This window comes from Gavia stellata, chromosome 32, assembly GCF_030936135.1.
Source record: "Gavia stellata isolate bGavSte3 chromosome 32, bGavSte3.hap2, whole genome shotgun sequence".
Lineage (NCBI taxonomy): Eukaryota > Metazoa > Chordata > Aves > Gaviiformes > Gaviidae > Gavia > Gavia stellata.
Window position 1 is genome coordinate 419,373 of NC_082625.1, and position 65,494 is coordinate 484,866.

General features: G+C 61.1%; 4 protein-coding genes across 5 annotated transcripts; 2 read left to right on the forward strand and 2 right to left on the reverse strand.

Annotated features, from left to right (window-relative positions):
* Positions 1 to 2,241: 2,241 nt before the first annotated feature.
* On the forward strand, positions 2,242 to 16,842 carry HCN2 (hyperpolarization activated cyclic nucleotide gated potassium and sodium channel 2). The gene is made up of 8 exons (XM_059832024.1): positions 2,242 to 2,733; positions 9,332 to 9,755; positions 12,900 to 13,061; positions 14,148 to 14,366; positions 14,635 to 14,781; positions 15,100 to 15,340; positions 15,521 to 15,685; positions 15,839 to 16,842. Exons 1-8 carry the CDS (start codon positions 2,276 to 2,278, stop codon positions 16,789 to 16,791), a joined length of 2,769 nt encoding a protein of 922 aa, XP_059688007.1. The 5' UTR covers positions 2,242 to 2,275; the 3' UTR covers positions 16,792 to 16,842.
* A 1,664-nt stretch (positions 16,843 to 18,506) lies between these two features.
* On the reverse strand, positions 18,507 to 37,608 carry POLRMT (RNA polymerase mitochondrial). The gene is made up of 21 exons (XM_059831700.1): positions 37,551 to 37,608; positions 36,693 to 36,788; positions 35,309 to 36,012; positions 34,822 to 34,952; positions 31,713 to 31,899; positions 31,084 to 31,233; positions 30,751 to 30,918; positions 30,233 to 30,403; positions 29,246 to 29,485; positions 28,216 to 28,995; positions 27,546 to 27,668; positions 25,421 to 25,543; positions 24,259 to 24,438; positions 23,392 to 23,478; positions 22,996 to 23,109; positions 22,270 to 22,319; positions 21,877 to 21,975; positions 21,460 to 21,532; positions 20,827 to 20,909; positions 20,167 to 20,237; positions 18,507 to 19,277 (listed from the first exon to the last, which is right to left on the reverse strand). The coding sequence occupies exons 1-21, from the start codon at positions 37,606 to 37,608 to the stop codon at positions 19,228 to 19,230; spliced, it is 3,738 nt and encodes a 1,245-aa protein (XP_059687683.1). The 3' UTR covers positions 18,507 to 19,227.
* FGF22 (fibroblast growth factor 22) lies at positions 37,607 to 42,791 on the forward strand. Its single transcript, XM_059831610.1, has 4 exons — positions 37,607 to 37,725; positions 38,357 to 38,508; positions 42,193 to 42,296; positions 42,597 to 42,791. The coding sequence occupies exons 1-4, from the start codon at positions 37,607 to 37,609 to the stop codon at positions 42,789 to 42,791; spliced, it is 570 nt and encodes a 189-aa protein (XP_059687593.1).
* Positions 42,792 to 45,650: 2,859 nt separating this feature from the next.
* Positions 45,651 to 54,644, reverse strand: RNF126 (ring finger protein 126). 2 transcript variants are annotated; one of them, XM_059831814.1, is made up of 9 exons: positions 54,570 to 54,644; positions 51,281 to 51,339; positions 49,718 to 49,781; positions 49,003 to 49,175; positions 48,217 to 48,285; positions 48,062 to 48,131; positions 47,738 to 47,831; positions 47,157 to 47,272; positions 45,651 to 46,926 (listed from the first exon to the last, which is right to left on the reverse strand). In XM_059831814.1, exons 1-9 carry the CDS (start codon positions 54,642 to 54,644, stop codon positions 46,777 to 46,779), a joined length of 870 nt encoding a protein of 289 aa, XP_059687797.1. In that variant the 3' UTR covers positions 45,651 to 46,776. The 2 variants fall into 2 exon arrangements, with proteins under 2 accessions (XP_059687797.1, XP_059687796.1); XM_059831813.1 differs by having other exon boundaries at positions 48,934 to 49,175.
* Between the last annotated feature and the right edge of the window lie 10,850 nt (positions 54,645 to 65,494).

Sequence of the window (65,494 nt, forward strand, 5' to 3'; positions counted from 1 at the left end):
GATCAGCCCCAACCTACAGGAGCCCTTGTAGGACATGCTGCTTGCATGTCTCGTGCTTCTCTAAGCAGTTATTTTTCCTTCTCCCTGCTCTTTCCTGTGGGGGAGAGCTAAGGTGCGAGGTGTTTGCTGCCTTTGTGTGCAGTGTGGTGCCTGGGGAGAGGATGAAGGATGTAGGGGGGGGGGTCCCTTTGCTGCTGCCAGCCCTGAGCTCAGTGGGCTTCTGCCAGTGCTCCCGCCCTGGGAGCGAAGCAGTGGTGGCCGTGGGCTGGAGAGGAGCCCCCGTATTCTCCCAGCTGCCCTGACCCCTGCCTGCCCCCCTCCCAGCAAGTGTGTGAGCTGTGGCCTTGCAGCCTCACCCTGTAGTCAAACACTTCTCCCTGCCTGGGAAGGCCTAATTGGGGAGTGTGGCTCTGATTGCAGGGCTGTGCCTGGAGAGCTGCTGGCTGCGGTGTGACAGGCAGGTCTGGCAGTGGTGCCAGCAGCCTGGAGCTGTGGTGGCCCAGTCCTTCTTGATGGCGTTTCTGCTGCCTCAGTGTGTCATCAGCCGGGCTGGCCCTGGGGCTGACCGGGCAGCGTGGCTCTGCGGCACGTAAGTGGGTTATGCAAGCCTTTCACAGCCGGCCTCGTGCTCGCGGGTGCTGTCCTGATGAAAAATCAATGCATGGCTTAATTTCCTTGATGAGGATTATGGGTCCTGCCTGACCCGGCTGTCCGGCCGCAGCACAAAGCACTGCTTGTGCCTTTTGTTTGGCAGGACAGGCACGGGGGGGGGGAACAGCCCGGGGAGTTGAGGAGGGGATGGAGCTGCATCGTGCTGGTCTCTGCTGGGCCCGTGACCCGGCGGCAGCTGCCCGAGTGAGCCGAGGCAGAGCCCTGCTGCTCTGGCCGAGGCGCTGCCCCAGCGAGCTCCCCACAGGGACGGTGCGAACAGGCCCCTCCCGCGGTGCCCTGCTCCGTCCCGGGGAGAGGGTGGGTGCGCTGGGCACCCCGTCTGCGGGGATCCCCCTTAGCCTCTGCCTCCGGGCACCTCGGGGCAAGCCCTGAGCTGCTGCCTTGCTGCGGCCTCGCTTGTTCGCTCCGGCACCTCCCGCTCAGGTTAAGCCGCAGCATCGGCTCTTCGGGGGCTCCTCCGGGGGCTTGGGGCCGGCTGCGGGGGGGCAGCTCGGAGGAAGGGGCTGTTGCCTGCGCACAGCACGGCGAAGCCAAGGCGGTGACTTGTTGCAGAGCGAGCGCTTGTTGCTGTGGCCTGTCGTGTGGAGCGGGGCTGAGCCCGGGCACGGCCCGCGCGCCCCGTCCGGCTGCGTTTCTGCACCGCGGGCAGCAGATGGTGCCACCCGCCGCGGCCGTGTCACCCGTGCGGCACCGCGACCCCGGGGGGGCCCTCCCGCCCGCGCCTGCAGAGCCCTGCGGGGTGCTGGGGGCCCACCCGGCCTCCTCGCTCCGGCCTGCTCCGACGCCCTCCCGCCCGGGGAAGCTGCAGCACGTTCCTGGGGCGGCGGGGCAGGAGGTGCTGGTCCCGCCGGCCCGTTCCTGGCACCCAGAGCAGCGGACCCCGCTGCATCTGGGTGGGCGCAGCTGTCCGCCTCGGTGGAGTCCGGCTGCGGTTTGCTGGCCCGCGTTACTTCTGGGACGTGCGGGAGCCGCCGTGTCCCGGGGCGTCAGTCGCGGGTCTGCGTCCCCGCCAGCCCGCCCTGCGCCCACCCCGGGGGGTCCTCCCGCCGCCGCTCGGGGCGGGGGGGGGCTCAGCCCCGGGGGCGACGGGCCGGGCCGGGTCTGGGCTCGGGCTGGTGAGGCGGGCGGCAGGTTGCCGGGACTGTGAGGGGGTGAAGCCGCGTCTTCCCGGTCCGCACGGAGCCCCTGCGGCCGGCGGGGCTGTGGGGTCCGTCCCCGGCCCGGGGGTGGGCTCGGGCCGCCCGGCAGCGGGACGCGGGGCGGGGGACGCGAATGGGCTTTTCCCGGGGCAGCGCCCGAAGCGCTCCCTCCCCGGCGGGGCGGATGGGCCGGCGGCCGCCGGGCCCCGGAGCCCCCCGGGGGGGCGCCGCGCTGCCGAGGGCCGGGACACCGGCACCCCCGCGAGAGGCCGGGGCCGTCGGGCGGGGCGGGGCGGAGCGGGGCGGCCCCGGTCGCCCGTGCCGGCGGCGAGAGCCGTGCCGGCGGGGGGAGCTGCGGAGCCGCTCTGTCCACGGCCCGGCCCCGCCGCCCGCCCCCGGCCCGCCCCCGCCGCGGCGGCGGGCGCCACTCGGCCGCCGGTGGCCTCGGCGGCGGCAGCGGCAGGATGCGGGCGGGCCGCGGCGCGGCGGGCGGGGAGGCGGCGGCCGAGGAGGAGGCGGCCGAGGCGGCCAAGCGCGGCGGGGCGGCGGCGGCGGCGGCGGCGGGGCGGGCGCGGGGCCGCGGCGGGAAGGGATCCCCGAACGGCGAGTGCCGGCGCGGGGAGCCGCCGCGCAGCCCCGGCCCGGAGCCGCCCCGGGAGCCCAAGGTCTCCTTCTCCTGCGGCGGCGGCGGCGCGTCCCCCGGCGGGGCCAAGGCGGCCGAGGAGGGCGCGGGCGAGGATGCGGGCGAGGAGGCCCGCGGGAGCCAGGCCAGCTTCATGCAGCGGCAGTTCGGGGCGATGCTCCAGCCCGGCGTCAACAAGTTCTCGCTGCGGATGTTCGGCTCCCAGAAGGCGGTGGAGCGGGAGCAGGAGCGCGTCAAGTCGGCGGGGGCCTGGATCATCCACCCCTACAGCGACTTCAGGTGCGCGCCCGAGCGGGCGGGGGGCGAGCGCTGCGCCCGGGACCCCCGCGGGGCTCCGCGGCCCCGCGCCCGGCTGCATCCCGCGGGGCCGGAGCATCCCGCGGGGCCGGAGCATCCCGCGGGGCCGGAGCATCCGGCCCTGGCGACGGCGGGTGGGGACGGGGGGCGAGCGGAGCCCGGGGCGGCCCCGCCGGCCGGGGAAGGGGAGGCCGGGCCGAGCCGTGCCCTGGAGAGGGCACCTTGAGCTGTGCTGGAGGTGGCAGCGCGGATGCTGTCGCCTGTGTGCAGGGAGGGGCTGGCGGCTCGGCATCCCCCTCCCCAGCGGAGCAGCCGTCGATCCGGGGGTGCCAAGGGCCCTTTGCTTTGACAGGGGGCTGCCCGGGCAAGGGCACCCCCCCGTCCTTCCCGGGGCCTCAGACGGCTCGGCCCAGCACGGACCCTCTGGAGCCCCACCGGGCTTTGGCTCTGCCCCCAAACCCCTCAAAGGGAAGGTGTCACCCTCCCCTCACGGCGTCGGGGCTCTGGGCTGGAGGACGTGCTGCTCTCTCCGCTGCCAAGCAGAGCTGTGTGAAGGCTCCCCCTCCCCCAAGGAGGCCTGATCCTGTCCCTAAGATTCAGGGAGTTTGAGGAGGGATGGATTAATCTTGCTCCCAAGAGGACCAGAGTCCTCAAGATCCAGCCCTTGTGGCTTCCAGCTGAGGAATGGCAAACCCGGGGAGAGAGGCTTTGCAGCTCCATCTCCTTTGCAGCCCCTGAGCCCTGGGGATGCTCCGAAGTGGCGAATGCTTCCCGGGTCATGTGCAGGCTACCAGGAGGAATGTATGGCTCAACTGGCTGGGGCAGGCGGCACGGCACCTGGCAGGGATGGGTGGCTGAGACCTTGCTGGCGAGCCAGCCATCCGGGGCCCCTGGTCCAGCGACCTTGAAGGGGCTGGGGGGAGCGTGGGGCTCAGCTCCAAGTTGTTCTGCTGCTGTTCTGGTGTGTGGTTTGGGGAGGCTCGAGGGAGGGTTTGCTGGATGCTGGTGTGAGGGACACCACTGAGCTGGACCCTGGGATCTGCTCACTCCTGGCGCCAGTGGGTCCCCACCAGCACAGGGATCCCCGGGGCAGGTGGAGGGAGCTGTGGGCAGTGGGGTCTGATCTGGCCGGGTGGGCTCAGAGCAGGGACCAGCGTCTGCACCTCCTGCTCCTGCCCTTGTGCACTGCTTCTGGGGTGATCTGACATCTTCCCAAGGAGCAGCCGGAGGCCCTCAGCCTCCTCTTGGGGCTCACCTCCCACACAGGTGTCTTGCACCCTTGCGGCAGATGTTCCCATTGGGAACCTGCTGAAGGTATCCATCGGAGCCCCCTCCTTGACTCGCCGGCTGGGCACCAGTTCTGCTGCGGAGCCAGGGCGAGGAGCGGCTGCACCACGTGGCCATCGCCAGTCCTGTGGCAGAGGGAGCTCTGCTGTCCCTGCCGTGACTGGGCAGGTGTGGTGGTGCCAGGCGGACCCTCGGCACACGGGGGCTCGCGAGCTGGGGGACTCTGCCCCGCCGTGCCACCAGTGCTCCGTTTGCCCTCGGCAGCTGCGGGCTGTTGGGGAAGGCTGGGAGGGGGGTGATGGCCTGGCCCTGCCACAACTGCACAGGGCCAGAACCTGCCCCGCTCCTGCGCCCGACTCCGAGCCAGCAGAGTTGTGGTCCTGTTGCCAGAGCCACGGTGCTGCCGAGAGCAGGGTCTCCCTGTGGTGAGCCCGCAGCAGGAGCGAGGCCTCGGAGGCTTCCCTGGGGTGCAGCAACGTCGCTCCCCGGGCTGGCACTAGCGGCGGGTGGGTGGGTGCTGGTCTGCGCCAGGGTGACCTTGGGGAGTCACCCTGGCCAGCCTGCCCCGCGCTGGCTCCATCCCTCCCGGAGTCGCTATCAAGTCTTGAAACCCATTGGGGAAGAGCCGCTGCCTGTGTTTTGATGCTGCAAGTGGCGTAGGAGAGTTCCCTGCCCAGCGGGGAGGAGCTGCAGGCAAAGCCACAGCATCGTCTAGGTCTACAAACATGCACATAAACAGGATCGGCTCAACGCAGGGCTGAAAGCCCAGTCGTGCGGAGCCCACTCTGCTTGTGTATGTTGAGGACGTGTGTCCATCTATTCCACATTGTCCTGCCTTAAAAAAAAAATACGATGTTTATCTAGTAATCATAATGGAGCATGAACCCAGCCGTCTTTGCCCTGCAAAACCCATTTTCCCATCTTAAGATAAAATCATTACCCATCTGCATATGTGACATCATTTCATAATCGGAGCTGTTTAGAGATCCTGTCTCCTCATGGACACGGCGCTGCGGTTATTCATGCAAAATTCAGGGGCAGACTTGCTCCAGGAACGAAAGTTGCTTTTTACATAAATATTGAATTATTAGGAAGCAGCCTGGGTGGCTGGTTGAGATCACGAGCTGCAAATCTGATAAAAGAGACCTTGTAAATTTTGTGCTGAAGTAGACAGTGTCGAGCAGAGCCACCTCCTTTCAGGTGCTGTGCTCAGTTGTCTTCACTGCTTCTGGTCTTTATTGATGGGAAGAAAAACCCCAGCTAGCGTCGGCTTTTTTGTTATTTCTGTTGGTGTTTCTGCAACAGGGGTATTGCTCTTGGAGCGGGACTGGGAGCCGAGAGGCCACATCCAGCCCTCGTTTTGCAGTGACCTGGGGCATGTTGGTGGTCTGGCTCCCATCTTTACACCCCGTACGCACTCGGGAGCCAGGCAGAGGCGTGTGTGGGGCCGGGGGTGCTGCGAGGCCTCGGGGGCAGAGACGCGCACGGGGCCAGGGCTGAGGAGGAGGCTGGTGGCATTCCTGGGGAGCAGAAGCCCGGGGACCGGCTGGTCCAGCTCCGCGGTCAATCCCTTCCCCTTCTCGCGCAGTGAGAGGCTTGCATAAGCCAGGGATGGAGGATTCAGCCCAGGCGCCTTGCTGGATGCAGCGGTAATGCTGCGAGCTGCGCACAGCCGGTGAGTCAGTGGTGGTGGCAGTGCCTGTCTCCCCGTGACCACCATGGGGCCACCTGATACGGCTATGCCGGCATCCCCTCCTGCCAGCCCGGCACTTGCAGCCTCCCACGAGGTGTGGGGCTGGGACTGAGCCATGGGTTTTCGCTGCTGGTGAATCTCTATTGCAAGAGCCGCTCCCCCACCTGAATCGGGGGCGAAGCCACATCCAGAGCACGTGTCCCTGGTGCTGCTTGGCCAGAGCCTTCCTCTTCTGGGGTTAAAATGGTTCCTGGGGCTTTGCTGCTGCCTGGATGGTGCCACTGACCTGTTGGTGCCACCGTCGGGACTCCTGAGCAGAGGGACTGGGCTCGCTGGCTGCAGTTGCTCCCGATGTGCGTGCCAGCGCTGTGAGCTGCTGCTGGTCCCAGTGTTAACCATTCCCTCCGGTGAGCGTGTCGGGGAGCTGTTCTCCCCCTCTGCAGTGTCAGTGTGGGGCAGCTGGACCTGGGAGGGTGGCTGAAAGCCACCACTCAGTCATAAGGGAAGAAAGGCTGCGACCAGCTCCCGGGGGGGATTGTGAAGGTTTGGGACCTTGAGCAGTTTGCAAAGCCTTTATCCCCCCTCCCCAGGGACCCCCGGGGTAAAAGGCTTTTCCAGGCAAGAGCAGCACCAGTCATTCATCACAACTGGCTGTACTGGGATGCAGGGGCATGGACGGTGTGTTGGGTGCTGTATGTCACCGCTCGCTCGGCTTGGGCAAACTTCTGCTGTTGGCTTCTTAACCCACTTCTAAGAGCGACCTCGTTTTTAGAAGATGAGTATTTAGTGTGAGTTTGCAAAGCGCCGATCCTGCTCCGATTCTGCACTGATCCTGCACTGCTCCTGCACCGATCCCGTGCTGCTCCCGCCTGTTGGGCAGCCCGGCTGTTTGTAGCCAGGGCCCCAGCCCGGCCCGAGGGGCTCAGCCCTGGGGGGCACCTCCTGCAGAGTGGGGTCTCGGGGACCTTTGTCCACCTGGGCCGGCTGGCGAGCGGGCGGCTCAGTGCCTGGTCAATGGGATCACCGTAGAGGGGAGCGATGTGTTGCACTGAGCATGCTGAGGCGGCTGGATCATCCCGGGCAGTGCCCCAGAGCTCTGTGTGCCAGCGATGGAGCTGAGTGGGGACGTCCCTGGTGTCCTGTGGTCGTGCCCTCCTGGACAGCTCAGAGGACTTCTCCTGGCCCCCTCCCAGGCAGTGACAGCAGATGGACGGGGAGGCTTTGCTGGTGCAGCCATTGGGATTGCTCCGCACCTCTCCGGCCTCAGGGTCTTCATCGGGGTTTTGGAGGGGCCAAGGAGGCAGCAGCTCTGTGGAGGGACGTGCTCTGCAGTCTTGGGGGCAGGAGCGTGGTGGGGCCCCTGGGACTTGCTGTGGGGCAGTGTGGGGGCTCAGCTCCGGCTCGGCTTCTGGCCAGGACCTGCGGGGCAGCAGCACTGTGCCAGGCTTTGGGCAAGCGATAGAGTAGGAACGCAGCAGCCCCCGCTCGCAGAGGCTTTCGGCATCTTCTGTCACCGTTGCTGTTGTTCAATTGGGTCAGGAGCAAGGGAGGGGGGTGCTGAGGATCCTAATTAATTTGTTTTCAGATATTTTTAGTAGCCTGGATTGGATCTTTTTTTCTATGCACACACTGCCCTCCAAGGAAGAAAGTGTTGGCATCGCAGCCCGGTCCCTGAAGAGATTGCACAGAGTCAGTCGTGTGTGTTGGGGGGGGGGGATCAGGAGCAGTTTATCTTTCTCAGCAGGCCGAATTCTGCCCTGGCTCAGCCAGATTGCAAAGGGATTTGAGCCAGAGGAGAGTTTTGCCCAGCTGGCATGGTTATTTAATATTTGTTCTTCACAGTTTTGCATGGCTAATGCCCCCATGGGACTCGCTTTGTGCAGCAGGGTCAGTTTGCAGCACGAGCTGCTGGGGGGTTTGCAGGACAGATCCAGCCTGGTGCCACCGCTGTGGGCTGCCCCGGCCCCAGCAGCAGCTCTGCCGTCACCAGTGTCTCTGGAGGGTCCTGCCGTGCAGCTGGAGCCTGGGGGTCCGGCAGGACCCACCACGGCCGTGGCCTCGCTGCCCGCAGGGGGTCGTGCGGCACTGGAGCCTCTCCGTGCTGGCGGCCAGAGCTCGCCCATGGGGGTGTGGGGGGGAGCACAGCCCACTCCTCCCCGGCCCTGGGTGTGAAGTCATCATTGTGCAGCAGTGACATCACTCACGGTTGCCACGGCAACGTCTCACATGGGGAAGGTGTCATTGGAGAAAGGTCAGGAGCTGGGATGCTCTTCTCCTTCTGATCCTGCGCTAATCTGCACGGGAGGGGGAATGGATCCAGTTCCTCTCCGTTTCCTGCGTGCGGGAGGTCTCCCCCCATGTCCCCCGTGCCTGGCAGCGTTGCCAGGGCACAGCATGACCCGAGCACCCCCTGCCCGTTGGCCTGCAGCCCCCGGGGCTCCTGCCCTGGGGCGGGCAGCGCGGCAGGGTGGGCTGAGCGGAGGGGCATGGGCAGGGGTCCTGCGTGTCTGTGCACGTGGCACTGAGGAGCGTCCTCCCCTCCTGCCCCCCAGCTGAGCGCAGGTGGGGAGCGAGGGGCTGGGGTGTCCTCCACAGGGCTGCTGTGACCTTGCAGGCGCTTGGAAAGGTCATCGGTGGCCCAGAAGATGGGGACAAGGAGAAAGGAGAGAAGGACAGGGGTGAGGCAGGAGAGGGTAGAGGCAGCAGAGGAGCCGTGCAGCCCAGGCAGAGGCAGAGGCAGAGGCAAAGGCGGCCACCCGCCCCCCCTCCTCCGCCGTCTGACCGGGGCTGCGGGTGATGCTGGCTCCAGCTGCAGCTGTACGTGATCTGCTGCGCCGGGGGCCGTGGCGGTTCCTTCCATCACGGCTGCGCTGCCGAGGTCTGACATGCAGCCCCGGCCCTGCACGCCCCCAAACCCAGGACTGCAGCCTGGTCCAGGGAGGCGCTGGGGTGGGGTGGCCCTGGCTATCCCTGGGGACGCTGTCCCCCGTCCTCGGGTCCCCCCTCTGAGAGCAGGGAGGGGGGGGCTGCTCCCAGTGCAGCAGCGGAGGAGACTGGGCTCTCCTGTCCTGTCTCCGTGTGTGACCTTGAGCACTGCCTGTGGAAAGCTTGATGGCCCCGCCGCGGCGGGCGGTTTGGGCATGAGGGTGGTCCCCAGCCCACGGGCTGCCCCAGGGCGGCTCGGCAGGAAGGTCTCCCCTACCAGCGCCTGCCTCATCGTTCTCCCCTCACTCTGGCACCTGCCTGGGTTTGGGTGCTCAGGGCAGACCTCCGGCCAAACCAGCACAGCAGGAAGAGCCCCCTGCAGCAGACGGCCCCCGGCCTCATCCTGCACCCTCCTCTGCACTTACACAGCCCTACCTCAACCAGGTGGGACTGTGCTGGCCTGCAGGATCAGGCCTGGGGGCAGTTTTGGAGTGGGGGGAGCAGGATATGGTCCTTGGGGAGAGGAGAGGGGTGACTGTGGCTGAGGTGGCGTCAGAGGGACAGCACCCTGGCAGTGCGGGTCCCGTAGGGCAGGGCATGATGGCCAGGTCCCTTCAATGCAGGGAGCAGCTGTGGGGCACTGGTGACACCCTCCTCCATCGCCTCGCTCCCCAGGTTTTACTGGGACTTCACGATGCTGCTCTTCATGGTGGGCAACCTGATCATCATTCCTGTGGGCATCACCTTCTTCAAGGAGGAGACCACGGCGCCCTGGATCGTGTTCAATGTGGTCTCCGACACCTTCTTCCTGATGGACCTGGTGCTGAACTTCCGGACAGGAATTGTCATTGAGGACAACACAGAAATCATCCTGGACCCCGAGAAGATCAAGAAGAAGTACCTCAAGACCTGGTTCGTGGTGGACTTTGTCTCCTCCATCCCTGTGGACTATGTCTTCCTCATTGTGGAGAAGGGCATAGACTCGGAGGTGTACAAGACGGCCCGCGCCCTCCGCATCGTCCGCTTCACCAAGATCCTCAGCCTCCTGCGGCTCCTCCGCCTCTCCCGGCTCATCCGCTACATCCACCAGTGGGAGGAGGTAAGGGTCCTGTGGGATGCAGCCCAGCGGAGGGTCCCTCCTCTGACAGCGGCGGGACCGGCTGGAGAGAGCGGGAGCCGGGAGGAGTCCCTGCGAGGGTGGCGGAGCTCGGGGCTGCCCCAGGAGCTGGTGGCTTGGTCGGGGTCTGCGGGGCTGTGTGAGGGCTGGTGGGTGACTGTGATCCTCCCTGGAGGGGGGAGGCTCTGGGGGTCCTTGGGCATCCCCTGCCTTCCCTTCTGCTCTGTCCCCAAGGGGACAGCCAGGACATGAGAGCGCTCCCGGTCTGCTTCAGCGCAAAGGCAGTCCCTCCGGCTCCTCAGGACCTGCCGAGTGCCGCAGCCGGGCTGTGCCCTGTGTGTGTATGTGCGTGTGCACCTGGGTGCTGGGGTTTGCACAGGCGGTCCTGGTGCTGTGGTACGCACTGCCCACAGGTGACAGCATGGCCAGCACAAGCAGCTGTGCCGCTCCGTGCTCCGCCGACAGCTCCACCGCGTCACCCTGCTCAGCTCCCCCCGTGCCGGGGCAGGCGACACTCCTTGGTCCCCTCTGGCTCCCTGCTCCGCTGGGACCTCGGGGAGCGCTGGGGAGGGCTGCAGCAGCCCCAGCCCCTCGGGGGCGGTGGGACCCCTGTGTCCCCAGGGCAGGGTGCTGCCCGGGTTTGGCGCACGTGGGGCTGCGTGGGCTGCAAGGCGACGTGCCTTTGTGTCAGGATGTGGCATGCTCGGCTTTGCTGCGTGGCTCCGGCGCGTGGGCTGGCGTCTCCCGGCAGCTCCGCTGGCTGGGGCTGTGCAGGTGCTCGCTGCATCGAGGAGCGGGCTGCGCACCCACGGGCTGGAGGGGCAGCAAGCACCTTCGCTCCCTCCTCCTCCTCCTGTTCCGCTGCCGGCATGTGTCCCCAGGCCTGGCATGTGCAGCTCTTGGCCCGGCGTGCCCCCGTGCAGACTCTGGTGGGCGAGAGCCGCCCGGCAGCACTGCAGGGACCTGCAGTGCAGCCTGGGCACGGTGTCATCGGCTCTGGTGGCTGCAGGGATGGCACCAGACCCTCCTTCCTGCGCCTCTGTCATGCAAAGCCACGTGGCCGCTCTGCGAGCTGGGGTGGGTGCTGGGGGTTTGTGCCGGTCGGCCCCCGCCGTGGCCTGGCCCCATGCTGTCAGGGGTCAGACTCCGTCCTGGCCTGATCCTGCAATGGGAAATCCCCCAGTGACCCACATGCAGCTCTTCCCACAGCTCCGTGGGGGCTCAGCCTCCCCCTACGCACAGGGCTGAGCTTGTCCCGGCCGGTGCTCGGCAGAGCCCTGAGCCTCACAGCGCTGCTGGGAGCTGCCCCCGGTTCCTGGGGCAGAGGGGTGGGGGGAACGGCTGCAGCTCCAGTCAGTCTGCCCGCATCTCCCTGCCCGCATCTCCCTGCCCGCATCCCACCCTGCCCTGTGCCCTTCTCCCACACCTGCCTCTGGGGCTGGGCTGTGCTGCAGGAGCACCCCACGCCTCCTGCAAACCTCCCATCCCAAAGTGTGTCCGTCCCCACCCTCCCTCCCCTGCCAGGGCTCCGGCTCTGCGCCCTTTTCACTTTTAGATGGGACTTAGCAGGGAGAGCCCGGGGGACGAGTTAAACCTGTGCGTGGCTGTGCAGATTATCCTGGTAATCGCATCCGCTTACAGGGGACGGGGGGGGGGAGTGTGGCCCTGATCCCCACTGGGACCTCTCCTGCTCTCGCAGATGCTGCGGTCAGGGCTGGCAGATGCACGGGAATGTTTGGGGGGGGGGGCTGCATGTTCCAGATTTTGCCCCCAGCAGCCTCGGTGGTGGCTGGGAGAGGGTCAGCTGGGAGGGGCCGCCCTGGGGGGCGATTGCCCCAGCTGGAGGGGGAAAGGGCCGTGCCTGAGGCTGGCAGAGATGGGGCTGGGGCTGCTCATGCCTGCCCTTGTCCCGGGCTGCCCCTTCTCCGGCCCCTCGCACTCCACCTTGTTCCCTCCCCATCACATCGCACCGGCTCTGCCTCGTCCTGCCCATGCCGCATGCCCTGCCTGGGCAGGCAGCCTCGGAGCCCAGGGCTGGGAGCGGAGGACAAGGGACACCATGCCCTTGCCCTGCCTTTGCTGCACCCTTGCTCTGCAGCTGCTCGATGCGATGCTGTAGGGCTCAGGCTTGGCTCTGCAGCGGGGGAGAGACTGGGGATTTCACTGTTGGGGCTTAACTTCTTATTTTCTTTCTTTTTTCCCCCCTTGAATTCACCTTTTCTGGACCCTAAAAATATTAAAGGAAAAGGAACAAGTCCTCAGCCTGTGGCTGTCTGCAACCAGGAGCACATGTCTCTACCCCCTGGGTTTGCCTGTGTGGGTTCCCTGGGGGGAGAAGTGCTAAGGCCAGGCTGGGACTGGGGACGCGGGCGGGGGGGGGAGCCCCGCTATCATGGGAGCTGCGGGTTGGTGCTGGGAGCGAGGGGTGTGCTCGGAGCACCCAGCAGCTGCTCCTGGAGGCAGGCCCTTCGCATGCCCCGCCACGGCCAGAGCTCTGGTCCTGTGAGCACCGTGGTGGGTCCCTGCGGTCACGGCTCCATTCCATACCCGCCGTGGGCTGGGTGCTCTCCCGGGGCCTCTCCCAGGGTGTCACTGATGGGTCTCAGCGTTTGATGCTCCTGTAGCCACCAGCCCTGGGGGGACGCAGCCCTGTCCCCACAGGGGTGAGATCTCTGGCAGAGCAGACTGTGGAGCTGCCCTGGCCTCTCTCCCCAGACTGGGGGTCTCCCTTCAGCCCCACCCTGACGTGGGTACCTCGGACCCTCTTTACTGAAAGCCGCCCCATGGCTGAGCCCGGCGCCCTGCACCCACTGCCCCAGGGGCTGCCCCGCTCCCTCCCCAGTGCCCAGAGTATTTGGCTCTCCCTGAGCATCCGCCAGCACTGGCTTATCCTCATCAAAGCTCGCAGCCATTAGTGCTTTCCAGGGCGGCAGCGTGGTGGCATCCCGCTGGCTATAAATGGGCAGGTGGAGTGCAGCCGCCCCGGGGAGGGCCGGGGCTGGGCCAGCCACGAGTCCCTGTTTCAGCTGAGGTCGTGTGGGTCGGTGCCCCGAGCGGGGCCAGGCAGTGGGGGGACAGTCCCTGTGCTCACCCTTTGCCGTCCCACCCTGGCCCCTCCACCTGCAGATCTTCCACATGACCTACGACCTGGCCAGCGCAGTGATGAGGATCATCAACCTCATCGGCATGATGCTGCTGCTTTGCCACTGGGACGGCTGCCTCCAGTTCCTCGTGCCCATGCTGCAGGATTTCCCCCAGAACTGCTGGGTCTCCATCAACGGGATGGTGGTGAGTGCCAGCCCCGACCCTGCCGTGCTCTCTGCCCTGCTCCCCCCAGGTCCCCATCCAGCCCCGTGTCATCTGGCCTCTCTTCGCTGACCCCAGGAGATGCCATCCCCGCACCGGCCGGTGCTGCAGTGCCCCAACTGTGTGAGCGTGGAGGGTGCACAGGGCACTCCACGTCTGCTGCAGACGGTCTCCCTGGCGAGGTCTTGCAGGACCCAGGGGCAGTGGATCGATCCGGGTGGGAACAAGATGCTGACATGGCTCTCTGCTCTGTCCCCTGCCACCTTCTTGCTGCTCATTAGCAGCATAGCTGCTATTAATAAATAATGATGGGCCACGTTTCTAATTGCTCCCTCTCAGCCTTGCAGCCTGCTGCAAATGGCTCTTCTCCCTCTGTCCATCTCGTCCCGTTCTGCCGGTGTTTCCATCTCTGCTCCATTTCCCCTGCCTGGCTTCCTCCCCTTCCTCTCCTCCCCATCTCATGCTTCTCCTTCTCTGGCTGCTTCACTCCTGGAGGGGAGGGAACCCGGGGCTTCCTTGGCCGGGGGATTCCTGCCCCAGGAGCCACCAGCCCATCCCTGCCTGCAGCTGCCCGCTGTCCCAGCCATGTCCGCAGGCTCCCGAGCGTGAGTGGTGCAATAACTCAGTGGCTGCCACAAACTCAAAGCTTGTTCCTGGCACACCATTTCACGGGGGCTCACTGCACATTTATGCATCAACTTAAAAAAAAAAAAATAAAATGACTGCCTATCATCTAAAGCGAAGGCAGGTGGGCGGTGAGGTGCAGAAACCCGACGGGAAGGAGTGGAGTGCGCAGGATCACCGCAGCCCCAGCCGTGCCTGGTGTTTGGGTTTGTTTGGATCTCACCTGCATGGTGAGACTGTCAAAAACAAACAAATAATAATAAAAAAAATCCTATTGTTGAGTGCTGTCGGGAGATGCAGGCAGAGAACCTGGATCATCTGTCAAGCCTGAGTCAGGGTGTTGTACCCACGAGTGCCTGTACACGCACACACGCATGCACAAATGTGTGCGAGCAGCCGTGCAGTAGCCAGGGCTGAGCGCCGCCGCTGTCCCTGTCGCTGCAGAATGACTCCTGGAGCGAGTTGTACTCCTTTGCCCTCTTCAAGTCGATGAGCCACATGCTCTGCATCGGTTATGGGAAGCAGGCGCCCGAGAGCATGACAGACATCTGGCTGACAATGCTGAGCATGATCGTGGGGGCCACCTGCTACGCCATGTTCATCGGCCACGCCACCGCCCTCATCCAGTCGCTGGACTCCTCCCGGCGCCAGTACCAGGAGAAGGTAAGACTGGGCTGGACGGGGACTGCAGCTCCTGTCCTGCACCCGGCTGTCGCATCCCCTCCTGGAGCCACAGCGGCACCTGTGGGTGCAGCCAGGCAGGGTGAGAGCTCCATATCAATACCATTCATGGGGCAGGGATGGGGCGGTGGAGTGGGACCTGCCAGCCAGGAGGGGCCCAGGACCCACCCCATGGAGTGGGGACAGGAGTGGGGTGTCCCGGCCCCGCAGCCCCAGCCTGTCTGGGTGCTGATGCTGCCTCTCCTCCCAGTACAAGCAGGTGGAGCAGTACATGTCCTTCCACAAGCTGCCTGCCGACTTCCGCCAGAAGATCCACGACTACTACGAGCACCGCTACCAGGGCAAGATGTTCGACGAGGACAGCATCCTGGGGGAGCTCAACGAGCCCCTGCGCGAGGTAAGGGCCCAGGGGGCTGGAGAGCTGGACATGGGATGCTGCGGTGAGGATGGGACCCTCCCCACCCCGAGCCCTCCGCACAGTGAGGGCTCCCCTGCTCCCTGCTGTGGGGGAGGCTGTGGGTCCCACCGGCTCCTGCAGCACACGTGTGTGGGGTCGAGCACCTCTTGCTCCAGCTTTGCAGTGCCAAGTGTGAGTGTGTCCATGCACGACTTGTGTGCTGGGGTGTCTGTGTGTGCTGACACCTCTGTGTTCGTGAGCCTGCCCTGGGGGAGGCCATGGCCCTGCCTCCGGGTCCCTCACCTTCTTCCCCTGCAGGAGATCGTGAACTTCAACTGCCGCAAGCTGGTGGCCTCAATGCCGCTGTTCGCCAATGCGGATCCCAACTTTGTCACGGCGATGCTCACCAAGCTGAAGTTTGAGGTGTTTCAGCCGGGCGACTACATCATCCGCGAAGGCACCATCGGCAAGAAGATGTACTTCATCCAGCACGGGGTGGTCAGCATCCTCACCAAGGGCAACAAGGAGATGAAACTCTCCGATGGCTCCTACTTCGGAGGTGAGCACTGGTGGGGCTGAGCCCAGGTCCCCTCCTGGGGTCTTGCGAGAGGCACCAGGACACCCGTGCTGTCCTGGGGCACCCACCACTCAATGGTTCTTGCCCCTTGCTCCTGGCCTGCCCCTATTTCCAGTCCTCCCTGGCAGTGTTTTGACCTTGGCACCGGTGTATCCCCCACAGAAATCTGCCTGCTGACCCGAGGCCGGCGCACGGCCAGTGTCCGGGCAGACACCTACTGCCGCCTCTACTCGCTCTCGGTGGACAACTTCAACGAGGTGCTGGAGGAGTACCCTATGATGAGACGGGCCTTCGAGACCGTGGCCATCGACCGCCTTGACCGCATTGGTAGGGCACAGGGGGCTCTGGGGAGGTGGGGGCGGTGGTGAGGGGGCTGTCCCAGCAGTGTAGGACAGCCCAGCCGTGACTGGGGTGGAGGGGCCCAGCGTAGCCCCAGCACAGGGTCTCATGGCGCAACCTGTCCTGGCCCCCTCCCTGCAGGGAAGAAGAACTCGATCCTGCTCCACAAAGTGCAGCATGACCTCAACTCAGGCGTCTTCAACAACCAGGAGAACGAGATCATCCAGGAGATCGTCAAGTACGACCGGGAGATGGTACAGCAGGCAGAGCTGCAGCAGCACACGGCCATGTACAGCCCTGTCCAGCCCCAGGTCACCTCTGCCATCGCCACCCTCCAGCAAGCCGTTGCCATGAGCTTCTGTCCGCAGATGGCCAGCCCGCTGGTGGGCTCCATGGCCCTGGGCTCGCCCCGCATGATGCGCCGCTTGCAGTACGCCCAGGCTGTGCCCAGCCCCTTCGCCGTTTCCCCCGTCTTGCTGCAGCAGAGCCCCCTGCAGCAGCCGCAGCCCCCTGTGCCCCATGCCAACCCCTCGCCCTCACAGGACCAGGCGCAGCCCGTGGCCCTGCCTGCCTCCACCAGCACCTTCGCTGCGGCCGCAGCCAGCCCGCCATCCCAAAGCCCCCTGGCCAGCCGGACGTTTGCCTACGGAGGTGCCCCGGGGCAGCTGGGCTCCCAGCTCTCCCTCAGCCAGCAGCAGGTGCCCGGCTCACCCCAGCGCCTGGCTGCCCACAAAAGCACACAGGCACTGCACACCAGCAGCCTCAGCCAGGATTCGCGGCCCTTGTCGGCCTCGCAGCCCTCCCTGCCCCACGGGCTGGTGGCCGGCAGCACCCAGAGCCCCCCGGCCTCAGCCCGCGAGTCCTGCGCCTCCATTGGCGGGGGCCCGGCCACCGCCTCGCCCGGCCCTGGCCCCCCAGTTGGGCTGCGGGGCCAGGCACCCTCGCGGGGCACCCTGGCCCAACCGGCATCCACGGGCTCAGTGCACGCAGGGCCGTCCGCCCTGCCGCAGGACTCGGTGGCGGCCCGCAAGGATTCGGCAGCCAGCACGCCCGACACGGACCCAGCCAAGTCCAGGCTGTCTTCCAACTTGTGACCTCTGCGCTGTGCTGGGCGCGGGGACAAGCGTGCCAGAGGAAGCTGTGGCAGTGAGCCCTGTCTCACCCCGTGCCCATCCTGCACCGCCCTGCCGAGGAGCACCGGGTGAGGGCCACAGCCGCCCCACCGACTGCTACCCCCCACCACGGCGCCAGCCCCACTCCCTGGCTTCCTCCCACTGCACGCTGCAGAGTGGGGCAGCTGCCGGGGGTGGGCACGGGGCCTCTGCGCCCCCCCACCCACCGTGGCGGCATGGCAGGGGACCGGGCTGAGCCCCCAGCTGTGTTGCCTCTGACCAAAGTCTGGCCCCAACTCCCACTCCCTGCGGCGAAGCCCCGCTGCCCCCCAGCCTCCCTGGCTGCCCCATAGAAGCCACAGCTGCATCATCCCCCGTGATCAACTCTGTATATGATATATATGACCTGAATACATACCTGTATGTGTGCATCCGCAGGACACCTCCCTGGGGCTTTAGGCACGCTGGCCAGCCCCAGCGCCTGCGTGTGTCCCTGCCTCCCCTCCCACAGACCCAAGGCGAGGGGTGATGGTCCAGGACTGGAGGTAAGTTGGGGGCGGGGGGGCAGGGGCTGGGTCTGAGGGACGGTTACCCTTAGGCTTGCAAGCACTCCCCGCACACACTGTCCCCCAGCCCTGGGGCTGGGGGGCTAAACACAGCCCGACTTTCCTGTAGTCAGTGTTAGGATGGAGGCAGACACTGGAGCCTGGGGACTCGAGCCCTGGCGCTGCCCCACAGGCACTCCCGGCTTTAAGGCTGGGGCAGGCACACACTGCGTGTACCAGCGTGCCTGTGTGTGTGCACCTACGGACGCACGTGTGTGTGTGTGCACGCGCACGTACGCCTCTCTGCCTAGCACTCTGGAGCCTTCCACGTTGAATGTATGCAGTGACCCCGAGCGAGGGGCCATGCGCCAGCCCACTGCCCTGTAGCTGCGCAGCCGGCAGGACAGGGCCCCGCTCCAAGTGTCCACCTTCCCATCCAGCCCATCCTGTGCAATAAACGTCAGCAACTGACAAGAGCTACGCACGACTCTGTCTCTGCTTCTCCTTCACCGCCATCCCTCCCTGCCGTGGCTCCGGCTGCTCCTGCTCCCCTTGCCCAGCCCTGGGAGCCCTGCCACCGGGCACAGCCCCAGGCTGGGCTGCAGGAAGCAGCTTTGTCCTTTGAAGAACTGCTTCTCTGCCAGAAAAATGACAAGGTGATAAGCCTCCCCCCATCACCTTTCCCCTTGCTGTGCCCCCTTGTCCAGCATCACGGCAGGGGCTGCAGCAGGGAAGGAGCTGGGAGCAGGCTGTGAACTGGAGCCGGTAGGTGCAGGGCCAAACACAGAGCTCCAGCTGAAAGGTCTCCAAACACAGACTGCTGCAGGAGCTGGGACACAAACACGCAGCCCCACAGACCACTGAAGGACACAGTCTGGGAGACAGGAGGCTCCTGGCTAGAAACCCAAGGGCTGAGTGGATGCAGCCAGGCCCTGCGAGAGCCCTGCTCCCACTGCAGCTGTGCAGCCATTCTGCACTGCAGGAAAGTTTTGTCTCTGTTTCTGCTACAAGAGCATTTCTAGCACATGACGCCCCTGTGAATAACTGAAGCCCAACCAGTCAGCAAAACAGTGACAGGCTGCAGAGACATCAGTCCCACCTCCCCAGGACCCCACAGACTTCAGGCAAAGGTGTTCCATCTAGTATTTCCAAAAACCTTTTATTTACAGTATCGTACACCTCCATCCCCGTGTTAGTGGTTTTCCCTGCCTGAGACCCAGTGAGCAGAATTGAAACCAATCCCTGGAAATGAGTCAGGAGCTGCAGAGGCTGTACTATGGCAAGAGCGGTGATAGTGTCCAGCAGCTGGAGCAGGGCATGGAGAGCATGTGGAGCAGGGCAGGAGGCTCCTGCTGTGGCCACAGCCGGCTGCCTGCCCTTCCAGGCAGGGGCCTAACGCTCCATGAGGTCTGAGCCCCACTGGTGGAAAGGGATGGAGAGGGATGGCACCCCAGGACAGGCGCTAGCCAGGCAAGCTCTGGAGTTCGCAGCAGTGGCAGGTACATTGTGCCAGGGTGAGGACTGAGGGGAGCCAGCTCTGTCTCCCATCACCCCTTTGACCCCACACCAGAGATATGCAGCCCTCCCTAGGGCTCGATGCCCTCTCCCCTTGCCTGGGACACAGGCAGTAATAGCAAACAGCGCAGACACCCTGTCCCCCACCAGCCCCTCGTGGCTGCTCCTGCGCTCCTCAAGGAGTCCCAGTTTGCCCCAGCATCTTGGTGTTGGGCACGTATCTTTTGCTGGGCTGGCAGCTGTACCCACTTTTGCCGTGAGACACAGGACAGAGGAGCCTCGCGGGCCAGTGCCTACCGCAGCCTCCAAGACAGCCAGCAGTCCAGAGATAGCCCGGGGCCCCGCTGGCTGCTGGGGCTCAGCTGAAGAAATAGGTGGAATCCATCACCTTCTTCAGGTTGAATTCACCTGGGGGAAGTGAGGGAGAGGAGAGGTCAGAGGAGAGCAGGGTCAGGGCAGGGTGGAGATGGGGCAACTGGGAGAGAAGCTGCCCAGAGCCCTGCTTCAGCTTCCTGCAGAAAACTACTTCAGCTCAACCCCTGATGCAGGGTGGGTCAAGACAGCAGGGATCTTAGAGGTCTTCCAGGAACTGATGTCCCTCCAAATTTATCTGGGACAGCGGTAGGCAGAGCAAAAAACAGAAGAGCGTAACAGCAGCAAGGCAGGGAAGGAAGAGAGGAGCACACGGCCTCAGGGTGAGAACCATCCCTGCCACTGCACTGTGCTGCCTCTGGGGCGGACCACAGCAGCTGCTCAGGCAGCTGCTCAGCAGCAGCGGAGCACTGGCCTGCTCCATTTTGCAACGGAAGAACAAAGGTTAGCCAGATGGTCTGGCAGAGGCAGGGCTGAGAGATTAGGAGGAGTTATACATGCGATGGGATTAAGGCAATTAGTTTATCATCTAGATCCTGGCAATTACCATGCTGAGTGCCTCACTCCCATCTCCAGGCAAATCCCATCTGTTTCCAACCATGAGGCAGAGGAACAACAAGATGAGGGACGGGATGAGCTGGGTCAACCTGGGGAAAATCCCAGGGGCTCAGCTCCAGGCAAGGCAGGGACTGCTCACAGGGAGGCTACAGGGGAACATCTTAAGGCACTGCCCCGTGGCTCTGCAGTCCAGCACAGGCAGGAAAACCTGATCTTAGGGGACAGCTTTAACATGGCTGGCCAGACCCTCACTATGTCCAACTTCAGACACCACATGAGCTCAGTGATTTTGGGGACCATTCTCCATCTCACTCCCTTTGTCTCCAAACTGCCCCTGAGCTTTGCAGTTCCTGCCCTGTGCTCCTACCTGTCTTGGGGACATTCGACAGCTGCTCCATCAGTTTCTTCTGCCAGAGGGCTCTAGTCTCTCTGCCAGGGCTGGATGAACCAGAAGGAAAGCAAATCAGCATGGGAGCTCTGGGAGAAGATGCGCCCTCCTCTGCTCCCCAGCGCAAGCCCCTGACAACAGGATTCAGCTCTTCCAAAACACATTACACATCCTGCAGCAGGAGCCCAGCCCCTGCCACAACAGCCCTAGGCAGGTGCTGAGGTGTCTACAGACCCTGCCCAGGACTGGGTTGGTCTGTGCTGTCTGGCTGGCTCTGCGGTGGTAACTGAGGGCCGCAGACTGGGCCAACCCAGCGAGTGTCTTCACCGCTCCTTACTGCCTCTTTCACAGTGGGGAACCCAAGGCACAGACATTACGGCCTGCCCCAGGCCCACTGAGGGATTCAAGCACCAAATCCTACTTCACTTCTGTAGCAAAAGGATGCAGACACCTTGTTTTTCACACTGAGTTCTAAGGCAATTTGGGCGTCAGTCGGGAAGGATGCACAACTTCCCTCCAGAGCAACCCCCAGGCAGATGACACATCCTGTGAGCATCTGGGCACAACCACCCCCGGGAGAGGGAATCGGTGTGGGTAGGAAGGAGCGTGGTGGGGGGTTCACCAGCAAGCAAGGAATACCTGCAGTACTTCTCCAGCATGAACTTGGACAGATCCTGCAGGATCTTCTCACTGTGCAGAGCCACAAATTGCTGCCGACAGATCTGATCCAGGGAGCAACAGTGAGTCGCAGGTTAACAGGCGTTTTCCCCTCCTTCCCCTCAGTGCTTCTCAGAGGGCACTAAGTGCCCTTCTCAGAGGTGAGGTGCAGGGAAAGCAGCAGGCAAGAGCGGGAAGGGGGAGCTGCTGGACAAGGGTGAAGGGAATCAGCCTGAGGAGTTGGGAAGCAGAGGCCGATCCCCATTTATCAATTGATAATTGTATTGATAATTGATATATTGTACAACAGCCCTTGCAGGACTCCAGGGGAAGGAACCTAGGGCAGGACAGAGGCACCAACTCTGCTAGGTGCTGTGTTTAGCGCTGATTTACAGGTACAGATTCTCCCACACACACTCCCTGAAGGGTGGGAGGAGATGGGGCTATGGCACTAGGAAATCAGCTGCAACTGCCAGCAAGCACCCCAGGTTCACCTCACCTGGGTAAACAGATCAGCCTATGGAGCAAAGCCCAGGGGAAGCAAGAGCTGGCAAGTGCCCAGAGGACAGATCAGCAAGATCCCCACTCACAAGAGACTCAGGAGGACATTTTTACCTGGTTCATGATGTCCACGGTGAGCGCGTGAGTCCAGTAGCAATCGTGGACTGACACGAAGGTCAGACCCTGCCTGGGAGGCAGCAGAAGGTGCCATGAAGTAGTGCTGAGAGCCCCCTCTCTATGACGTCCCCTACCCCATGTAGACCCTCTTGCTGGGACATAAGCAGGGATCATGCAAGGAGGGGGACTCCCTGCACAGCGCCTGCAGATCTTCAGAGAGAGACGGCTAACCCTGTGATCTCCCTGTCCCTGCCCTGCTGCCTCCCCTCATCCCTTCTCTGCCAGAAGGCCCAAACACCCACCCACCAGGAAAAACTCTTTCCCACATCACATGCCTTGGGACATCTGGTGATGCTCTCCCAGCAGAGACCGAGTCCCAGAGCCAGGGAAGAGCCCCAGCTGCCTGCTCCCTACCTGAAGCAGTGCAGAGCTGTGAGCATCATGTGTGTGGAGTCCAGGGAGTGGATGAAGTTGGGTGGGAAGGCATTCTTCTGCTTCACTGTATCAGGCTTCCTACAGCACAGAGTGAGAGATGGGAGCAGCTGGAGCACTTCCAGGGCCAAAGATGAGAGCGCCAGCACAGAGCCAGTGCCAGCCAAGACCCGGGATTGATGGGGACAGCCCTGGAGGGCCCCCAAGGCCCTGCTGAAGCACAGGGCCCTGCTCCTCCAGCTGGCTTTCTGGAGCTCAGGGGGATACCAGGAGCTTTGGCACACATTGGCAGGTTCCACTGATGGGAAGGTTTTGTCCCCAAAGCACAGGCTGGGGAGAGCAGAGGATCAGTAAAGACCGTGGTGTCATACTTACTGGTTGCTGTTGGAGCTTTTCACACTCAAGTTCTGCATGCCGCAATTCAGCTGCAGGGAGAGAGAAAGGGGATCAGCTGTCACACTGCACTGCCCAACCAGCACAAGGTGCTCAGCACTACCCTGTACTTCTGGAGAGGGGATAGGATCGCGCTGACCACAAGCTACTCTGCTCTGCGCTGGGCAGGGATCTTTCCAGGGCATCCCAGTCAGCATGGCAGCTGTCACTCCTCAGTGACACACTGCCTGCCTCCCCTCCTGAGGATGCTGGCAGGCATCCTTCACCCCTTCCCAGCAATACGCTGATTCACCCCTGTGAGGGCTAAGAGAAGGGCTCGGGGAGGTGAGCGGCTGTGAGGACGAGACAGGCTGGGGAGACGTGAGTCAGTGCAGCAGCGTGTGGGAAGCGAGAGCAGCGAGACTGAATCACGCGAGCCCCGAAGAAGGCTCCTTGGTGCGGGGAACAGGCCCGTGCCCCAGCTGCCTGAGTGGGACGCGAGCAGCAGAGCTTCCTCACCAGCCCACCCACACATTCCAGTCTCTGCAGGGAGCAACAAGGCTGGAGGATGTGCCTGCACACACAAATCCTACCTGCTCTGCAGGCTCACCCGCAGGTGATGCCAACCTGCCAGGCTTTAGCTTGCTGCCTCGAAGACCGCCTGTCCTCTCCCTGCTCCCCACCATGGCAGAGGGAGGGGTAGATGAGTCCCGCACACCAGCTACTCACCACAGTGGGCCTGGACCGATAGTATGGCTGCACGATGGGGAGACCCAGTGGCGTGACCCACTCCACCGTCCGTCCCGACTGGGCAATGAGCTTGGCACTCTCCGTCAGCCAGTTCTTTAGCAGAGGGAAGTGGGGGAGAAAATGGCTGGCGTTAGTATGGGCAGCTGGGAGACCCCATCCCCTCCCAGCACAGGCGAGTCCAACTCCTGCCACTGACTGTGACAGTCCAGCGCTTACAGAGGGGTTTGGCCCTGCAGCAGGCACAATCCCACACTTCTGGGCTGGGACAGGACCCAGAAGAACCATCCCTCCCCATGGAGCATCCCCTGATCGATGTATGGGTGGGCCAGGGAAGAGGAAAAGACAGAGAGAGGTAAGAGGAAACAGGCACCTTACCTGGATATCTCGAGTTGCTGAGAACATCTCCTTGATGCCATTGAACACTTGCTTTACGAGGTAGTGAGATGCTTCCCACAAGTATTCCTGCACAGACCAAAGGCAGAGCAAGGGGTCAGGCAAACGGGCAGCAAAAGATGCTAAGCAAAGTGACGGGACCTGGGGTAAGCTAAAAGAGCTCGCTGCTCTCTGGTGCCTCAAAACTGCCTCCATCACAGACTGTGCCAAGTCTGGAGCTGTTGCAGATGGCTGTGGGTTGTGATGAAGTAAGGCTGAGATCAGCATTTCAGATGGCTCCTTGTCCGAGGACAGGCTGATCTCTGTGTAGCATCCCTGGACGAACAGGAGGCTCTCGCTGCCTCATCTGCCCCAGGAATGCAACGCACAGCAGAAACACTCCCAGCACCAACCTGCCATGGCAAATCACCTGCTCAGCAAGGACTGTCTCACAGTGGGGTCACAGAACAAGAAACAGGCACCAGGAACAGCAAGCCTCCAAGAGCTCTGCTAGAGACAAGGGCTACTTCTAGAGGGAATAGCACAGCCACAAACCTTGTTTTGCACCTGAAACACCAGTGAGGCTGTCACGCCACCGAGCTGGGCCCAGGAAGGATCAGGACCAGCCCCACCTGAAGAATCCCTCCCCACCCACAAGTGCTGGCAGACAGCTCTCCTGCAGGCTGGACAAGGCTGGCACAGGCATGGGGGGCTCAGTCCTGCACATCCCTCTGCTAGCTGAGATTTGGGGGGTAAGGAGAGGGCAAGGCAGGAAGGAAACCCACAGGAAGGGCAGTGCAGGTACCTCTCCCAGCAGCGATTGAGAGCTGAGCAAAACACTGCTGGGGGAGGCCAGGGAAGGCATGATACCTCAGGGAACTCGTCAATCTCCTTGAGACGCTTCTCCATCTGCAGCCGCCCGCCATAGCGTGTGACACCGTACACCACCGTCATCACCGTCTGCTTCACCACCTTGCGGCTGATGAAGCCTTGCAGCACCTGGGCAATCTTCACCCCCTGTTCAGCATCCTTCTTCCGAAACTCCTCTACCTGAGGAGAAGAGCACCCTGGGAGGTCAGCTCCACTGTGAGCCATGCTGGCCCAAGACCTCTCCATGCCTGGGAAAGAGTCAGGGGAACCACAAGACCCTCTCAGCTGTGTGCTGCCTGGCTTGAACTACCATCAGAAACCCTGCAGCCCACCTTCACCAGCCCTGGTTAACAGAGATCATCTGCTGAAGGAATCAAGAGGCATCCGGATCTCAGATAACTGTGCCTGTGGGGACCAGAGCTTTCCACTGCTGCCTCAGCAGAGCAGTGTCACTTGGCAGCTGGGTGGTGCCGGACATCACAAGGACATGGCTCTAGGACTCTGGCTCAGGACTCGAGTTCTCCTGCCTCTGCCACCCCCAGCGATCACAGAGAGCAAACCATGCACCCTCCGTGCGCTCCTCCTGCCCTCTGGTGTGGTGCTGCCTGGATAAAACATGCTGAGACCTAGAAGGGAGAGCCAGGGGTTCAATGCCAGTTGAGTGAGTCTGGTAGGTCTCAGAACACTTCCCAGGAGGCTCATTTCACATCATGTCTTGCCAAGAAAACTGAAGGCTTAGCAGCAGTGCCAAAGGCTGAATCTCTCTCCCCTCCCTCCTACCCAGCTCAAACGAAGAAAATCCCATAACCTGCAGGCCAGCCAGCTGTGTCCAACAGATGAGGAACACTCTCTGCTCTCTTCCACCTCTCTACCCTACTTCTCCCAGACTTCATACAGGAGAAGTGAGGACAGCAGAAATCCCAGGGGATTTCTCATAGCTACCTCTGTCAGGACAGATCTCCAGCCAGATCCCCACTGCAGCCGCTGCAGTGGTTCCTGAGAGACACTCTGCCTGTGACCAGCTCATGCTTTACCAGCCCTCTATACACTGGTCTTACCTCGACCTTTCTCCTTGGGAGCTGGAGTGACCCTGTGCAACACACTGGCAAGGGGGAGAGGCAGGTCCAAGAGGACACCTCCCCATGTCCCTGCTGTGCCTCACCTGCTGGGCCACCGCACTGTATACATCCTGAGGGACATTGCAGGGCATCAGATTGACGGAGATGGCACCAATAAGGTCCCGGCCAAGAGCTGCATAGTGCTGCAGACCATTGCAAGAACCGTCCTGCGTGTGAGAAGAGGGTGGAAACAAGGTGTTAGCGTGTGGATGGAGCCCTGCTCATCCGCCCCTGCTCAACAGCACAGATACACTTGGCTCAGAAGGTTATTGCCATTTTTCCCTCCTCTCTTCGGACAGGTTTGCAGCTGATCTCCCAGCAGTGGCCAGGGCCACGCCAGTTTCCATTTTCCTTCTGGCCAGTTTTCCTGTCTGGGTGCCATCACTAACTACTGCTGCCTGTAAGGTTTAAAAAAAGAAAACCTCACATCACACTGCCCCCTCCATGAATTTTCAAAAACATCAGAGCTCTGTCGAAACACTGAAAACCAGAAAATTTGGAAAACAACAAATCTGTCTGGGATGCTAAAAGAAGCCCCAAGAGCCAGCAGTCAAAACAACCTCAGAAAACCCATGAGCAGGATCAGAGGCAGGCCAAGCTGAAGATCACTCAGCAAGCCACAGCTGACTCCGAGGCTCCAGCTAGCTGTGCTGCCTCTGCTCCGTGGCTGATGAAAACATCCTTCTGACAGAAACCAGCTCCAACCCAGCCTCTCCCAAAGCTGCAGTTTCAGAGGTATGCTGACTGATCTGTCACAGCAGCTGCCCTGACAGCCCTGCTGGGACCAAGAGCAGCCTGGACAAGACAGGCAGGACCTGAACAGTGGCACGGGAAGGTCCTGCTGTTCCCCAAACAGCACCAGCAGAAACACTTCTCACAGATGTGCTGCTGCTTTGGACCATCCCAGCTCCTCCTGTGCTTGGGCTCTGCCTGGTCAAAGGGAGCCTGCAGCTGCTGGCAGGATCAGGCCTCCTCTCCTCTCCCCCTCCTCCCCACACCCTGCAGTGCAGCAAGTTGCAGAGATGAGAATTGACAGCGCTCCGGCAGCCCTGCCACGGCATAAGAGCTGCCTCTATTAACCAAGCGCTGATGACTCAGGTGGAAAGAGTCTCGGGTGCCCTCCAGAAGAAGTCCTTGCTTAAATTTCATTAACAACACCCTCCACACACCCCCAACTGCTCTCTTGATCTTTTGTTGTCATAACAGTATCAGTTTAGATGGTCTCATACATATTCCAGACCATCGCTACTGGCAGAATACACCCCCGTTCTCCCCCCCTCACCCCGACTTCATTAGGGCCAACTGATCTTCTAACGAGATAAATGAGCAAACCCCTCACACCAGGAAGACAATTAATCATTGCCTCCCATGCAGCAAGGGGATTTATCAGTGCAGACAGATAGCTGGCTGGACAGCAGCTGCAGATCTGCTGGGATGCAGCAGGGAGAGAGGGCTGAGCACTGGCTAACGGGAGAGGCTGCCTGGCTCCTCTCTCTGGCCAAGAAGGACAGGTGCCTTCAGAGAGCTGAGCAGCACTTGAGCAATTGCACTTGCCCCACTCAGAGCGTAGGCACCTTTGGGACTGAGCAGGGACAGGGCACATGGTGAATGACAGCCATGTCACTGAATGCAGGGAGCAGAAATCAGCCCTTCTCCAGAGGTCCAAGACCTCCCATCTTTTGCTCCTGCAGAGCTGCTTGGCTCCAGCCTCAGAACAGGAGTGGAGCAAAGGCCCCCAAAGCCTCAATACAGCCCCGAGCACTTCAGACGGGCAGGTGCTGCCATGCACCACGCCATGTCCCACAGAGCCAGGGTCGGGCTGACTTCCAGTCCTGATCCTGCGGCTGGAGAAGGTAAGACTGGCCCAGCTCTCACCCTGCGGGCAGCTGACAGCAATCTCTCAGACAGGCTCTGCTCCAGCCAAAGGAAGCAAAACACCACTTAACTGTACTGGCTCATTAATGGCTACATGCAGCAGCAAATTACTGGAGTTCTCAAGCCAAGATGCCTGTAGACTGCACTCCCATTCTTAAGAAAGCCTGGCCACATGGTGTAGTAAATGCAGCATTGGACACCTGGGTGCTTCTGTGCTGCCCTGAGCTTTCTGCCCTGCCTGTTTTCCTCCCCCCGCTCAGCCACACAGGCCATGCGGATCCGTTGGGCTCCCACCTGGTGAACCGGGAAGTGAGAGATGTAGGCTGCTGGATCCGGGGACCTTGAGGCTTTGGCGATTTCCATACAGCACGCCAAGGCTTGCCAGGGCTCGTCGGTGTTCATCCACCACTTTCTGCCCTGGGAACAGGAAAGCACATGCTGGTAGGAGCACGCAGTGCTCTTGTGGCACCCCGAAGCAATGGCAGGAGCCCCTGCGCTCTCAGGATATACTGGGCAAGGCATCTCCTCCCACCATGCCTCCATTGCCCTAATATTTTATCATGTTTTCATACAGAAATGTGATATTTAGGAAGCTCTGCAATGCTTTGTTTCCCTTTTTCCTCTCAAAGCGTTACCTTTCAAAATGTTTTTGTTTCAAAATCAATTTGATTTCCATTTTATTTTACTTTCTAGAAGCTATACTAAGTAAGAGGAATCGTTAAGTCTCCTCTGAAATTAAAGCTGACACTGATCCCTTTTTTCCTTAGCATATTTGGACAATTCCTACTTGGACTCCAACACAGAGGAACTTCCCTGCTTTTCAGTTCAGTCATTGAAGGGGAATCCCCCAGCCTGCCTGAGGCGAGCTGCAGGCTCCTGGAGCCCACACTCTTCCCCTGCAGCTCAGGGTCCCACCACTCCACCCCAAGAGCGAGCAGAGCCCTGCCAGCCATTCCCCACCTACCGTGAGTGGGTGGTCGGCTGAGTCCAGGATCTCCTCCATGATTTCATTGGCGTACTCCAGCCGCTCCTCCAAGGCGTTCTTCTTCTTCAGCCCCGTGAGGTTAATGAGGTGGATCTTCAGCCAGTCAAGGCCCTTGGGCCCCAGTGGCCTTCCCTCTGCGAAAAGCAGGATGGCCCGGGTGACATCGTTACCGAGGTGGTTGAAATAAGGTGGGCAAGGGTAAGTCCTGCCTCGGAAGTCCATGTTGTGAGGAAACCAGAACACCTTGTCCCTGAGGTAGTTGGCGATGGAGAGCTTATAGAGTGCATCCATGCGCAAGCTGTGCATTTCAGCTGTCTTCTTCTTGCACAGCAACAACTCGTGCTTCTGGGACTTGTTCCAGGTAGAGGAATTGCTGGGAGCTGCAGAAGGCCTTGGGGCCTCAGAGATGGGTGGTGGGATGTCCAGCTTCTCATTGCCTTTGTCATTGAAGATGGAGATGATGATATCCAGCACTGGCTGGTTAATCTTCCAGGCACAGTTGCCCAGCTGGTTCAGGGCATCCAGCACAGGGTGGAGGTTCACCGGAGGACACTGCTCCAGGAGCAGCTGGTGCTGGATGGCCCCATCCACAAAGCGCATCAACTTGGTGTCATTCAGGACGAAGGCACCAAAGTGTGGAGAGGTCCAGGGCACAGGGGGGCACAGCATCGGTATGGCGGAGGAATTAAAGGTCAGCAAGGTCTCTGCAGCATCTGACATTATCTGGGAGAAGATGGGATGGGGCTTTATCAGCCCAACCTGGAGAGGAGAATCAGAGAGGTGAAGGTCAGCAGTAGAGGATTAGGGCTGGAGTCTGGAAGAGCATGTGGTCAATCAGCCATTACATAACCATCATGCTAGGCACTGACACTGTCAGCACAGAACCAGAGGCTCCTCTAAGTGTCCCTGAGCAGGAAAGGCAGCAGGGAGGCAAAAAGGTCCTTGCGAAGGCCCAGTTCCAATGAAGAGGTGACCTGCACAGTCCCAGAGCCAGCAGAACAAGGCTCACCTGCCAGCTGCTGCGGAAGGAGTAGATGTGGTAGAGGATGGGGATAAGCCTGGGCTCCAGGCGGGGATTGAGGATGTTCCTGGGCACCTTCACAGACTGCACCATGAGTTCCAGCATGTGCATGCCCAGGCGCATGAGGAGCATGTACGGCCAGCTGCAGTCCTTCAAGTTCAGAGAAGGCCCAAAGCCTGCTTCTGCCACCAGCTTCTCCCAATATTCCCGTGGCAAGTACTTGTTAGGCTGGGAAGTGGAAGGAGAAAATCAGGTCAGCTGGAGGGGCAAGCCATGCTGTTCCCAGGAGGTTTGCTGGATGGGATCTATGTACCGCGAACACGGCTCTGAGAAGGACCCTCCTGTCTCTGTGTCTCCATGAGGTCCTCCCTGACAGGGGTATTTGGGAAAGGACTGCTGACGTGGCTGGGGCAAGCCCAACAGCGAAAACCTGCTTCTGCTGCAGGCCAGGACAGTGGCACTGCAAAGCCTTTCCTCTCAACACACCCCTGTGCTGACAACCCTGTCCCCACACCATCCTGACCCTCCCTCCCAGACTGCAGATCTGCCTCCCCTGCCATGCCACACACACACACAGTTTTGCGAATGACTTGCTCATCCGGCCCTCAAGCTGCCCAGATTGGTGGCCTTGGCCCCTTTCTCCCCTCCCATCCTGCCCTGCAAAGCACACTCTCTTCAAGCCCCAGAGCTCTCCTGCACGGGATGCCTGGCTCCAAGGGATCAACACTGCCAATTTAAAACCTTCTGGCTCAGAAATACCCACTGCCGTGCCAGAACTGACCTGCCTGTCGCCACAGGGCCTGCCAAGTGCTAGATGGGGCCTTACTGGTTCTGGTGGCCTCTGCAGCCGCAGATTCCCAGAACCTGGACCTTGTGTTTGCAAGGAGGTGGACAGACAAACTGCCTCGCCCCGTCTCCACTCTGCTGCTCTGTAACCTGCAGGCCCCAGGACCCCCCTCTCCCAGGCGTGCCTACCTGGCTGTCCTTTGCTAGCAGGTGGATGTAGTCCTCATAGACCTCCTGCACCTTCTCCAGCTGGCGGCTGCGCAGCTTCCTCTGGGTGATGTATCTGTTGTAGACTTTGGAGCCCAGCTCCCTGGCCAAGACAGCCAGGGATTCTCCTTGTGGAGAGAGGGTGTTGAGGATCTGAGAAAGGGGAAGGCAAAGAGGGTCTTAAGGAGGGAGAAACAGAAAGACGGAGCAGAGAGACAAAGTGGGATTTAAAGCCCCTGTGTGGAGAGCATAGAAAGATGCTGATTCCCGTGATGCTGAGCAGATCATGAGGAAGGAAACATGGCCAGGACAGAGCAGGGGCTTCTCTGGCTTGTCAACACAGGGAGCAGACAGAGCCTGCACCTAATAACCTGGGCAAACATTGAGGCTCATGTTCTGATTCTGCTGGCCCGAGCGGGACATCAGCGCTTTGTGGCAGCCCTATGGCTGTCCGGGTGGCCCCATTCCTGTGGCTCTGCGAAGGCAGGGCAGGGTCCTACCTGCAGCATGATGCCCACGTACTCCTCATCTGGCAGCAGACACAGATAGGGGTAGAGAATGTTGTACCCTGACACCATCTTGAGCTTGGACATGCTCTGCTTCGACTTCTGCAGGGCCTGGAGGATGGAGTCATGCCACTGGGAACGAAGGGTGGCCAGCAGTTCGCGCTAGACAGAAATGGAAGCAAGACAGTAATGCTGTGGTGAGAGTGTGTCACCAGGGAGCTGCCCCCCTCTTCAGGCCACCGACCCCTGCATCTCTCCCACAGGACCTGTGGGATGAACTGCCCCCCTTCCCTCCAAATGTGCAGCCCCCAGACTCCTGAGCTTTACCGCTTTAATGGCTTGCGGGGTCAGAGGTTTGGTTGACTCCACTGACTCGATGGTTATGGTGTTGTCCAGCTCCATCTCCAGCTGCTGCTGGAAGCACTCCTGCAACTCCTGCACAGAGAAATCCAGCTTGGGGTATGACACCATCTTCTTCTGCAATAAGAGTGAGACAGTAAGTGCCAAAAGACAGAGGAAGAGAAGACGTGCTCATTCTCCCAGCTTCTCTGCAAGAGGGACGTGGTATGAGTCCCTGCTGAAGGCACCCTTCTAGGACCTCTGAGTCCAGAGGTCTGAGGTCTCTGGCTGGCAAGCCCCAGGGAGCCTGGAGTAGCAAGCCTCTCCAGAGGCTGCTCTGTTCCTCAAGCACCCCCTCCACTGCACGAAGGTCATCTCCAGCCCCCCCACCAGCCCTTCGTTTCTCTGTTCCTCTGTAAGGCTGTTGGTAAGAATATTCACTTCCTTGGAACAAGGAGCTGCCTGACGAGTTGCGTGGTCTGTTGAGCAGAGATCAGGCTAAAAAGTTCGTCCTATATTAGAGTCCTGGGCTGGACCTGAGGACACCTGTGAACATCATCTGGCCAGCTCCACCACCTCCCCAAGCTGCAGAGACAGCCCTGAGCTCTGTGGCTTACTTTGGAGTAGAAGTCCCAGAGCAGAGAAGACTTGCAGGTCTGGGGGTTAGGTGGAGGAGGCAGTTGGTAGTTGGGCTGGACAATCCTGATGGCCCTCAGCACCTTCTCTTTCTCATCTTCCTCAAAAAGGCACTTTTGGAAGAGCTCATCCACGTGGAAACCATCATTCTTCAGCTGCTGCACACATCTGAGGAGGGGCAGATAAGATAGACTTACTCTTTCACAGGGCGTGTTGGACAGAAATCAGCACATAATGAGGCATGGAACGAAGTTTTTAAACAGAAGACTAAGCATGGAGAAGAGGAGACAGATTGAGGGTGACCCCTTTTAAGGATCCAAGAGCCTTGACTGTATCACGCTTTTCCTTTCTCACTTGTGCCCTGAGAAGCATCACCTGGACCCATGTGAGACACACCACAGGACGAAGAGCCACCCCTGCCAAATCCCTGGCAGCCACAAAAGCAAAACCTTCTCCCAAAGCAGGGCTTGAAGGCTGGCACCCAGCAAGAATAAGCTCTGAGCACAGGGCAGGAGACCGATACACGGCTCCAGGCCACTCCAGGAGGGCTGGTGGGGCCTCCCCATGCCGGGTGGTTCCCAGGAGCTTTCCTCTGTGCCACCCTTCATGCCAGGGCAGCTGCATGAGGGTGCAACCTCTCACGCTCATTGGAAAGGCTCCGACAGCCCGGGCGGAGCGGGATGTGCCCCATGCACTTGCCCTGGGATGCCTCTTCCCTTCTCCTGCACGCTCCTCAAACCACACTCCATGCAGCAACCGCTGAAAGCCATGTGGCAACTTGTGCCTGATTGCGCTGATGTCTGCCCAGCCCCAGACAGGGGAAGAACAGCGCAGAAATGGGCATAACCGGGAAATGCACAGAAGGCAGATAGATGCCTCAGTCCACCAACAGCATGACTGTCGGGCAGCCTGGCAGCAGGACACTGTCCTGCAGGAACACGGGAGCTCTCCCTGCCCGCCCCCGCCCCCAGCCAGGAGACAGCGCTCAGGGCTGCAGGAGCTGCTGGGGTGGGAGCTGCCTCCAGAGCACAGCCCATCCCGACAAGGTCACTCGCCTCAGGATACAGCGATCAATTATCCACCTCTCCAGCCTGCACCTCTGCTGAGCAGGCGGCTTTCACCTTCACACTCAGGTGGGGAGGCTGAGCTCCACTCCCATTGTGAATCTGAGCAAAAAGATGCAGGTTCCTTCACCCTCAAATAACCCTGCTCTCCCCTCCAGCCCGAGGTAGCAGAAGGGAACCCACAGGGCTGGTCACAGCTTGGGCAAAGGAGCAGGGGACTGTGGTTCACATGCTGAGCCGGAGAGCCAGGGCACAGGAGCACAGCTCACAGGGCTGCAGCAGGAACAGCCTGAGCACCAGGAACAGCTGCAGCTCCTGCAAGAAAGCTCTCTTCCCTGCAGCCCCCAGAGCTGCCAGAGACCAGAATCCCCTGCACGCACCAACATCTCCCACTCCCCAGCCCCACAAAGGATGCTATGGGACCACATCCTCCTGGGTCTGCTGGGCTGGAGCTGGGATCCAGAGCGCAGCAGAGCCCAGAGCCCCACCTGCCGACTGGCTTGGCCTGCGCCAGGTGACACTGGAGGGAGGACAGGCAGACCCGGGTTACAGAAGCACCAGCCAGTCCCCAGCCCAGGCCCCCATCAGCCACAGAAAGCAAAATGGGCAGGAAGGACCCCCGGCAGCTTTGGGAAAGCATTAAGAGCCCAAGAGGTGACAAACAGCGTCCTGAGCCAGAACTGCAACACACTGTGAATCCTGCGGCTGCACACACCCCAGCTGCATTTCGGTACATTTGGGAGCAGGCAGGAGCTTCAGTGAGGAAGTGACATCTCTGCAGAGCCACTCTCCCCAAAAACTACCCCACAGCAGCCCAGTTAAAACAAGCAGCTCCCACCTTACATCCTCAAAGGGACCCTGCAGTCTGGGAGCAGAGCGAGAAACAACTCCTATCATGCCTGCTCCCGGCACAGGCTCAGCGCTCCAAGCCATGCTGCTGCCGTGTCCAGTTAGGAGAGCACATTTAGCAGAAGAAGGGAAACGAGAGCTCATACCCACACACAGAATGCCAGCAAACAGAAACAGGTGTGGGGAAATACACACACACCCTAGCAAGGCTTGGGGTTGATAAATCTGTGGAGGTGTGCTATAAACATCTACCTATAGACAGCCCTACAGGTACACTGCTGTATTGACACAACACCCACACACCCAGGCAGGAAAGTCAATGCCAGTCACTTCTAAATCAGCTGACTGGAAGACATTCACTCAGAGGCATCTAGAACTTGTTAGTCAGCCAAGGGACACACGCGGCCAGTGATAAATCCCTGAACCACCCAAGGGTGTTTGTGTAGCATTAGCAGATCACCAGTAAGCTTTCTCCATCCTCTGGCAAGGCAGCTGGCTGTGCTACCAGACCCAAGCACTGCTCCTAGACCCAGCCTGCTGGGATCTCACAGGGCTCCTTCAGCTTCTTGCTTTGGGTCTGACACTTATTTTGCCCATTACGCTCCACAAAATCCATTTGAATCTCCTGATCACACTCCTCCAGAGTGCTGGCACCCTGCAAAACCAGCTGTTGGCTGAGCCTACCAGGAAGGGCAAACTCCATGGAAGTACTGTAAAAACGAATGGAGAAGCCATTCCTACTGGGCAGTGATGGAGGGGCCAGGGGGAGACAGATGCCCAGGATGGGTGCAGAACCAAGGAGTACCTGACTGGAGAGAGGCTGCTCCCGGCCCAGCGAGCTGCTCTGTGAGCTCTGGGGGGAGCAGACACAGCTCTGTCCAGAAGCAAGGTTGTTCTCACCTCCTACATCTCCTTTCTCTGCAAGATCTCAGACAAACTCCCTAGCAGCTGGGGATGGCAAGGAGGGCCTGCTGCGGGAGCCCTGCCCACCCCTAAATCTGGCCACGAGAAGTGGGTCAGAGCATCTAGACATACACGCAGCAGGGGCAGGTCTTCCTGACCCCGGGCCAGTGCATCTCCTCCCCAGAGTGAGCTCCCAGTTCTCCCAGCACAGCGGCAGGCTGTGGAGATGCCGCCTGGGGTTCGGCAGCACCCTGAAGCAGGTGAAGTGCGTTACCTCCGGATGGCTTTAGCGGACGACTGGTTCCGGCCCATGCACTCCAACGCTGCCGCGTAGGAGTCCAGGCTGGGCCAGAGGCCAACGGACTCCAGCATGGAAAACAGCCGGTTGATGCGCTGCAACTGGCCCTGTGGATGAGAATGGAAAGGGGCTGTAGACGTAGACACAGCAGCCCTAAATCAGAGCTTCACACCCCTCTGCTCCTTTTTAAATTAAGCCATGTCTGTCCTGCCCCATCCCCTTCTTCCCCTCAAAGCCACCTCACAGGGATCAGTGGCCTGATTCAGTGGCCTCCTATCAGCTTCATCCCCCTCAGCAGAAGCCAAGCCCTCCTTGAACACTTGCTGAAGGCAGATGTGACAAACACAGATAAAACCATGACCACTGCTTCTACAAGCATGAGGCTCTTCCTCCTGAGCCAGCCCCCCTCTCCCACCCAGAAAAACTGACAGCCAGACCAGGGCAGCAGCCCCCAGCTTGGTACCTTTCTCGCCCAATTACGCATCACGATGTTGTATGCATTGACATTCAAAAGCCTTCTCTTCGCAGGGGAGCTGTGGTACAAGAGAAGGAACCTCTCAGCCTCCTCTGGCTGTTGCAAGAAGAGGAAGCATTCAAGGTTGGACTGGATGGTCTGCTGCAGAATCTTGTCCTGGCTGCTGTCCTTGTCCACCTTCTCAGGTCTCTGCACCTTTGCACCCTCCTTCACTGCTGCCACCCTGGGCTTGCCATGGGCGTAGACACCGTGGGGGCCAGCGTGGCTCTGGCTCCAGGCAGCAGCCACTTTAGCCTTTGGGCTCTTCGGGCTCTTCAGGCTCTTAGGGCTCTTCAGGCTCTTCGGGCTCTTCAGGCTCTTCTTAGCTTTAGCTTTGGCCTTTACCTTGCCTTTTGGTTTGACCTTGGCCTGCTCCTCCAGAGCCAGCTGGGAGGCAGCAATGGATAACTTCCGCTCCACCTTCAGCTGCCGGACGTGCATCTCCTTCTTCAACTTCTCGACCCAGCTGCTGGGCCGTGCCAGGCTCTCATCCCTTCCCTTGGGAGCGGGTTGCTCCTCCTTGGGGCCAGGAGCCACCACTTCACGCAGCGGGTCCTGGTACTTGTCATTCACCAGCGGGGCCAGCTCCACTTTGTTGACTGTCACCTCAGGGACATTACTGGCTTGGAGCTGCTTCACTCGAGCTTTCAGCACTGCTGGGAAACACACAGCCGGGAAGAGGTGAAGGGATGCATGGCACGGCAGAAGGTTGCATCCCACCCCAGGGTCTCACCTCTGGGAGTGCCCAGGAACATGCTCAGGAAACGAGGGTCCACACAAGGACTTCTTCCCTCCTTGGCCAGCCCCCCTCCCAGCAATCAGCTGTTTTGACCACTTTCTGGGATCTACTCACACGCTGTGGCCCACCCCAGCATCCCGGGGAACCCAACAATGTCACTGCAAGGGAAAAAGCACCAGCTCACGCCTGTCTAACCTGCTGCCTGGTCGCTTCACTGGGCCTCTCTCCAAGGACCTCGTGCCCTCAGCTTACCTGGGCAGAGAGCCCAAAGCCAGGGCACGTTCCAGGTCGGTCTGCAGGGCCCTCGCATGCCCTGGAGGGTCTCTTCTACCATCCCTTAGGGCCACCCTGCATTTTACAGCAACTCAATGCTCCCTGTGCATAGGGTGGGCCTTCAGGTCCCTGGGACAGGACAGAACTTGCTCAGGGAGGCCAACAAGTCCATGGGAATCCCCACATCCTTGTCCAGGCTACAAGTATTTCCAGTCCCAAATATCTTCTTTATGGCTACACAGAATGGGAAGACTCCTAGAAAAGCTCCTGGACACTGAACAAGGGAAACCCCTGTAGCTGTCCCAGCCCTCCCTGACTCACCTTCCAGCAACTCCGTCCTCTCGCAGGTGGCATTTCTCCTCGCCTTCTCCTTGGCGCTGGCGGAGGAGTAGTTCCTGAGAACACTCCATGGGATCCCTGCAGTGGAAAGACAAAAAGACCAGGAGGTCAGAGGAGGCTTCACCCCTTACACTGCTCACTGCCCCACAGCCCTGCCCTGCCCCACGCCCCAGCTGGGCCCCAGCTGGGCAGTGGGGAGGGCGCAGACAGGAGAGGGCAGGCAGTGTTTCTCAGCTCAGCTTGCAGGTCCCAGCAACCTCTGCAGCAGGGCCAAAGAAGCACGGGGGGGGGGGCAGCGAGTGACAGGGACACCCCCCTCACCCCCTGGCTCCAATCTCTTGGAGGGAACACGGCCCCAGGGAGGCCACAAACCCCAACTGTGTTGCACGGGGTGACAAGACCCCAGCAACCCCCAGAACAGGCAGACTCTATCCCACCGCAGGGACAGGACCCCAGAGACCCCCATTTCTACTCTTAGAGAATGACGATGCCCCAGAACACCCCCAGCCCCCATCTCTGTCCCCCGGGGGGGGGGTCACGATGCAAAATGACCCTCATAGCCCCCAGCTCTGTCCCAGTAGGCGGTTCAGGACGCCAGGGACCCCCACAGCGCCCAGCTCTGTCCTGGAGGCGATGCCCCGGACCACAGGGACCCCACAGCCCCCGCTCCCTCCCCACGGTCGGGCTCAGGCCTCCGGGACCCCACAGCCCCACCTCCGTCCCGGGGGGCAGGACCCCAGCGACCCCCCGCTCCACTCCCTCGGGACCCCGCGGCCCCAGGCCCCCTCCCCGGCCCGGGTGCCCAGCCCACCCCCGTGCCGCCCGCTCCCGGCCCCTCACCGGCGCCCTGCAGGCGGGCCGGGCCCAGCAGCGCCGCCCGCAGCCGCAGCAGCGACATGCCCCCGCGCTACGCCGCCATGCCGCGCCGCGCGCCCCCACGGCGCAGGCGCCGCGCGATGCACGCCGGGAGCCGGAGTTCCACCGCGCCGGACTACAACGCCCATGATGCAGCGCGGCCGCGCCCCCTGGCGGGCGCGGCGGCCCCGACGGGACGGGACGGGACGGGACGGGACGGGACGGGACGGGAGCCGGGGGACACGGCGCTGGGATACGGCGCTGCCCCGCGCCCCTCCCGGCGCCGAGCTCGGCGCGTCTCGGGCCGGGCCGCAGACGGACACCACCCCCGGGCCCGGGGCCACGGCAGCCCCGCGCCCACCCTGCCCGGGAAGCGCGTCCTGACCCGTCCCGTCCGGTCTGCCGCGGGAGCCGGTGGGCACAGGGGCGTGCGGCCCCCCAACCGGGCGCCCTGGGAGCGCAGGCGAGCGACCAGGGACGGGGATCTGCGGCAGCCGTCGGGGCGCCGATTTATGAATGGGCGGCCGCGCCCCGCCCATTGGCGGCCGCGGCCCCCGCCCCGCCCCGCCCGCCGGCTCGCCCCGCGCTCGGGCCGCCCGCGCCGTCGGGGCCGGTCGCCGCCGCCGCGGCCATGGCCCGTCGCCCGCCGCCCCGCCGCGCCCCGCCGCCCGCCCGCCGCCCGCCGCCATGAGGCGCGGGGGCCCCGCCGCCCTCGCCGCCTGCCTCGCCGGGGCGCTAGCCGTGCTGGCGGGGCCGGGGCCGGGGCCGGGGCCGGGGCCGGGGGCGGGCAGCGCTGCCTGGGGCGGCCGGCGGCCCCCCCGCAGCTACGGCCACCTGGAGGGCGACGTCCGCTGCCGGCGGCTCTTCTCCGCCACCCGCTTCTTCCTGCGCATCGACGGCGGCGGCGGCGTGGAGGGGACGCGCTGGAGGGAGCGGCCGGGCAGTGAGTGGGGCCGGGGCCGGGGCCGGGGCCGGGGAAAGCCGGGGCCTGGGGCCGCCCCCCGGTGCCGCGCGGGGTCCCGCCGCGCTCCCACCCACGGGGGGAGAGAGCCTCGGCCCGCCGGGGCGCCGAGGCTGCGGCGGCGGCGGGCGCTGCCGGGGCCGGGCACGGGGCAGCGGGCACGGCCGGGGGGGCGAAGGCTGGACGGAGGCGCCCCGGGACGGCGGCGGGACCCCGCTGTGCCCGGCCCCGGGGAGCGCCCGCGGCTCCTCCCGCCCGGCAAAACCCTCTGCCAAAGCGTCTCCGCCGGCAGTGCGGGAGCCGCAGGTCCCCGCTGTCCCCGCTGCCCCGCGGACGGCTGGCCGGGGCCCGCTGCTCCGCTCCGGCACAGACGGTACCTGCTGCCCTCGCCCCCGGGAGCCCCTTCCCCGGGGTTCACTGCCCGCCACACCGCGGGAGCGATGAGGGGTGTGCGGACACCGGCGTGCTCCGGCCGGGGACCCGGGGTCACTCTGCCAGCTCTGCCCAGCGCCTGGGGTGACCTGGGGGCGTCCCTCGTCCCTCGTCCCATCTCGTCCCGCCAGCGCAGTCACGGGGGGCGGCCTCCCCTGCCCACATCTGGGTTTATCTTCATCTGGCACTGACTGGGGGGGTCTGATCGTTCCCTGTAAACGCGCTGGGGAGGATAAAGGCTGAGGAGGAGGAGGAGGAGGGACGGAGGAAGCTTCAGGGCAACGCTGGTCTCAGAAGGCGGCATTCGTGAGGCTGGCGTGGGAGAGCGGAGCAGCCCCGTCGGGGGGGACCGCGGAGCATCCGCTGCCTGCAGAGCGGGTCGAGGCTCGGCCCAGCCCGAGGGTGAGCGTGGGCCGCAGGGACGCCCGTCGTGCAGGGACCCGGGTGGGCAGAGCCCACAGCCGCTGCCGCAGCACGGAGAGGGGGACAGCCCGTGGCTGCATGGGGCACGGTGCTGGCCATGCCGTGGGGGGCACTCGCTGCAGCCTCCCCACGGGCTGCTCCTGCAGAGGGGCCCAGGGGGCTGACGGGGCTGGGCAGCGCATGCCAGGGGCGACGGAGAGGGCGAACGCTGTGGGATGTCGGCGCTGCCCAGGCTGTGCTGCGATCTGGAGCTTGGGAACAAGCAGGCAGGATTAGGCCTTCCCCTGGGGCTGGGGCTGGGGCTGCTCCACCCTGAAGCCCTGGGGAGCGGCCGCGTGCAGCGGTGGGAAGAGGCGGCTGCGGAGGCCGGCACTGGGGTCCCCGCGCCAGCGGAGAGGCTGCTCCTGGCACCGGGGTCCTGCCTCAGCTCTGCTGCCGCCCACTTCTACCCAGACCCCCTCCAAGTGACAGCACCGTGGGTCCCGAGGGGACGTGGCACCCATGGTATGGCTGCAGCAAGGGCCAAGGCTGCAAGCCTGGCTTCAGCACCCGTGGTACCAGCCCATTTTGGGCGCTGGGTCCCGGCCCCTGTGGCAGGGAGGGAGGCACCAGGCTGGCAGGGCGGTGGCTGGACACGGTGCGGATGCTGGGGGCCTTGGGAAGGGGGGATGCCTGAGCATCCCCGGGGGGGTCTGGAAAGGCATTGGGGCTTGGGGTGGGAAGGGTGCTGCGGTCGGGAGCAGCAACCCCCAGCCTATGTCCCAGCGGCAGCGGGGGCTGCTCTGTCTCCTGGCCAGCACAGGAGGATGTCGCCCGTCCGGCAGCAGGACGAGGGAGCCCAGCCCAGCCCAGGGAACCCTCTTGCGGTGTCAGAGGCTGTCAGGAGTCCCGACCAGGCGCGCTGCCAGCGCAAAGCGCCCCAACACGTTCCCTCAGCCGTGTGGCAATGGGGCCTGGCAGGTGGAGCGGCTCCGGGCTGTCGCATGGGGCTCACTCTGGTTATCAGCACGGCAGATAACCTGCGCTTGGGCTGGGCTTGGGCGCTGCTCCTCAGCCCTTGCGGCAGCTGCCGGACCAGCCCCGTCAGCGGCTGCAGGGTGGCAGGGGCTGTCCCAGGGCTTTCCCCACCTCGAGACCCACATCTGCCCCAGCCTTCCCGGGACCCCGCTGGGGCTGAGGGCGTGAGACTGGGAGCAGTGGGAGCTGTCTCTGGGCTGCTGCCCGCCCTGGGCTGCTGCCCCACGCCTGCAGGGACCTGTCCTCCCCACGTGCAGCCAGGTACCGGCCGGGCACCCGCGAGCAAATCATGGCAGAGCCGGCCGAGGCGCTGGGAACAGCAACGGGGGGTTATTTTTAGAAAAGTAGAAGTCCTTTGTTATAAATAGCAGCAACTCCAGACGGTGATAAAGTGGGATGGATTTGCAGGCATTTGCTCAGCCCTTCCCCACGGCTGCTGCTCGTCAATGGCTTCGCTGGGCAGGGCCCTGCGGGTCCTGGGGCCGGGTGCTGGCAGCACCGAGACGGCTGGGCTGAAAATCCCCTCTTACACATCACCCCCAAAGAGCCGAACGCTTGGGAGCCCTTATGCTGCCCTGGTGCCATATCCACCCCATCTACTCCTGGCAAGGGCATGAGTGCCCCCAGGGAGGCGATGCCCAGGTGATGCTGGTGATGCTGGGGGGTCGATACCTGGTGAAAGCCCCCTGCACTGTGTGTGCCACTGCCAGCCAAAGCCTCCGTGCATCCTCTCGCCCCGGCCGGCTGGGGCAGCCCCAGGCAGCGGTGCCCCTGGGCAGCTCCTGCTGTGGCTCACACCCTGCCCACCGCCCTGCCTGCATCTCTGCCCACTGGAGGCTCCTTCTCCCCTTCCCGCAGCACTGTGGGCCCGGCGGGCAGCAGGGCTGGCAGCGGCACTCCAGGCTGGCAGGTCGCTGGCAGGTGTTAGGTGGTGCAGGAATCCAGAGGCCCTGAAGATGCTCTGGGTGTTTCCCCTGTCAGAGCCGCTGGTCTGACCACATGCCTTTCCCTTTAGCAGCTGCACTGGGAGCTCCGCAGCCAGGCATACGCACACCAGCCTGGTTGCGGCTGCGCCCCACTGCAGCTTCACAGCCTGGCTGCAGCTGCCTCCCAGGCTTGTCCCCACATCCTGCAGCGCCGCCGCATCCCTCCCATCCATGGTCCCTGGTGCAGGGCCGTGTGTCTGTGCTTATGCCAGTCGGGTGATCGGCACCGGCATCCATGGGCAGCACCGTCCCGGCCGCATTCCTGCCCCTGCAGCCCTCTGCCCGGGTGCCTCCGTCCACCGTAACATGGCTGTGCACCATCACTGCCACACTTTGCCCCTCCAAGGGCCACACCAGCCTCGGTGCCCTGAGCGCGGTGGGCTGGGTGCCACAAGAGGCGGGTCGGGTCCCCAGGGCACCGCAGGCGTGTTCGGGACAGATGCGTGGGCAGAACTGCCAATGAGGGGAGGGTGAACGTGAGGTCGGCTCCGGACAGAGGCTGACAGTTTGTTCCAGGCAAGCGGAGGTTGTGCTTGGCATGGCTCCCACGCAGCCCGGCTCCTGGGAAGCGGCTGGGCCCTGGGGAGGAGAGGAGTAAAGATCAAATCCCCCCTGGACCAGAGGTTCCCCCTCCCGCTCCCAGCTCAGGCTGCAGCCCTTGTTCCCGCTGTCCCTCCGGCGGCGCCGGGCGAGGGTCAGCAGCCCCGACCTTCCGGGGTGGCACTTTGCAGCCACAGACCTGGCATAGGGGCAGGGGCCCCTCGGGGAGGTCGCCTGTCCCTCACCGCCACGCTTCCCTGTCCTGCAGGCATCGTCGAGATCCGGTCGGTGCGTGTCGGCGTCGTGGCCATCCGGGCGGTGCACACCGGCTTCTACCTGGCCATGAACAAGCAGGGAAGGCTCTACGGGTCGGTAGGTCGGACGCTGCCTCCCGGGAGGGACCAGACCGGGGTCAAAGGCTCAGGGCAGAGCTGAAACGGGGGGTCCCAAACCTGCCGGGACCGGTGCCCAGGAGCAGGCTCCTGGTTTCCCATGCCCTGACCTGCTCCCCAGCGGGGGACTGCACCCACAGAGCCCCTTTGCCCTCTGGGGACCGGGGAGGAGCCGGGGTCCTGCCCTGCCCCGCTCTCGGGGTCCGACCCCACTGGAGCAGGGCGACGACGGGCCCTGGCCGAGCGCAGCCGCCCCTCACCCCCTTCCCTCTCCTGCCAGAAGGAGTTCAGCCCCAACTGCAAGTTCACGGAGCGCATCGAGGAGAACGGCTACAACACCTACGCGTCGCTGCGCTGGCGGCACCGGGGCCGCCCCATGTTCCTCTCGCTCAATAGCAAGGGCAGGCCACAGCGAGGGGGAAAGATGCGCCGGCAGCACCTCTCCACCCACTTCCTCCCCATGCTCGTCAACTGAGCCCCGTGGGCGGCTCCGGACCGTCCTGTAGGAAAAAACGGAAAAAAGGGTTATTTTATTTATGCATATATCTATTTTTTTGCTATTTATTGTTTTATTTTTAAATGCACGGCGGAGGATGGATGTGGAAGGCAGATGCTCCAGATGCAGCTTGCAGCCGCGCCGGGACACGGCTCTCCCCACCGTCCCGCTGAGGCAGAGCTGGCACGGCGCAGCCCGGGGAGCGCAGCCACCGTGTGCTGGGGCTGCCGATGTCACACCCCCGCCTGCGCAGCCCGGACCAGGCGGCCGGTGCTCTGCTAATGGCGTCTCTGCAGGGGCTGGGGCTGGGACGTATTGGCGGGTTGTATTTGTCTTGTGTCCAAGCACCCATGGCGATTAAAGTTGTGTTCATGGTGCAGAAGGGGGAGCGAGTCTTGGAGCTTCGATGGTGGGCTTGGCTCGGGCCAGCTGGGGTTGACTCCCCCAGGGTCGTGGATGCAGCCACCGGCGTTGTCCCTGCTGCCACTGGTGGGGAGCCTGGCTGGTGCCCGCTGTGTCCAGCTCCTCATCGACCCACACCCTCACCTGCGCGTGCGGGTGGAGATGCACCCAACCTAAAACCTCACCCGCACACACGGAAAACACAGCGATGGTTGTTCAGTGGCACAAAGGAGGGAGCAGGAAAAAGCAGCTGCCGGCAGCTCCAAGAGGGAGCATCCCCAGGAGGTGCCAGGCTCTGTGCAAGGGGATGGGGCCCTGGAGACCCAAAGGGACAAGGCAGAGGGGGACGAGGGGTTGAGAGGGTCCCTGGTGCCGGAGCACGAGCCCAGTGACAGTCAAGTGTCCCGCTGCAGCGTTGCAGTGGGCTCTGCGGGACCAGGTGCTGGGCAGCACCGCAGGAGCTGGCCCAGACATTTGGGCAGACGCAGCCCTGCGGCTGCCCCTGGCTGGGGAGAGCTGGGACGCTGCTCCCCACCCGCCTGCAGACCCTGAGCCATCATGAGCAGAAAGGACCCGACCCTCTCTGGGGACCCGTCCCCAGTGGGAGCACCTGGGCCACAGATGCCCACGCAAGTGGCTGGTGCCCAACCCACGCCCTGGATCGAGACCTGAAGCGCAGTGGGGCACCCAGCCCCCAGCCTCCCATCTCCAGCAGAGATGGAGCCAGGAAGGCGGCCAGTGGCGAGGACCAGCCCCTTGCCCGGAGGGGAGCACGGCCAGAAATAGCACCCGTGCCTCAGCCTCCTGGCCAGGGCACGTCCCTGCGCCACCCTCCGCGGCAAGGCATCACAGCCTGGTCACTTTGTCACATCATACGTGAGTGATGGCCCCAGCGAAAACCACCAAACTCGTTCCATTTCTTACCCAACCAGCTCCAAATGAGTCTGCAAGAGGGAACAGCCACCACGTTAACTGTGTGGTGACCGCGGCAGGCACCGGCCCTGGCCAGGAGTCCCTGCCAGGCGGGCGGCAGCAGCCACGCACCCACCACGGGCTTTGCTTCACCCACTGGAAACACACCCCAAGCACTGCTCACACGTGAGAAATCACCTGCCCCAAGCTCCGGGGGAGCTGGAACCCCATGCCGCAGCCAGGAGCTGAAATGCAGCAGGAGAAGGAAGGTTTTTCCAGGTCTCCCGGGCTGCATTTTGGTGACTAAACAGCCAAGCCTTCCCTCCATGCCAGCCCAGCCGATGGGCACATGCAGGCTCAGCCAGGGACCTTCCTGCTGCCACTCACCTCCCAAGCCCAGGATCCCAGTGGCAGAAGCTTCTGGCTCAACCTCTGGCGGAGGATGAGCTATTAACCCTGATATACCAGTCCTGAGATAAACCCTTGTCCCGCAGGCATCCGCCCGCTGAGATGAAAGACACCGCTGGGTTGCCCTGGCTGCACTGGCAAAGCCGAGGAAGAAAAACATTCCAGGAGAGTTGCTCAGTACCAGCCGCGTGGCCCCGGCAGGCTTGGCAAAGGCTGTTGCCATCCACACTGGGGACATTTTCTCCAACAAACCTCTTCTTGTATTCTGAAATGGCTCAAGAAATGCCAAACAAGCCGCCTGCCTTCCCCCTCCTACAGGAGGCACGTCCCTTCCCGTGTCCTTGGGTAAGGCTGCTTTGAAAGAGACACCAAAGCTCTGCTGGTGCCAGGACCTTGAGTGCCCAGGGAAGGGGGCCAGCACCTTCCCCAGCCACCCCCATCCCACTCACAGGGTCCCAAAAGCTGGAGAAGACGCAGGGAGGCTCCCAAGCCGTTGAACCCTCTGTCCATCCCACCCGGCAGCCCCCACAGGGGCAGGTTCCCTGTCTACTGCTCTGGCGTCTGCCACAGCGAGGTCCCAACCCGCGGCCTGGAGCGCACAGGGCCGTCACAAACACCCGGTTAGCAGGTCAGGGAGACCACCGACTGCCTGAAGTCCCTGCAACAGAAAGGGGCATCAGTTGACATCTGTCCCAGGCCACCCGGGCCGGCGCTTCGGAGCTACACGCCACCGCCTTGCTCCTCCTGCCGGCTCCGCACTGGGCTGTGCTGCAAAAGCCCAAGCAGAGCAGAAACCTCACTCACCGCTCCCCACGCACGCTCCTCCAAGGACATCTCCCTCCCCAGAGCACAGCCCTGCCCCGCGCTGCTGACCCAGGCTTCTCTCGGAGCTGGCAGGGCTGCGCAGAAGATTCAGCGTGACCTGACCAAAACCGAAGGCCCTCGGCAAGAGCGCCAAGGGAACCCAGGTTTTTGTCCCTCTCACGCCTCCCGGCCCAGGTGAGCATGGACGCAGGCAGCAGGTAGGTCACTGCCCGCTCCAGTCACATTCTTTTCATTCTCCAAGCTCCAGCTTTGTCACAGAAACTGAGTCACAAACACACCCGGATATTTCTCTCTCTCCTTTTTTAATCAGCTGTATTTTAAGTAGCTTTGAAATACATTTTTCTCCAAAATGTTTTTCCTCTATGTTATTCGATCACAATGATATTTGGCTGGTCCTTGCTCTGATGCACGCCCAGTCCTGATGTCGACACAGTGGAAAAGTCCGCTCAGGCTGAGAGAAGGGCAGGACTGCAACAGGGAGAAGGTGTAAAAAATACAAAAGACCAGGCAAGGATGCTTTCAGTTGCAATCCTGCAGCCAACCGCTCAACGATCCGCAGGCTGGCAACGCACGTACGGGTGCTGGTCGTATCGGAGTCTGGTGCCTGGAGCTCACAGCATGCCTGCGCTCGGCATGCAGGAGGGCTCGGACAAGCCCAGCCTGCCCTGGGGTGAAACGGGACGGCTCAGCACAGCAGTCTCCGGAGAGCTTACCCTGTAGTTTTCCTCAAATCATGCATAACGTCTCGTTGAGCTGAAACGTCCGTTTATTTAACAGCAGTAATAATTTAAAATTATAAAAACCCTTTCAGTGTTGAGTATCAGAAGGGTGAGGTTATAAAGAAAAATAAATGGGACTTGAGATGGGGAAGGGAAGGATAATGGGGTCTATTTCAAGAGTTCATTTTTTCAGTGACAGCTATTGGCCCTCCCCAGCTGGAGATCCTGGGAGGGAGGCAGTATCATTACGCTTTCATTTTAAAGACTTCAATCTCCAAAGCAGAAGAGATAGTATCCAAGGGGAGGAGGAGCAAAAGAAATAAAGAAAGGAATCTCAAATTCAAACCCATACAAGCAACCTTTCCGTTCAGAATTGCAACCGCTAGCTCAGCGCCTCGCGTTTCCCATCTGTGGAGCGCAGCAGCCTTTCACTGCAATGGTTCAAAGTCCACGTGGCAAATGGATGATTTTATTAATAGACAGAGCTCTTCCCCCCCATCACAGAACTTGAGGCTTCTCATCTCTGAAGGACCGAGTCTCTGTGTCTTCAGAACTCAAAAAGGAATTCTGGGGGTGCTGCTTCCCCCTTGCTACCCTCCCCTCACTCTGCTCTGGAAGCCCCTTTCGTTGCTTACGTTGGCTGGGGAGGGAGGAAGGACAATGGACAGGGCCCCAGGGACAGAGGGTTGCATTAAGATTCATGAGTTGTTCGATGAGTTTTCATTACTTGGTGAGCTGGAGGAAGAGGAGGAGGAGGAGGATGAGAAGTTCATCCCCGTGAGTCCTGGGGGGTTTGTGGCAGTGTTCTGTCCACTTAAGCTTTTCCGGCACACAGGACACGTGTCATGCTTTGGAGAGCAGACAAAAACAAAACAAGAAATATGGGAAACAGGATTAGAAACACGATACAGGAGCAGCACTCAAGGAAAAGGCTAGGATGACACTCCTTCCTCTGATCAAAGGCTGCTCACGCTTAGGCCTCATCACGGAGGTATGAAAATATTTACAGAGAACAGTACCACCAGAAAAAACACCCAAGTGCTGCAAAACCCAAGCCACCCACTCGGACGGCACTAACCTGTTCCAGCCAAGGGACTATACAGCTGTTGTGGAATAGGTGATTGCAAGGTAACTGTCGGACACTTTCACCGACTGTATAGTCTTCTTTACACACAGGACACTCTAACCCAGAATCTGTATCATAAAAGGGAAGGCAAAACGCAGCTCAGCAATGAAGGAGAGAACGATACTCAAAGCACCTGACTCGGGTCCCATCACCTCTTCCCCTTCCCCCCACTGCTGCTTCATCCCTGCAGAGAGGAAAGCTTGCTGCTTTGCAGTTCCTACCACCATCACTCTACCTCTCACCGCCCTGGGTTTGCTTCATTGTTCCCTTCCCTTCTGCTTTTTCTTCTCTAACCACACTGAACTTTTCAGAACAGTTTGCCTCCCCAGGGTAAATCCATCCAGTCTACATGGCTCTTTTTTTTTTTTTTTTTTTTTTGTGAGTGTAACAGAGCAATACTTCAGCTCACTCCCCTCTTTGAAATGTTTTAGGCCTTGAAGGTACTAGCAGACAAAATGAAAATCCCAAGAAAACGTTGAACAGAACTTTCACAGAGCTCTTTGTGAATGATTCCCTGGAGGAGATACACATACCTACGTGTTCCTGTGCAATCTGTACGGTGGGGAGGGCCTGGATCTTTTCTTTGTCTGCTGGCGGCGGTCCAGTGTTTTCAAACTGATTTAGTAACTGAAAAAACAATAGGCCACAGAAGGCAGAAAGAAGATGTGAGCTCAGCAGCACACAGAACCTGTTCATTTACTGAACCAGGGCCCCTGCACCCTGCATCGCCTGCACTGTGGACCTTGTCTCCCCTTTCTGCACCTTCAGCGGTTAGCCCCCCTGCATCACAACAGCTGCTGGCGATTTTGCAGCACTGCACAAGAGGACAGGAGACACCATTATAATGCCAATTTTACCTGTGTAATAATTGCATCCAAGCCGTTGGCACCCCATGCGTAGTCCATTGGATTTGAATGCAAGACTCCCCTTTAAGAATAAGGACAACAATTACATTGGGCTGGGAGTACAAACAAGAACACTGTCAGAAAGAGCAGTACATCTTCCAACTCACCAAGGACCTAGTCCTAGGTTTGGTATTGTTGTAGGTGCAATAATTCCATTGACCAGCTGCTGGATAATTCTGAAAGACAAGAAAACCAGGATTATGTAAGAATTAATGTCTGCTAACTCCCAGCCCAGAAACACAACGTGGAAGGAGTGGCTAAATACTGTCACATCATCAGAGGGAAAAGGAAAAATATCCTGTAACAACTGCATCTTATGAACTGATTATTCATTGATAAAGAGACGTTTCAATATTTTATTCATAAGGGGTTAATTTCTGAAAAAGATGGCAAGTGGCTCTCCAGGATGCAGTTAAAGAAACACTAGTCTTGTTGTCCAGTGTTTTCTCTCGTTTCCCCTCACACTGAATACAACATTTTGGTAATACCTGGTAACGACCAGGGAATGTTTTCTCATTGCAGGTTTAACGGTCAAAACTCCCAGCCACGCTGCAGTCCATGCCACTGTGCTCAGGTGAAATGGCCCCTGTAAACCCAAGGCAAGAGCTTGCCAACAGCTGCAGGCCCAGCTGAAGCCTGACCATCCAGCAGCGTGACTTCGCAGGCGCAAAGCTGAGCACCTACGGAAGAGTCGCACTGGACAGCCGTCTTTAGGAGACTGCTCCTCAGACTGCTGAGAACAAGGGACGGGCTGATTTTCAGCTACCTCTCGTCAGTGAAAAATAATGGGGCTTCCTCCACAAGAACCTGGCAGTTGTTCTCACCCTTCTAGTGTGGGAACTCCCTCGTGCCTGCCAGCGGCACGGCGTGTGGCAAGGCGGGCTCGGGGCTGCCTCGCACCATATCGATGCCGAGACTGATGCTCTCGCTCCCTCCGGTTCTCAGAGTCCCTGTTGTCTTCCGACTGCACACTGGACCCGAATGGAAACTCAAAGCTGTCATCAAAGATCCCAAAGGCAAACTGGCCGTAGCCCTGTGGCAAGGTGAATAAGTGCTGATCCACGTTCTGGGAGGGAGAGAATTCAGGGAACAGATTGTAATGAGGAGAGAAACAGCTCTTATCTTTCATGCCTGCTATTTCACCAGCCTTCCAACAAAGACTAGCCTCTTCAGAGCCCCAGCAACTCACAAGCCTTGGTTGACACAGGTGGATCAGTGCACTTGGAGGCAGCTTAGTGAGGAACAGACACAGACTGAAACTACATACGAAGGTAAGAAATTACTACAACTTCCCTGGTTTCTCTTTAGCTGCTGCATGTAACTGCTGCTTTTTAAGCTGAGGCTACTGCATAGCAACACACCCAGACAGCTCAATAAATCCCAGCTTAGCCCCCTCACAACAAGAATAAGCTATAAGTGATGGTCCTATTAAAAACACGCAGTAAAAATATGACAGTCATATTTCAGGAGCAGCATGTGGATGATATTAATATCTCCCTTCCCAAATTTTGTTATAATCCGGGGAACATTTAAACAATGGACTAATGGAAAAACACTTCAATTCAATGGCAAAGCAGAAAGTGTTGGAAGAGATAAGAGAGGACTCACCTCAAAAGGATGCCTGCTCTGATCACTGGTTGACGTAGAGGAGCTGGTCTCATTGTCAGCGTTCCTGTGAAGAATGAAGAGCACTGGTAAGCCTCAGAAGGGTGCTATGAAAACATCTTCCCAGCAGAGGGGAGCGAGGGACATGAGTTTGACAGGAAAAGCAGACACCATAGCTGCATGGTAGCAGCACATGGGAAGCGACCAATTCATTTTTGTGGCGAGCCAGAGCTTGAAGGGACCTCAGAGGTCTGCTCACCTTGCCTTCCGCCCCAGGGTAGGGTCAGCTCCACGCAGAAACTCGTCTGCCCTCAGCTGATGTTTTTCTAATTGTCCATATCAGTTTTAATTTTTCCCTCCCTGCAACCTTCATTTTCCCACAGCTTCACCCATGTCTCCCCACCTTTTTAGATGCTGATTTCATGAAGCTACAGAGAAGTGACTGAACCACGAAGTCAAGCAAGGATTCCCTGTACAGTCCACCTCAAATAAATCAGCTAATCCTCTGGAGCACCAGGAAGAGAAGACTTAAGGTACAAACCCTGACCACTATGACCCAAACACGCTTAAGTCTAATCTTGAATCAAAGGAACTTCTCTGTTGCAGATGCATGTGACTAAATGGGACAGATTATTAGGAAAACTCTTAATGCTGTTAGGCTTCTGCTTTTAGAGAGCTGCAGGAACATTTACTGCTCAGCATCCAGGTCTATGCTTTGACATTCATGGTAACAAAAAACTAAGGTTCAGTGATTATGTGACTCTCCCAAGGTCACAGCAAATCACCAATACAGTTAGGATTAGCCAGGACTGATTTTCAGCCTCTAAGGTTGGTGTAGTCAGACCAAACGTCACCTTGTCAGTACAGAAACCTCAATCTGTAAAGACCACCTCTCTCAGCAGGCAGCAACACGCGTCTGGCACCCCTCCATGCCCTTGCACTGAATGCCTGCCTGCACGCTGCCTATCCCGAAGCCAGTCACAGCCAAGGTCCGGCAAACGTGTCTGAAACATTTTAAGACATTTCTCTTGCTCTTGCCCCTTCTGACACTGCCAGAGAGCAGTCCCACTACTGAATCAGCAGTAAAGCACGTGAATGCAGATCTCAGCTGCTCCAGTGCAGGGTCCAAAGTCTCAGTTAAAACGTTTCACCATTAGTACTCTAAGTTATTAAATTAAACACTGAAGCATACGTATGCTCTCCATAACCCTCTCAGGAATCTGTGTTATCTCTACCCTGACGTCTCAAACCAGTTCAGAGCTACCACATGCCATGGGGAAAGCCTCTCTGCCACCTTTTTTTGTTTGTTTTAAATCAACCCATTCCTCCCACGCCCTTTACCAGCAACGTATGACACTCAGCAGTCCCAAGGCTGATTTACCTGTAGATGCAAACTATGCAAATTAAGCACTATATACCCATAGTGAGGAACGATGAGCCAAATATTGGGCAGAAGTAATAAAAACGGTGTATTTAGTATCCGACATTGCCTTTTGACTAGAAAAAAGGAAAAGGGCAAAGCAGACTTGGTTCACTCTAGCAATAGCCTTTGGGGCAGCACATTACCTTGGCTCTTCAGGAAGTTCTTCAATAAAACCAGATTCACACCGTGGGCAAATATAGTCCTATGGGAGAAGAAATACTGAATGAGAAAAGAAAGTGGTTCGTAAAAGCTGCAAAGGGTGCCTTCAGTGTGATGAGGTGGAAGAAAAGAGTCCTGCAGCCCATCGTCCCAAACGCATGCCACAATTACAGAGCCAAAAAGACCCCAAACCACTGATATTTGCCTTCACCAGACTAGTGAGGCAAATTGTTAAGCCTGAGCCTGTTTGGAACTTGGCTTTAGAAAAGATTTGGATTACACTAATTAATCCCCAGTATAGACAAAGCATTAGAGAACATCTGATGCAGTTCTGGGTGAAGTGAAAGCAAAACCACCGGCCTTCCCAGAAAAGCAGCACTGAAACACTAGTTTTTAAATAGCTGCATGTTTTGAGGGCCTTCTCCTGCGCCCCTCAAGGAGCCAAACTGTCCTAATGGAAGAAACGAGGAGGGAATTGCAGCACGGGCTAATCACAGTGTCACTGTCGCTTAGGAAGGTCTGAATGGAAAGCTATTACTAATGTAGTCTGGGGTTCACACCACACAGAGGTCAAGGAGACACAAGAGGGTCATTCTGCAACACACAATGCCAGAATTTTACAGTCCCATGCTCAACGCTCATTACAGAAAGCTACTGCCACCCCTGTAGCCTTTAACACTGAAGACTGAATATGTTGGAACAAACAGCCTGCGTGTGCAGAAGCAGGATTCCTCAGGAGTTTGCAACAGTCACTTTTCCTCACAATTCCTGGTGTTAGTGAAGAATTTATATTCCACAACCATACTGTCCTAGTGAGCAGCAGCCCAGAAGGCTCGCGATCCTGAAAGGAAGTTACTTCACTTTTCAACGCTCGAGAAGAAGCAGCACCACGCAGCACTGCTGGGTCAGAAGAGGAAGTGGCAGACCCTGTACCTAACCCCAACCACGGCCGAGGTGGAACAGCCACCACGGGCAAACACAACTGCTCAAAACCCTGTGCTGGCAAAGCCAGGCTCAGCATGGAAGAAATTTAAGAGCTTCTAAAAATAATGCTACTTCCCTTTACTACTGCTACGTTTGAATTGGCACAGGCCCTTAAACAAAGTCAATGGATTCCCCAAAAGAGGAGAGGATGCCAGCCACGTGGGTTCGCTCTGATAAGACATCTGGGATCGCTCCTCCAGCCACCGCAGAAAAGCCTGATAAGGCCCCAGCACAAGGCAGCAGCACCAGTGATCCACTCAACGCTGCCCCTGCCTGCCCAGCAAGATAAGGAAGCAGCAAACACCAAGACCTAGAAACAGACTGGAAGAGAAGTTGCTGCTCCCTCTTCTGCGCAGGACTCTTTAGATTTGCAATTGTGAAATAACTGCGTCTACGCAATTTACGCGTTTGATTTCAAGAACATTTCTACACCATCCAAATTCTTCTCAAAGTTGGTTCCTGGCACACGGGAACTTCTGTGTTGATCACAGAAAATCAGATCAACTGCCTCTGCCTTTGAAATACGCCCTCGCTGTTTTATGTTCCAGCAGCACGCCACTGGGGTAAATTATCACGGTAGCTACACTCGAGCAGTGAGCGACTTACTTCTCTCAACTCTCCTATTTAAGGGAGGCTTTTTTTTCCTGTGTGCATACAGACAACTCTGAACACAGGGATCAGCAAATTCCTCTGCAGCTGGAACAGCACAAATGTCAAAGTTTGTTGTTTCTCAGGCTGTCTGAATCACTCCTTTTGCAGCGTATGCTACGGTATCGGCAGTAGCTTGGTCTGCAAACAGTAAGTGAAACCGAATGAACTTGGGCCCCCAAAACAAGTTGATTAACTGGAAATTAACTAGACCTGAATCAACAAAAGCAGTTGTCTGCTCCCCACCATGGTTCAGTGCGTTCACTGCCAGATGTGCTCTGCTGGCACAAGCCTGACATGGGGTGTTTAAACAAAAATCAGTGACCGATATTTCTGGGTTCCAACCTTCAGCTCCCGAGCCACTTTCTCCAGCCGGTCTGTGTATTTAGCAGGAACATTATCAAGAGTTTTGTCCTCACACTTAAATACAAGCTGTGAGATTTACCAGCAAGGCCTACCCTCACCTAACCAGTAAGACCGATGGAGAGGGCAAAAGGACAAATGGCACGTCACAAAACCAAACTGACGGTGAAGTCTAATCAACCATGGCAGAGAGACACCTATGCTCACAATCAAGCTGTTGGGTGACTTTTAAAATTCAATAAACTAACAAAAAGCAATGCCTTATTCTGACGAGACGCTGTGAAAAGTTTCAGACAGATAGAGACTGACAGGATCCTCCGAATCAAATTTAACATCTCGCAGTATTTGGCAAGCGATCAACAGAAAATCTAGCCGTGGCTCACCACGATGTTTTAGCCAGTTCCTCTCCAACAGCCAACGCTCCTTTTCTACCCACACCAGGAAAATATGACTCCTTACAAGCAGGGGTTTTACTCGGCGATTAAAGCACATTCTGCTCACAGGCTGCACCTAGCCTACAAAGCACTTCTGCGTTAATGAGGGGAAACAGAGCGGACGTTATCGTTTGGGCGCTTGCCACGTCTTAGATATTATCACCCGTGAAGCTTTTCCCCTGCTCATTTAAATCCGACTGAAAAAGGCAAGACAGAACCCCCCTCATTGTCCCACGCCGGACAAAGAAGCGGGGGTAACGGTGCCTGAGCCCGGGGGTGTCACACCAAGGACCCTTTCCGCCGGCTGCAGGGAGGGGGGTGCGGAAGGCGCGGGGCTGGGCCGGGGGAGGGCTGCTGCAGGCCGGGACCACCGCCCTCAGGCCCGCCCTGAGGCAGGGCTGCTCGGCGGGCCCCCCCGCTCCCCGCAGCACGGCTGGAGCGCACGAACCACGGCGGCCCCGCGCAGAGCCGCGCTGGGCCCCCCGCCCCCGGCCGAGGAGGGCGCAGGGCCCCCTCCCGCCGCGCCGCCGCCGCCACACCCGGCGCGGGCTCCACCGGCTGCTTCCCCTCGGCCGGCGGCGCCCCATTCCCCCCCCCCGCAGCCCTCAGCGCCCCCGTTTCCTCGCTCCGGAGCCCTCCGGAGCCCCTCCCAGCGCCCCCCGCTCCCCACCCCGAGCCCCCCCAGCCCTCCCCGCCCCGAGGGCCCAGCCCCCCGCCGGCGCCCCGGGCCTCCCTCAGGCCTCACCCCACGTGCCCGACCCGCCGGGGCCCCACCCGCCCCGGCCCGCGCCCCCGGGCTCCCCCACCCCCCGCCGGCCCGCGGCCGGGCCCCCACCCCGCTCACGGGCAGGCGCGGGGCGATCTCGGCCGAGCAGCAGTGGCAGAAGAACCGTCCCGGCTGCGGTGAAGCCTCCGCCATCTTCCCACCGCCCCCCCCGCGCCTCGCCCCGCCCCGCCCAGCGACGCACGCGGAGGACGACGGCGGCCGAGCGGGGACAAGAAAGGGAGAGGCGACGGGAAGGCGGGACGGGCGGGGAAACGCTCCGGGGAGGCGGGGCCGAAGGCGTGGCTTAAGCGAGGGGCGGGGCTTAGTGTTTATAAGGAGCGCGGGGGGCCCCGGTCCCGATTGTCCCCGGCCCCTTCCTGGTCCCTCTGGGCTCTGGGCCCGCCGTACCCCGGGCTGGGAGGCCTGGAGCGCTGCCTGAGCCCTCCGGGCGCCTGACGGCCCGTGGGGAGGGCGCAGCGCTGAGTGCGGAGGAGTCCTGGTGAGCAGGAGCGGGAGGGGGCTGCAGCCGCCGCCGGCCCAGGCTGTCCCCCGGATTTGTTCCCGTTCCTGTGCTTTCGCTGTTCCTTCCCGGTTTTTAATAGAATTGTGGGAAAGGGGCTTCCACACCTCAGCTCAGAACTTGAACGATTTCTTTTTTAAAAGAGGGGGGAGAAGAGATGGGGAGAGAGTGAGTCCCGCAAAAGTGACGACAAAATGGTTTTCCGGTGAAAACGGAAGATTTGCTTAAAAAAGTAGCAATAGTCGCAAGGGAATGCGAATGTTGAATTCCAGCAAAAATCCCTTAAGCGGGGTGTTTCCCCCGGATCTCCCCGTGGATGTTGGCAGGTGCTGGAGAGGTCTCAGCGGGGGGTGGCAGATGAAGTCTCTCTTTTTCGGGTTGTTCCTTCCCCGGCTGAGTTCCTCGGGGTGACGCAGAAATGAGCTGGGGGCCCAGGTGCTCGTCGGCCTGTGCGCGGCCCTGCCTGCTCGGGAGCGTGCTGAAAACCCCCCGGAGCGCTCGGTTCAAGCCCGACCTCTTCCCAAGGCCGCGGCTTTTGGGGGAGCACGGGGTCTGCATGGCCCTCACCGGGGTCCTGGGCATCCGTGGGCCACCACTGTGGAGCCGGGGTCTGGGGGCTTCTGCATGGCGGGGCTGTGGGGTTTGGGGTCCGAGGGTGATGGGGCTGCGGGGTTTGGGGTCTGAGGGTGGCGGTGCTGCGGGGTCTGGGGGGTTCTGCATGGCGGGGTTTGGGGTCCGAGGGTGGCGGTGCTGCGGGGTCTGGGGGGTTCTGCATGGCGGGGTTTGGGGTCCGAGGGTGATGGGGCTGCGGGGTTTGGGGTTTGGGGTCTGAGGGTGGCGGTGCTGCGGGGTCTGGGGGGTTCTGCATGGCGGGGTTTGGGGTCCGAGGGTGGTGGGGCTGCGGGGTCTGTGGGGTTCTGCATGGCGGGGTTTGGGGTCCGAGGGTGATGGGGCTGCGGGGTTTGGGGTTTGGGGTCCGAGGGTGGCGGTGCTGCGGGGTCTGGGGGGTTCTGCATGGCGGGTTTTGGGGTCCGAGGGTGGCGGTGCTGCGGGGTCTGGGGGGTTCTGCATGGCGGGGTTTGGGGTCCGAGGGTGATGGGGCTGCGGGGTTTGGGGTTTGGGGTCCGAGGGTGGCGGTGCTGCGGGGTCTGGGGGGTTCTGCATGGCGGGTTTTGGGGTCCGAGGGTGGCGGTGCTGCGGGGTCTGGGGGGTTCTGCATGGCGGGGTTTGGGGTCCGAGGGTGGTGGGGCTGCGGGGTCTGGGGGGTTCTGCATGGCGGGGTTGGGGTCCGGGGGTGGCGGGGCTGCGGGGTTGGGGTCCGGGGGTGGCGGAGCTGCGGGGTTGGGGTCCGGGGGTGGCGGTGCTGCGGGGTTGGGGTCCGGGGGTGGCGGTGCCCGCCGGGCCCGGGCTCCAGCAGGTGGCACCTTCGCCCCGGGTTGGCGGCTCCGCTTTGGTCCGGGCGAAGGCGCCGCGGGGGCGGTTCGGGCCGCAGCTCTGCAGCCCCGGGGGGGCAAAACTGGGCGAGGATCCCCCGAAGGTCTCCCCTCCCGCGCGGGCCGGGGACAAGGGGACGGGGACAAGGGCACGGGGTGAACCGGCGGCTGGTGGGAAAGGGCCGCGGAACGGCTCGGTGACCGGTCAGCGACTTCTGGAAGGGTCTGGTCATCGTGTGGAAACTGCAACTGTGGGACAAACTTGCAGTCGTTTAGTCGCGGATTGATGATCCCAGCTGTTGATAAGAACGTTAGCAATTATTTACAACCGATGAGGAAACTGCTACCGACTCCTGCAACTCCTTTATCCGGGAGGTGGGTCTAGACAGCCGCGTGGCCCAGCCCTGGAGCCAGACGGAGCCCGGCCGCCGCGGCGGAGCAGAGCCCGCGGCCCTGGCCGGGGCATTTCACACCCTGGAGGGAAGTTCCCTTCCACGCCGAGGACATGGATGCGTTTCTCCTTGCCGTGTTTCATGGTCGGAGGACAAGTTGCCACTTGATCAAATGGGTGCCAGGTGCCTGTGGGATGGGGAGGGAAGGATTCGGCTCCACTGACTTTGTCCCTCTGGAATTCCCTGACGCAGGAACTGCAGAAGCTGAACGTGGCAACACTCGTCGGGATGCAAATGGCAATGGATATTAATGCATGTGGAGATAAGGGCGGGCAGGGCAGCCTGCCACCCCAACACCTGCAGCATGCAGCAGTTGAGAAAAGTCGTCATCCATCTCCCCTGCCCACCCCAAGCCCCTCGGCTAATTGGGGTGTGTCTGTGCAGGGAGAGCCAGCTCAAGGCAAGGACCCTCCGTTGCAGGACCGCCTTGTCCGTGGGCTCGGGGAGCCCAGGCGGGTAGAAAGCTCCTTGTTCGGGCTGTGGCTCCTCCAGCACTCGGCCCATGGTCCGCGACCTGCAGTCTCCGGGCTCACATGGAGTCCCCTGCCCAGACCCCAACCCTCCACATCCTGATGCTGAGCATGGAGAGGGGATCCCACACGAGAGCCCTTCTCTGGGGCTTGAGGTTCCCACTGCCCCGGGGCAGCTCTGTGCCCTGCCTTCGATCCCGGACGCAATCCCTCCCCGCAGGGAACACGAGGCTGATCCACACCTGGGGTGGGGGTGCCTGGGATGGATGCACCCCCTCTCTGCCGCTGCTCTGGCAGGGGCTGCACACCCCGGGAATCAGCTTTCTGGACTTGGCTGTCCCCTGCCTCCCCTCCAAGGGAGCTGGGTCTGGTCAGGAGCAAATTTGAGTCACCCTGGGAAGCCAGGGGCTGGGAGGATTTTCCCACGGTGCTACAGAAAGAAGCAAACTGCACCCTCATCCGAGAGGACTGACGAAGAGGTGACACCTCCTGAATTAGTATCGATTCATCATTAGACAGAGCCTGCTCCCCAAGCAGCCGGGCAGGCAAAATGGTCTTCCCTGCTTGGGGAAAGCGGAAGGGAAAGAGGGAGGGTTTTGGCCAAGGGCAGCAGAAAGTATCCTGGCCCCATCATTGTCGGAGGGGATGGGATAGGCTGGGGGGCTCCTCCGGCAGCTCTGAGTTGCGACCCCACATGGGCTACGCTGTGGAGGTGGACACATGACCCTCTGTGATCCTTGACCGGGGCTCACAGGAACCCATGGGTGCATTGGCCTCTGCCACAAAACCTGCAGGTGTTTGGGAGCAGAGGTGGTGTGGGGCTGGCGGTCTCCCCTGCCAGCCGGGGCTTGGCACGGAGCCTGGCAGGGGCAGCAGGCAGGGCACCAGCCGGGGCTTTGCAAGAAGGGTGAAAAATCCCTGGTGCTGCTCTGGACTGTGCCGGTGTCTGGAGGAGGGAAGTGGCGGGTGCCACGTGGGAGCTGCCCGAGGCTGCCGTGCCCTGCGCTGTGGTGCCCGTCAGCCCTGGGGCAGGGAGCGTTCCCAGCAGCCCGTGTGGATGCGGCAGAGGTTAGTCAGGGCCCGCTCCTGCAGCACCCAGCGCTGCCACTCGCATCACCCGGGCCGTGGGTGTTGGCGATGAGCTCATGTCCCGAGACGTTACTTAATTCAGACAGTGCCACCGTGCCAGGCGCTGGTGGGGGGCAGCCACGGGCCGCAGCGGTGCAGCTGCTGGCGGGCTCTGGCGCGGGCGTGTGTGTGTGTGCGTGCACGTGCCCTGAGCGCACGGTCTCAGCGGGAGCCAACGCGCCATACGGCCAGACTTTGCCCCGTGGCACCAGCTGGGCGTGCAGGCACCGCGCCAGCTGCGCAGAGTCCAGTTCCCATTGTGCCCTGGCGGTCAGCAGGCAGAGGAGCCCGTCACCGGGGCCGGCCCCACGCTGGTGTGTCCTGCAGGGAGCACTGGGGGCTCCGGGTAAATCCTGCCGGTTTGCTGACACGGGGTCTGCAGGGTTCAGATAAACCCAGACATGCAGGTGTTGCTGCCCGCAGCCGTGGCATTGCATGGGTGTGTTGCCGATGGTGCTCCCCCTCCGTCAGGACCACATTTGTGGTGCTCTGCTGCAGGCTGGGGTCTCTGGCTTGTCGTGTTTCCTATCAATGAGCACGGAGGGATGGATGGCGATGCTCAAAAAAGGACCTGGCTTCCCGCTCCAGCCCCACACGCTCCTGCCTTGCAAGACCGGGGGCATCCAGCGCTTTTGGCAGATCCTGGCAACGTTGGGTGCAGCTTCCATCCCTGCTGCCAACTCCCTGGTGACTCGGGCAAGTAATTTTCTAACAGGTCTTGGCCTCTGGGCCCTGCGCTCTTAAATAAAGCGGTCGCTGTAGCTAAAGCCCGCTCACTGCCTGGCTCTCCAGCCCCGGCCATGCCAGGCGGGGGGTCTGGGGGCAGCTCTGAGCGCGGGCTCCGTCCCAAGCTCTGCCTCGAGCCCTTGAAAGCACAAGCACCTCCTGGAGCTGGAGCAGCTTTCCAGCACGGTTCCTGCCAAGTGAGAATAACTGGTGCAGCTGGTCTCCCCGCTCCCCTCCACCCCACATTATATATAATTGCCTATTTTAATTAATAAATTGGAGGCCACTCAAAGGAAAGCGGCAAGATTTGTTACAAACACTGCAGGGATTGTCTGCCAGCCCCGAGCCAGTCATGTCACGGCGGATTTGAATCGGTCTCCCTTTGAATTCACTCACAGACAGATCAGGAGATTTACATCCCCCACCTCATCTCCCCGAGCCTTGCACCTCCGGGCTGCGGGTCTGGATCCCACCCCGGCAGTTACCCGGCAGCTCCTGATAATCTGTGAGCAGCGGGCACGGGCTGAGCCCCGTCCTCGCCACTGCCGCGCCAACGGCTGTGAGGTCTAAGGGATGCTGGCAGCGTGCGGTCCCCGGCCGGCTCCCTGCACGGCTCTGATCTCCCGGATCCGGGATTTCACCAGCAGGCAGGGGCTGGCAGCCACTGAGGCAGGGCAGCGGCGTGGCGGTGTAGTGCCCGTATCTTGTCGCACGAGCCGTCCCACTGCGCCGTCCCGGCAGGGAGCCCACCTGCTTCTGGGAGCAGCAATGGCGCAGAGGCTCGGGAGAAGTTCAGGGGCTTGGGGGACCGCTTTCGGGCTCCACCAAAAATTTCCCTTTTCTTTTTCTTCTTTCTTTTTGGATTCTTTGCTTTTCTTACGCTTGATTTAAACCATTGTTTTTCAAGGGAAATTTTAATGTGAAAAACATGTTTTGTTTTTGTACTAACTGCAAGCCTGGGCTATGTAAGCAATCAAGCTTCTCCTCTGATGAGGGCTGTGGGGCGGATGGGGGCTCTGCAGATGGATGTGCCCCGCGGCAGCTCTGCCCTTCACTGGCCGAACCTCCGGCTGCCAAGAGCCGGGGATCGGGGTCCTGCGGGGCTGCCAGGCTGGTGGGGCCGGGATGCTCCAGCCTGGCTTGGCTCGTCCTCGGCCCCAGCAGCTGTCATCATCGCAGTGGAAACCTCCTTCTCCCGGCAAGGGCCGGTGCTGCGAGCTCAGACTGCAGGAGCAGTGTCGGCCCGCCGGCATCCGCATGACCCGTGCAGGATCAGCCCCTCCAGTGGCTCTGTCGGATGGCTTCTCCCCTGACTCAGAGGGGCCAGGGTGGGCCCTCGGCGGGAGGGTTATGATCAGCCCTCGCTCAGCACGCAGCCTGCGCCCCGCTGTGCAGGGTAGCCACTTGCCTTTGCTTTCCCCAACATGCTGCCCTGGTCCTGGGCGGCACTGCCCCAGCCTGCCGCGGGAGCCCTGGGCCCGGGCGCTGGAGGCCGTCAGCCCCTGTGCCCTCGTCTGTCGGACTGACAGTGGGATGCCGCGGCAGGGGCTGCGTCTGGGGATGGGATCAATGGGCAGAACGAGGCTGGTGTCTCCCACCCCTTCCCGAGCCGAGCTCTGTCCATGATGAGTGCTGGGTTATGCTGGCGTGGGGCTCTGGGAGCACGCTGGAGAAGACCCCCAGGGCAGGAAGGTGGACGAAATGTGCTTAGGTGCCGGCTGAGTCTGCATCCTCCATCCGGTGGGTATCAGAGGAGGGTGACCAGCAGCCCGGCTGTCCCATCCAACTAACCAGCACATTGCTCACGGACCAAAGATCAGCGGGTCAGACTCTGCCCTTCCTGCTGTGGCTCTGCCTCCTCCAGCAGCACCTCTCCACAGCCTCTCCGAGGAGCCAGAGAGGCTGTAATGACCTGGGAGGTTTTACTGACTCTCAGCTCCTCTGGACCCAGTTCAGCCCCACACGATTTCATTACATTTTACGGCACTGCCAGCTCTTCCCTCGAGGCTCGGGTTGGTCCTTCCTTCCACCGCGGCAGAGGAAGCATTTACACTGGGGAAACCGCACGGCTGGCCCGGCCGCTGACTCACGGCTTGTTTGCACGGCATGCCCGTGAAAGTTACTCAGAGAAGTGTGTCACGCGTGGCGGAGCCCGGCCACGCGAGCCTGGAGACCCGGCAGCCACTGCAGCTCCTGCGGGGACGGTTACAGAAAGCATGGCTGAGCCTGGGGTGGCCAGGTGCTCCCAAGAAGGCGCCGGGCACAGAGGTGATTCCTGCTGCAGCTTCCTCACGGATGCTTGGAGCATCCTCCTCCTCTGCCCCGTGAGATGAAGGACCCGATTTGCTCACGGTGTTATCCTCGCGCTTGCCCCGGCGGCTTCCTGGAGGATGGAGGTGCACGGCCGCTGCTCCCTCTGCACGCCTGTACACAGGTGCTTTTGAGCACAGCTGTACGCGGGCGGCTTTGCTGTATCGCCTTCCTTGCAAAGGTGTTCCCAGCTTGGAGCGGGAGGTGGAAGCACTTGGTGCGGTGGGGAGTGACCCTGGCAGCAGCATGGGGCTGTGTGGGGCTGGGCGGCAGCGGGGAGCCCCGCTCTCCTTCCTCCCCTGCCAGAGCCACGTCCCGAGCGGAGCCGGTGCCTTCCCGCTCCGCTCACAGCACGCCCGGCTCGGGCTGGACCCCGGCAGGTGACCCGTGGCTTGTGCAGGCGTTCGGGGTTGCCGACACAAGCCTCGATGGCCGCGGTGGAGCCCTGCCGACCCCTCGCCCCGGCTCCCCCGTGTCCGCCCCCCGCGAGGCTCAGACAGCCGTGTGGGCAACAAGATCGTTTTGTAAGGAACTCATTAAGGCAGCTATAAATCTGTGTGTGCACAGACAGGAGAGATGAAAACCAGAGCCAACTGCAGGCCATAGACAAGAGACATCTGTTCTTCCACTGAGAGGGGAAACGCGCTTCGGCAGGCCCGGCTCCTTCTCCTGGGCCGGGCAGCAGGGTCCTGCGGGATGGGACGGGACGTCCCTGCTGCCTCCCAGCTCCGGCCGCTGCTTTCCCTCCTCCCAGCCTTCCCAGTCTCCACTCCATGCTGCTTGCACCTCCTGGCTCCATGCGCCAGCATTTCCCCGGCAAAGAGAGAGCAGAGAGCATCTTCCATCCAACATGGGGCAGAGCTGGGGACACCAGAACCGGAGATGCTTGGAAGGGAAGAGGCGTCGGGTGAGCGCGGCTCTTGCTGGGGACAGCCAAAACCCCGAGAGCGGGAGGACAGTGCTGAGGAGGGGAGAGGGAGCAAACCCACCCTGGGATGATGCTTCCTGCAGCTCTGGGCCCCGCAGTGTGTGGGTCGATGCCGGGTGCCCGCAGCAGGAAGGGGGTCTGGGTCTCCCCCCAGGCACCCCCAGAGGCCGGACTGGGACCAGGCCCCCCAAGGGAGAGCACGGAGAGGGAGAGGGCCCCGAGCAGCAGCAGCCGTAAGGTCGGGGAGCAGCTCACGCCCAGCCGAAAGCGGAGAGCTGAGACCATCCTGATGGACTCACTGGCTGGGCGTGCGGAGGGGGCGCAGGCAGCAGAACAGATCGGGGCTTTAGTGAAGCCTTTGACACAGTGCCTCGTGAAATCTTACCCGAATAGTTAAATCCAATTGCCTGAGATATGAGCACTTCTACAATACACTGAAAACTGGCATGGAGATCATCAGCAACTGGCAGGGAGTCAGGCTGGGGGGGCTACGGGGGGCTACGGGGGGGGGGACAGCGGGTGCCACGTTGTTTAACCCCTTTCCTGCCGGCAGCCTGGCAGCCGAGGTAAAGGGTGTGTTAATTAACTGCCCGGTTGATGCTGCGTTAGGAGCCAGAGCCGCCAGCCCGGTGGGGAGGGGAAGCCGTCTCACAAGTCCCGCAGCCCGCTCCTCCGTCCGGGTGTTCGCAGGGCGCAGTCGGGGTGGCAGAAAGGCGTTAGCGGGAGGGATCTGAGTTGGATCAGGAGTCAAACAGGCCGGGTGATCAGATTTGGAGGGGCAGGTCTTGGGAAGACATGTAAGCCTCCCACCCCCCTGCCCTCCCCACACGCAAGCTCTCCCGCCCTGCCCACCTTCATCTGCAGGAGTGGAAGTGCCCCAGGAACATGAAATGATTACTCGGCGAGGAGAATCCAGCTCAGCACTTCTTGGCATTTGTTCACGGCTTTTCATCTTCAAAGCTCCTTGCAAACATTAGCTAACTAATCCCTGCAACCTTCCTGTGAGATAGTGCAGGATCAAGCAGAGGAGCATTATCTCGCCACAGCAGATGGGGAAACTGAGGCACGGAGAGGTGACGCTGCTGCCCTGGGGCACGGGGCGAAGCTACGTGTCAGCGCTGGGGGTGGAGTGCGGCCGGCCGGGCCATCGAGGTGCGGATCGCCCCACCACTCTCTCCCCAGTGCTGGTGATGCAGCCGTGAGCCATAAGCATCTCTCCAATTTACCCAGCTGGAGCCGTGCGGACACAGCAGAAAAAATCCAGCCCCAGGGTCAGAGCCGCCAGCAGCAGCTCCCCACTGTGAGAGGCAGCTCCCCACCAGGGCAGAGGGGCCATGAGCTGTGGGGCTGCAGAGCCGGTGCCACCCACAGCACCGGGGCTGTGCCTTCAGCTCGCACCTCGCACCAGCGACTCGCCACGTGCTCTGAAGGATGCTCGTGGAGGGCGAGACTGAGGCTCGGGTCGAGCTTTGCCCGGTTCCTGCTTCCTGGGTTCTGGCTGCGCTGTGGTGCCGACCCTCGGCAGATCTTGAGCTGGCCCCGCTGCACCGAGCGCGGGTCCTGTCGCCTGAGGTTGCTGGGTTCCCGTGGCCCAACGGCTACGCCTAAGCTTGGGCAGCGCCTTGGGCTGCGAGGACCCCCGGCCAGCAGCCCTGCTCGCTGCGGGCGCTGCTGGGGCATTTGGCAGCGTCTCCGCTTGCATGGGATAAATTTGGGAGTCCTGCTGCGAAGGGGCTGGGATCGCTTCGCTCCGAAGGGGAAATGGCGACCAAAAGACATCCTGGGACCTGCTCAACGCCTGCCAGCGGATCCACGCTGTCAATATGAAACCTTTGCTCTTTTGCCTGTGCCTGACCCTGGGCTCTGTGAGAAACACTTCTCAATTGAATGTCTTGTTGCAAATTGCAGCTCTAATTGGTTTAGCAGAGTTTAATTAGCCTGAACTGATGAGAGAGGCGAGATTCCCTCCTTAAAGGAGCTCAGCAGATCAGGAGGAGAATGAAGCAGCCAGGGTTTTGGGGGGGGAGGATGCCTGGCTCTTGAACCTCAGCCTGAAATCTTGCTGCAGCCTGAACCGTAGCGGGACGTCGCCTGACCCAGCGCAATACCAGCACCCAGACGGAAAGGTCAGATGTGAGGCTGCCATTCACTGCAGCTGCAAAGAGCTCCTTTGTCCCCGCTCCAGCTCCTCCCGCCGCCCCCAGCCCCCTGCCCGGCCCATGGGCTCCTTTGATTCTCCTCGGGTGCCGCTGCCGCGGCAGGGCTGGTATCTCCGCGGTTCCCAGCCTGGCTCCTCTTCCCCCTCTCTCCGCGGGTGCTGCTGGGGCTCAGCTACCACCCGGGCCGTTCGTGGGAGCGGAGGGGAGCAGGAGGCAGCATCACCCCGCATGCGGCAGACTGGTTGGTGGAGTTTTGCTCCCACCTTTGCTTGAGAACCAGCGTTGGCCCCCGCCTGAGGTGTGACCGTGGGCAAGTCACTGCCCTGCACCATGTCAGGACGGTGCTTCCCAGGGCTGCCAGAGCCGGAGCCGGGGCACCGGGCAAGTGGAGCCCTCGGCACGGCTTTGCTGGGAGCAGGGCGGCCTCGGCAGGGCTCCGAGCCCCTGGGCACCGGCAGGCCTTCTCGAAAGAGCGCCGAGTTATGCCGGCTTGGGGGAAGGAGCCCGACCCGCTTCCCTCCCGGCCTCCAGGCTCCTCCTGCCCCACGTCAGGCGGAGCGGGAGCCCGGCTGCTCCCTTCCAGATGCGGCAGCGCCTGCTGCTCCGGAGTGATCCGACCCCTTCCCTGCCAGAGCCAGCCGGTTGTGCAACACTGCTCCCAGCCAGGGAAAATCCCTTCCTGGCCTCCGCAAGCTCCTCTTGCATCCTGGAGCATGTGAGCGAGTGCATCACCACCCGCTCGCTCATTGAAATCCAGCTCGGGGATTTGGCTCCCCAGCCCTCTGCCCTTACATGGGCAATCGCTCCGAGGCCGGCAGAGCGAGCCAGGGGTCACGCTGGCCGGGAACGGGGACAGGGACAGGGAAGGGAACAGTGC

Bases quoted from the DNA above. Each gene is read 5' to 3' on its own strand.
- HCN2 (XM_059832024.1), top strand. From the start codon at position 2,276: ATGCGGGCGGGCCGCGGCGCGGCGGGCGGGGAGGCGGCGGCCGAGGAG. The intron at 14,367-14,634 runs GTAAGACTGGGC...CTCTCCTCCCAG, and splicing joins GGCGCCAGTACCAGGAGAAG to TACAAGCAGGTGGAGCAGTA. The intron at 15,341-15,520 runs GTGAGCACTGGT...TATCCCCCACAG, and splicing joins CGATGGCTCCTACTTCGGAG to AAATCTGCCTGCTGACCCGA.
- FGF22 (XM_059831610.1), top strand. From the start codon at position 37,607: ATGCCCCCGCGCTACGCCGCCATGCCGCGCCGCGCGCCCCCACGGCGC. The intron at 37,726-38,356 runs GCCGCGCCCCCT...GGGGGCGGGCAG, and splicing joins AACGCCCATGATGCAGCGCG to CGCTGCCTGGGGCGGCCGGC. The intron at 42,297-42,596 runs GTAGGTCGGACG...CTCTCCTGCCAG, and splicing joins AGGGAAGGCTCTACGGGTCG to AAGGAGTTCAGCCCCAACTG.
- POLRMT (XM_059831700.1), bottom strand. From the start codon at position 37,608: ATGTCGCTGCTGCGGCTGCGGGCGGCGCTGCTGGGCCCGGCCCGCCTG. The intron at 31,900-34,821 runs GTAACGCACTTC...GCCCCTCCTCAG, and splicing joins TCCGCTAAAGCCATCCGGAG to ATGTGTGCAGCAGCTGAAGA. The intron at 24,439-25,420 runs GTGAGGCACAGC...TCTTCTCCTCAG, and splicing joins ACAGTGCGGTGGCCCAGCAG to GTAGAGGAGTTTCGGAAGAA.
- RNF126 (XM_059831813.1), bottom strand. From the start codon at position 54,644: ATGGCGGAGGCTTCACCGCAGCCGGGACGGTTCTTCTGCCACTGCTGC. The intron at 49,782-51,280 runs GTAATGTGCTGC...CATTCTTCACAG, and splicing joins GAACTTCCTGAAGAGCCAAG to GAACGCTGACAATGAGACCA. The intron at 49,176-49,717 runs GTGAGTCCTCTC...TCTCCCTCCCAG, and splicing joins AGAGCAGGCATCCTTTTGAG to AACGTGGATCAGCACTTATT.